This window comes from Cryptomeria japonica, chromosome 5 (assembly GCF_030272615.1).
Source record: "Cryptomeria japonica chromosome 5, Sugi_1.0, whole genome shotgun sequence".
Taxonomy (NCBI): domain Eukaryota; kingdom Viridiplantae; phylum Streptophyta; class Pinopsida; order Cupressales; family Cupressaceae; genus Cryptomeria; species Cryptomeria japonica.
This window is the reverse complement of record NC_081409.1, coordinates 699,126,769-699,198,857: the sequence shown is the minus strand read 5'-3', so window position 1 is coordinate 699,198,857 and position 72,089 is coordinate 699,126,769.

Here is a 72,089-nt window from a genome sequence, read left to right as displayed (position 1 = left end):
TTTCTAATAGATCTAATTAGATTGCAATTTTGTCTACCTTGTCTAGGTACATGTCGTTCATGGTTTACTAACTCACTAAAGTTCGTTTTGCATCATACAATAATTTAAATACTTCATCATGAGTTTCCAAACCAAAATCGCATGATTATAATTATACTGTATGCAGTATACACAATGATATAAAATCAAATATTCATTAATCAGCTAAAAATATGATATTCATTTTTCAAAATAAAACATCTTTCTCATACTTGTTCGAAAACAATAATCTAATCTCATCTCTTACGACACAATTACATACTTTTCAAAAATGGAAATATACATTAAAAAGGAAATAAAAATCGATGATCATTTCCAAATAAATTGATACTCCCTTGCATACATATAGAAAAATACATATTAAATATTAATTTATATATATATATCCATAATTAATAAAATATATACTAATTAATAATTAATAATAAAATTACAAACTAAATATTAATTAATATATATATATATATATATATATATATATATATTAATCCACAATTAATAAAATATTTATTAATTAATAATTAATAATTAAAAAAAACTATTTAAAACTTTTTAATAAAATAACATTAAAAACTTTTATTTTTAAATAAACCAAATTATAATAGCGATGCATTTTTTTTATTTTAAATAAAAATAGGGCAAATCACGGGGCCCACCTCCCTCCATGGGAGTGGAGGTTGTGCCCTAGCCACGGAGGCTGTGACCACTAGTGTGGACATAGACCCGCGACCTCCACACTATGGACATGAGACTTTGCGACCACTATGGGGTTGCAAGTCTCTACGGCCACACTATGGTCGTAGAGCTTTGGGGCCACCAGTGTGGTCGCATAGCTTTGTGGCCACCAGTGTGGTTGCAGACCTCCAAGGCTGCGAGCTCGTGGAGGGGAGGGGGGTGCGGGTTGAGCCTCGGCTTCTCCACCCTCCAAAACCTAAAACACCCCAAAAGAATTTCATTTTAAATTTTTATTTATTATTTTTTTGAATAAAAACTTTCAAAAAAGAAAACCCCGGTCTTTCTTTTAATTCACAGTCTCATACAAAGACTTAAACAATTTTCCAGAATGTCCATGGTTATCAAATATTCAAAATTTATTGAATAACCAGACCCAGATAGGCAAATTTCCTCAACCAAATATCATATTTGGGCAAAAAGAATCATTTCTCACACATTCATCCAACAAATTTGCAAAACACAAACTAATATGCATATATTTAAAAACCAATCCCAAATTCAATCTAGAAATCAAACTAAGCAAACCAGAAACTGATTTGAAAACAAAGGAATGAATTCAAGGAGGGATAATTCAAAATCTCATTGCTATTCTTCTCTATTCACCAATTTGAAATATTTTTCAACAACAAACAAATTTCTTTCAAAACCAATCAGTAAATTTCTTTGGCAACAAAGGAGATTAATACAAATCCTACCTCCATGTGCAATCTTGGAAGAGATTTGTTGAAGAGCCCAACCTGCAAGCTCCGAAAATTCCTCCTCCCACAAATGCCCAAAATTTCTCCAAAATCAGTCTCTCCCAAGAATATTTTACAAAATTCTCTCTCCAAAAATAAGCCTCCCAAAATATTTTTCAAACCTAGGTTAAATGGAAGAATGTTTGACCAAAATTCATATTTTTGGATTTAAAATACTTTCTTTTAAATAAAATGAAAAATCATTCTTTTCAACAAATCAAATATATTAAACTTGCTTTTCTTATAAAAATTGATTTTCTCAATTAAATGAAATTAACCTTTCTATTACCAAAATGCCAAAGAGAATAAAATATTTCTATTTTCGAATAAAATTTAATCTTTCCTTTCAAATGCATAAACTGAATAAATTTATCATTTAAAATTAACCATTTAATCGAACTTGCTATAAACACAAATATAACAATTCTAATTAATGATTAATCGCACAAAGGGGTCCTATTTAATTTAGTCCCTTAATTAGTAATGTGTAAACACACATTTAATTAAATTGAATACTAATGATTAAATACTCAATTTTACCACATGCAAAGCACACAACCCAAGAAAGACAACTAGATACATAACCTGCTTACCCAAACAAAGGGAGACTGATGGACGACTGACGACGCTCACTAGAGTATGACTAGGACAAAATGAGGGTCTTATGACCACCTAATCCAATCTCTAAGGACCAATGAGGAACACTCAAACATGCGAATCCAGGTGGAGATGAACCTCGTACCTATGCGGTACTATACCTGCAATCTCCTACAACCATGAGTCACACATGCATACATATATATATTTAATGAAAGTGTTAGCCCGAGATTAATAACACCAATCAGGAGAACAAATAAACTTACATAAGAATTGATGCGAAAACCACATTAACAGGTACACACAATAATCATAACATCTGACAATAACATTATAACATGGTAAACTAACCAAGGTCAAACTGAGATTAGAATATGATTAGGGAAGAGGTACTACAACAAGTGTCAAATTCCTCTTAATAACCTTTTCTATTTCCTTATCTCCATATGAAAACATGTCTCTCTAAATTACCTACTACTCAATCTTAGCCATCCATTTCAAATTAACCTCTTAACCTTATTCACTCCTTACACTCAATCTCCTCCATTGATCTCCACATATGCTTCAATCCTATTGATTCTCTTCTAACTATGTGATTATGGTCATTGATCTTTTAACCTCTTAATCTAAACCCTTGATTCTCTTTGTGATTTCTATAAAAGAGGTTTTTTCCTTCCATTTTCATCAATCAAGCAATTATCAGAGCACCTACATTTTGCCAAAATCATTCTAAGATCATACATCATCACATCATCTTTACATCATAGCTTACCTCATTAAGCAACCACACTCCAATCTTTCATGACCTCTTGTGCAAAGTGCTTCATAGCTAGGAGCAACCATCATCAATACAAGATCTAAGAGGATAAAAGAACGATGGAGACAAGACTCTCTTGCATGTGAAGGTATACTTGTTTATTTTATGTTATTTGCATGCATTTGTAGTTCTCTATTGATTGTTTGATGAATGATTTTGTAGATTTAGGGTTAGTAGTTAGCTTAGTTAGGGTTTACAAATACGTTAAATTCAGCATACACATTAGCTTTTTAAGAAGATTTTCAAGGTTTGAAAATAAAATGTAAAAGATGAAGCATATAGGGAGATGACTTAGGACTTGACATACATGTGAAACCTTATATAATTGGTAGAAAATCTAAATATGCGAGACTCCATCATTAATTATTTATATATTTTTAAAAATATTATAGGGGAAGCATATCAACAGTTGTTATAGCTAACTTCATGCACCCATAGATCCTATATGGTACATTGATTTTTTATTGGCACTGTATGCATTTAATTGTTTATAGCTGTTATTCTAGATTTTGGGTAGTAATGAAGCATGTTGTGGGATTTGCTATGCATGCAAGGGTAAAAAAGTACACACATCAAAGTGTTGCTCGATACATACTTAAAGATGCTCCAATAACCATGCACTCAAAATTTCCAATACTAATGAACAAATTCCCTAGTAGTTGTGTGCTATGGGTACCAATAAAGGTGCACAAATGGGATAATTATGGTCCAAAAATGCTAACTACTGTGGTTGAAGTGGACAGCTATTGGTACATGTGAAATTTATTAATGGGATTTTAGTTACTATTTTTTGGCTTTCTTTAAAGTTAATAATTGGTGGGTTGGGTGCACAAGGAGTGAACAATTATTGGAACTATAACGGCTATTGGTGCTCTTCCCCTATATGTTTATATTTATTCAATAAGAAAGAGATTTATAATGTTTCACTGTTTATCATAGTGGACCTAAATATTATTTAGATTTAAAATATTGTATAAATAGGATATTGTTTTATTAAAACAAATGTTGAAGAGTAGATATAAAATTCATTGTACACATTCTCTCTCTACATGATATGAAATAACATATGTTAATATAGCACATATATAAAATAGTTTCATATTAATTGTTTCAAATATATAAGCACTTGTTACTCATAAAATAAGATTGTAGTACAAAGATGCAATCCTTCTATAACAAGTGTTGTAATGGCGTGGAGTTCTTGCCAAAGAATGGAAGAATAGTCATGATAATTTGATTGTGTCACTTGTCTATCTGGGAATTGCAATGTTTTGCTAGTAGCACACAAATAATTAGAGTAGAAGGACAAAAGAGGCCCTTGCCACAAAATGAATGTTACTTCATTTTTGCAAATATAGGAGCCCACCTCATAAAGACTCTGTCTGATGAATAACAAGAGTGTATTTTCTAAAGGCATTGAGGAATGTTTCTCATAGTGGGTGTTTGTTGTACATTGTATCCATTTTCCTTAAGGAAAGAACACATGAAACTCTTAACTTTTCCTTGGCATTTTCGCAAAGCAACCTTTTCCCCCCCTCTTACCTTGCAAGGGAAATTGTCAAAGCCCAAAAGTTTCTATGATACTAGTTGTAGGATAAATCTATTGTTGATTACTAAAAAATAAAGGAACCATGTTAAACCATTTATCTTCAATATTATGGCCTGCATTTTATCTTTAGGTATTGAGATTTTAGCTCATGAAAATCATGTGGAAAATATAGGGTAAAAGCACAAACCTGTGTCACACTTCTATAAAGGAACCAACCAACACAACTAAAATTGTTTAACTTCGATTGCATAAAAGTGATATTTCTAGATTGAATTTTGAAATGATATAAACTGATCAAATGTAGAAATTTTAATGTTTGTTATTTTTTAAATTAAAAAAAAAAAAAAATTGATTTTTGTTTATAAATTCAAAGACATATTTTTCATTGTTGAAAAATGCTGAAAATCAGGGGTTCTAGTCGGCATCACCATAAAAAATGAAAACGAACTTTATTTATTTTATTTTATTTTTCCAAATAGAGAACATATATATGCAGTATTAAAAATAATAATTTAATTTTGATGTATATTTTTCTCATCATAATATTTTGAAGTGTAACATAGATAAATTTGATAGTTTTCATTCAACGTCACCTTTTGGCTACTAAATTTATCATTAACCCCAAAAAAAAAAACCCTTTTTGAGAAGATTATCCCATCTAGTGAAAAATATTTTAATTTTTTTTTAATATCATTTAATATATATTTTTTAATTTCTAATCAGCCTCTTTTTTAACTTTAAAAAGCTGCTCGCAATGTTTAATTAATAAAAAATATTAAAAATTAATCAAAATACTAAAGAAATTATTTGTCTAGAATTGTGACTTCGAGCTCTACAAAAGGATATTTCTCGATTTCTGTAAAAAAATATTCTCCTTGAAGAAAAATTGAGCAGAAGTGAAAAGTTTCAGAAATACAAAGTTTTTCACCTTTTTTGTGCCACATCACATTACACAGGCTAGTCCGACTGGACTAACCTTAGTTCTAACAATAAAAAAAAATGATTTTTTTTTGAATTAAAACATTTGAACTAAGGGAGTTTGGCCGAGTTGAGTCTGATTGAACTCAGTCCAACCAAACTTCCGACACCATTTCGGTGCCACGTGGGCTGCGGGTAGTATGACCGGACTACCCTCAGTTGGCCCAAAGTGTGACACAACTCCATACTTTTTCCCTGTAATCCCCTATATATTATCCACACATTGAATATTTTAAATACCTTAAATCCTTACAGACCATGGAAGAAAGCACTTGGACCCCTCCATTACCAATCAAGTAATTAAAGTATATATGATCTCCAATTGCTCTATGAAGACATGCAACTACCTACATTAGTTCATCTTGCACAAAACATATCGTGTATAAAAAAAACACATAGTTCTTTAATCATAACATTTACAAGAATTTGCATTTGTATAAGAAAGATAGCATAGATGAGAACTTGCATTATATCTATTGCAAATTCAAAGAGTTGCAAGATAGTTACAAAAATTGAACAAAACATTAGATTGCAACATGAAACATTAGTAATCTTCTTGTGCATGTCTTTTCATACATTTTGTAAACTGATGCAGCCTTTTCCACTCTATTTTGTTTGTCAAGATTGATTCATATTCTTTTATCATTGCATCTCATTATTCCTTCATATTTGTTTCTTCTGCAAACGATGAAGGCTCAACAATTATCGTAGTTGAGAGTGTTCACTTTGCATATTTTCTTATGTTCCATGCACAAAGTGAAGCCATTTGTTTCTTTTCCCATTTAGTCTTAACCAAGATACATAACTGATTGGACAAAAAGTATGGTAATTACATGTCTCACATTCAATAATGAGAGTTCCATCAATTTTCAGTCACATAGATGATTATAACTATATTGATTAAATTATCATAAATGCAAGTAAAATTTTCTTATTATTTTGATGTTTCCCTTCATCAATATTTCATTAATAGTATAATCCCAAATCAAACAAATCAATATTAGAATAAATATTTAATCATTAAAATATTTTTAAAATAGATTAAAAATGGTATATGACAACTATGCAAAGATGTACTAAGATTTTCTCTAAATAGCTTAGGTAATACAAAACAAAAGAAACCAAATCTCATATTAGAATGACCTAATACAATTTTATTACAGAACAACATAAACTAATAACAAGTTCTTAAAAAAATGAAAAATATTAAAATATAAACTTGACCCAGATGATCCGGAGCTCAATTTAATGACTTGTATGATAGACTTTAATCCCTCATAATCTTTATCATTTGATAAATTCAAAATAATGATTGATATTATCATTTTTACATTTGTCTTGCCATGTAATGTATGGTCATTATGTAGCCATGATGTCAAGCATGTTGAGGGGACAACCAAATGAATCATTAGTTAGCATTCATATAGTTGTAGACTTCGACCCTCATGTGGCATCACTTAAGTAGTGTTTTGAAAATAAATTAACATAAAGCTTGTAGAATACTTCCAAGCATACGTTTGTGTTGAAATCTTCCAAGATTATACCCTTTGCTCTCTAATTCTATTTATTCATAAGATGTTAACTTATTTATTCATAAGATATTAACTTAACTGAATTTAGAATATTAAAAACATGTCTATATTTTTTTGCTTTATTTCAACACCTTTTTCTATTCATTAATTTTAATATTAAAAAATAAAAATAAATATATTTTTTTAAACCACACTATTTATTTTTTATTGTTAAAGAAAAAAATTCAAATAGTCTAGCTGTCTGTGTATAGTGGAACCACGAATTCACTAAATTCTGAGTGTGTTGGCAGGGCCACCATTATCAATTTTATCATGGCCCTCTTGCAGAGTAGAAATATCTGTGCAGACTTTGAGAAAAAAGGGATAAGTGAAATTATCCAATTCAATACGAATATTATCAATTATAAGTTTAAATTATATTAGTCATTCAATTCTTCTCACTTACATTTCCTTATTCCATGCTCAAGATAATTCTACATGCTATATTTATTGTTAATTTATATTACATCTCTATATCTACATTGGGTGGGTATTAAAATTCAGTGGTATTATTATTTTATAAAGGAAATATATATATAATGGGAAGTATAAATTTGTTGATAATAATGAATGGTTAGAGACTATATTTTAATGAACATATTAAAATAAAATGGTTGATATTGATAAATAACATATCTTGATAATATCTTAGAACATAATAGAATACACACAAACAAAATCATGATAGAAAGGTCATTACCTTGTTTGTCTATAATTTTAATAGGATTTTTTTGTTTTGCTACTTCATTCGTGTTTCCAAAGTTACAAGTTTTCCTTATCATATATTATCTATTATCTATTCATTTTCTAGTAAACATGAAACAACTCTTATAATCTAGACAACACCTATAGTAGAAAATTATATGATTTTAATAAAATGCAACTCCATATGTGAAGCTTGAAGAAATATAGAACAAGAAAATGGAAATCATATTTAATGGATAACTTTGAAAAAAGTTACATAACCTCTTATCATATTTATCAGATTGTGTCATAAACTTCATAGTATTGTCACTTTGATATAGCTAATAGACTAGTTTCCAATCAAACTATGAAAAACCGTCCTTCAATAATCACAAGACATTAATCAAACTCTAACTTCTATCGTCTTTGCATATAAAGGGAAAAAATTAACTACAAGTCAATCAACTAAATTCAGACCCAGAAAATCATTAGTTTAACACTTGATAGCATAAGTGAAATCTGTGAAAGTGAAGTTATAAACTATTTGTGTATTTGTAGTCATGTATTATCCTTGGCTAATATTCTATTATGGACCATTTCTATGAACTATCAAACTCATTATAAACATATTGAAATTTCTACTCCTATATTCATGTATTTTTTTATTACCCTTTTAATTAATGGTAATCAAATATTTGATTTCTTATGAAAGATATTTCTAGTTGTGGTTACTTTGAAAGCCTTGAGAAGTGTGATATAGTTGAGTTGAATGTTTAAGACTCTTTGTAGCATTTCGTTAGCTGTTAGGTTATTATATGTCTATTTGTTTGGTTACCATGTAAAAATTTATCAAGTTACATTTCTATCTCATTAGTTACCATGCAAAATTAGATGAATACATTTTAACAAAATATTTAAATTGTCCATTATATATTAACAAAATTGTTTAGTGCCAACAAACCCCTAAAGTTAGGGTGGAATACTCTTGGACCCTCTCCCTTGATCAAAACTTTGACCATATGACATAATCATAGTAAGTTGTGTTCACTTGTGATTGTCTTGTAGGCCACAATAATGGTTGCTACGTTGTCCACCCAAATGCTTAATACTCTTTGTTTCATTAGCCTTTGTACTAAAAGTACTCTACCATTCTAAAATTGGTGTTCATATGTTTTGTTCAAAAAATTAATATATTTTAAAATGATTAGTTTCATATTTATATTAGTTAATTATGATCTCCTTCTTATTTGGGTTATTCTCTATTTGATCACGGTTCTCATTATGGCATGCTCACTTACATTGGTTTCATTTCTTTTTTTGTGTCTCATGCTAATAAATGGTTTGGAGAATTGTTGTGTGTAGCCAGGGGTGGTTCGAGGTTGTTCTTTTTTGGCCATTCTAAAGTTGTAATTGATAGTTGTTCTTATATTCCATTATTGCGGTATTCTTCACAGTGAGCTAAAAGGATGATTATGTTGTTGATATCTTTTTGTATGCCCTTTATGGCAGCTTCTTTTGTATCTAATGGAAAGATTATGTAATATGGGAGGGGTATTTTGGATTGTGCTCAGGAGGCCTCTTTGTAATGGGTAGGTAGGCCTTAAGTTTTTTGGAGCACTACTAGAGGGTTTTCTTATTGGTTCTTTCCCTCCAGTGCTTGTTCAACCAGATACCATGTAAAAAATTTAAATATTAATATAATTTAGTGGTATATCCACTTTTATAAAAAAAGGTTAATTATGATCATTTTATTGCTCTTAAATATTTGTAAATGAAGATTAGATCCTGAATGATAGCCAAATATGGCACAAAGAGATTGAGGGAAACACTCCCTCCACATAAAAGACATGTATTACTCTCAATGCATGAAAACATTAAATATATGAACTTGGTCACTGCATAACTAGTTAAGGTGATCATTCAAATGAATGTAGGTGTAAGAGAAAATAATATTTCAACACACTTGATCACTTTGCAACTAGCTAAGATGAAAATTCAAGTGAAATGTGGGTGTAAGAATAAGAATAAAAATATTTCAATGCATCGAGAGTGAATCAAATATGTTATCTAAGGAAAATATACAAATATTATGGGTAACACATTCTCAACAAGGGGTGCAACAAAGAAATAATTACTCTTTACAAGTATGTTGTCTAACCAGTTAGGTGAATTAATTTCCACTTCAAAGAAAGGTCCTCCAAGAGTATTGAATGTATAGGAAGAGGAAAAGAGTGTGGAATTTTTTAAAGAGATGGATGTAGTTGGACATGGGCTTGAGATAATCAATCTAATTGTAATAGTTTCACAAAAATTCCAAATAAGGCCAATCCCATTTAAGGAAGGGTTTCTAATTAAATCTTAGTAGACAAGGTTTAAAGGTGTCACCCTAAAATTAAGTCGAGGACAACCAAAGGTCTTGATAAAGACAAAGCAAGTTAAACTTGAGATGTGTCGTTGTATCTACATTCTCCATCACAATGCCAAAAGCTCATGAATTAAATTCATGTATGTGCTCACAAAATATGAAATTGTAATGAGACTAACATTCAAGCTAGCAAAAATGTAGATGTTAGTGAAAGAGGTAGTAGAAGCGTATCATACATCATACCAACAAGGAAAAAATAGATAACTATATTATGTTGTGTGAATGTTATTGGGCAAATCACACCATGTTTTTAATTGTTCAAAGGGTAAAAAGAAAATGAAAAATTAAATATTTGGTTGTGAGCCTTATGAATGCATGGTTGCCCAAACTCATTCATTGATGACAAAATAATTGTTATTCAATAGGTTTTGCCACTTTAAAATATCATCTCTAGGTATTGTTTCACCAATCGATATACACTTGTTGATTTCAGTGGTGGTGGAATCCATGTTAGAGTCAAGGCCAATAGAAATTGACTTATCAATATTGATAGGAGAAACAAACTTCAACCACTTGATGTGAGTGTATTTTTGCATTCAAATCATCTTTCAAAATTGAAAGAGCAATATGGTTGGCTAAGTTTTCAAATGTAAAAAAGATGAGGGTAGAATGGGTATAGCTTGGTAGAAAATATTTAAAAAACAATTAATTGTTACAAACATTAAATTTAGATTCAAGAGAAAAATAATGACCACTTAATTTTAATGCACTTATGGAGGACAAGCATACCTGATACACATTTTTTTTAACAATATAGGATGATGATTGTGTAGTGTAGAACATTATAAGCCTTTCAAGAGTTGATGTTTCATAAGTAGAAGTCACAAAAATTTCTATTATTCCTTGTAAGGGAGGAAATACATCCTAAAAGACTTGAACTAGTACTAAACGAAATCAATAATTCAACACAAATAAATTCTTTGGAGGGTCAAACATGTGTTGGTATGAACAAAAATCAACAACATCAACAACAAGATAGATGTAGTCTCCTCAGTTAGATAGGAAAATAATCATGGTTAATGGAGGGAGCTATAAATATAAAAATTAACTTAGACGTGTTGGGATCCAAGAACACTGAGAGGGGGGGGGGGTGAATCAGTGTTCTACCAGAGTGGAAAAATTTAACCTTATTAATACAACAAAACATCAACCTATAAACATAAAATCATATAAAAATAAGCAACAATGCAACCACAAAGATGAACACCATAACACCACAGATTTATATGCAGAAAACCTCAAAGAGGAAAAACCATGGTGGGATTGGAGACCCACAATATCTATCCATTGATCAGATGAATAAATATTACAATAAGGGGCTTGCACATGCAGGAAGGCCAACAACCTAGAGCACACTGCTTATCACAAAAGGAGTATCACTAACTACATAAATCATCAAACAACAATCCAGAATGAAGATTGAACTACAAGTATAGCATCTCCCATGCCTGAGTATAGTTTTGGTTAAGTTCAATACCCGAGGCCTTAAACTTCTTCCACAAACCCAACTTGATCACCAATGATTGACCAAATCTTTTGCATGAATGATTATTACATTATTCACTTGCATACCATATCCACCATCATATATAATTTACAATGAGATCATACACATATATATACAAATCCCTTAGACCTTAAACAATAAGCCCGACCACCCAGACAATAAAACATATTACATAATTATAAAACATGTCGGCCTGAGACCAGATAAATAATATCCAACCCATAAGTCATCCCAAAAACACATCGAGAAGACCAATCGACAAGTTGCATTAAGTTGGTCCAAAACCTAGCAGAATAACCATCAGAGCTATAATAGGGCACCATAAGACAAATGAAACACCATGAACAACGATAACCAAAAGGATTACTAGAACAAGTGATAGCTTCTGGATCATCAAATCTTGAACCAACTGAATGCAATACACATCAGGAACACATGAATAGCCAATCCAAACCAATTCCATAGACCAAAGCATACCAGAGCATACCAGATCAACATGATCTTACCAACCAGAAACCAATCATCCTACCAGGACCAAAAGGATATTGGTAAACAACCAAAGCAGCTAGAGAAGTTGGTGTTGCCATCCATGACAAACATTAATGCAACACATAAACAATTCCTCGAAATCGCCAACAAGACACTCATAAATAATAGTAAACACTTTGCTTTACATTTGTTCCACTAACATTGAATGCTTTTGAAATGACAAATTACTATGTCAATTGTGGATGTTGGGATTGTTAGACATATCTAATATCGGGAGAAAAGTGAGGGGGAGGGGAGGGGGTGAATCAGTTTTCTATCATCAATCATAACTATTGCAGATTATAATCTTTATACCAGAGCACAAAGAAACCAACACAAGGAAAGAAAAAACTTGAAAGAACAACACACACAACACCAATATTTTTGACGTGGAAAACCTGCTAAAGGGAAAAACCATAGTGGGAAACCCAACCCACAATCAGATAATACTTCTGTAGTAGTATGTGAAATAATTACAATGGGGATTGCACAAGTGTAATTAGGCCAACAACCTAGAGCTCAGTGCTCATCACAAAAGAGAAGTATAACTAACTTACAAAATCATCAGACTACAATCCAAAATTGTGAAAGTAGCATCTCCTAATTCTTGATACAGTTTTGATTAAGCACACATGTCTTCCCTGCAACACCAAAAACCTTCTACCGAATGATATATAATTGTTTGCACATAAAATTCCTCTGATAAAGCAAATATAACTATCTATCCCATACTAAACCATTGATATCTAAATTACATGAATAAGTCACCTATAAATACAAATCATCAACCTTATTGATAAGGTCGGCTAAACCCTAAACCCATAAACCCATAATTAGAAAAATTACATCACATGATATCACCGAACCAATATTATGATTTACATTACATAGTATGGACCTAATTCAAACACCCAAACAATTATATCCTCCGAAAATCACGCAAGACCAATCTCCAACACGTTTCACAAATCGGTAGAAACTCTCAGTCCAATAACACAGAATATCTAATCGAATCCAAATAGGACCACCATATCAGCAAGTAAACCAATGCAAAGCCACCAAAAAATTGGGAGATGATCAAGAAACACCTTCAACATGTTAGAAACCATTTCCATAAGCCGAACTAAAAACATCAAATCATATCATCAAATATCACTAACCGGTACTAGTAAATACCAATCGGGAACATAAGCGATAGATTTCGGAGCACCAAAATATGAACCAACTGAATATGCAAAGTATATAACCATCTTTACTAACCATCCAAAACCGAAACCTGGGATCTGATCATACCAGATAAGAATCATAACCAAAACCAAGATAAACACCAAGTCTAACTCGGATAGAAGAACCATATCCAACTATGATACAATGTTGACATCAATGACAACACTTAACCAAATCCAACATATTGCCAACAATCTCTCCCTTTGGCATTGATGACAACACTAAATGTGAAAAACATCCAAGTGCCAAGAAATGCCAACAATCTCCAAAGACTGATCTGAAATATATCTCCCCCTTCGATTAACATGAATATCATCTCCTCCAAAGATTAACTATTTTTCACATGAGAAACATCTCCCCCTTTGACATCAATGACAAAGGATAGATATCAAACCAAAAAGAAAAGTGAACCAAACAACTGACTACTCCCTCTTAGCAGCAACACCATCTCATCAACCCAGATTATATAGTATGTCTGATAGGTTCACCGGATTGATGCATTCCTTCATCTCTAAGTCTCTTTTGGAGGGGTGGTGACCCCCAACTGATCTCTGAGATATTCAAAAGTATCTTTAGGCAATGGTTTATTTAGAATATCTACAATCTGTTCCTTAATAGGCACATAAACCAATCCGACTTCCTTTGCTTCAACCTTTTTCTTCAAGAAACTATACCTTATAGAAATGTGTTTTGATTTAGAATGAGATACCGGATTCTTTGATATATCAATAGTAGTAGTATTATTAGAGTGAATAACAATAGGCTCATCATAACTTACCCTTATATCTTTCAACATCTGTTTCATCCATAAAGTCTGAGTATAATTAGTTGCAACACCTACATATTTAGCTTCAATAGTAGATAATGAAGTGCATGATTGTTTCTTGCTAAGCCATGAAACCAATTTCTTTCCAAGAAAGAATGAACTACCTGTAAAGCTCTTTTGATCATCCACATCTCCTACCCAATCCAAGTCTGTATATGCACATAGTCTGAAATCATCATCTTTTGGATGCCATAACCCATAGTTTGTTGTATCTGCTAAATATTTGAATATCCTTTCGATAGCAATATCATGAGTTTCTCTAGGATCTAATTGAAATCTAGAGGCAATACAAACAACATTCATTATATTAGGTCTAGTCTGGGTTAAGTACAACAATCCACCAATCATTGATTTGTATCTGCTTGGATTAATTCTAGGAGATTCATCATCCTTTGATAATTTGCAACCGGTTATCATGGGAGTACCGACAAGTTTAGAATTCTCAACTCCAAATTTATTAAGAAATTCCCTCACATACTTAGTTTGACAAATGAAAATACCTTTATCAATTTGAGTAATCTGCAAACCTAAGAAATTTTTTATCTCACCAATCATAGACATTTCAAATTCATTCTTCATGGCATCATCAAATTTCATGCATAAACTTTCTTCTCCACCAAAAATGATATCATCCACAAAGACTTCAATGATCAGTGTATCATCATGCTCAATCTTATAATATAGTTTACTATCAATATTACCTTTACTAAAATCGATCTTTGAAAGATATTTATCTAATCTAGCATACCATGCTCTAGGGGCTTGTTTCAATCCATATAAAGATTTCTTCAATTTGCAAACCATGTCTTTGTCCTATAATAAAGAGAATCCATCGGGCTGCTCAATGTAGACTTCCTCTTCAAGATCTCCATTCAGAAATGCACATTTGACATCCATCTAATATACCTTGTAGTTCTTGTGTGTAGCATAGGCAAGAAATAGTCTTACTGCTTCAATTCTTGCAATCTGAGCATAAGTCTCATCATAATCAATTCCTTCTTCCTGTGAGTAACCTTTCCAAATGAGTCTACCTTTATTTCTCACAACTTGACCTTCCTCATTTAATTTATTCCTCAAAACCCATTTAGTTCCAATAATATTCTTATCTTTAGGCCTAGGAACCAATTACCAATTCTTATTCTTCTCTATCTGATCTAGTTCCTCTTCCATTGCTTTCATCCAATTCTCATCTTTACTTGCTTCAATAAAAGATGCCAGTTTAATTTGAGAAATTAAACATACCTCTTCAACAACTAACCTTCTTCTAGTCATCACACCTTTCCTTTTATCTCCAATGATCTGATCTTCAGAATGATTTAGCTCCACATACCTGGGTTTTTTCAGAATGTCTTGACTTTTTGATTCTTTCTGCCCTTCATCAGTTACTGGGATTTTCTGATGTTACTAGAGCAATTGGATCTATGCTCTAAATTGATTCTTGCACTATCGGTTCTGATCTGACAAATTCATCTTCTAGTCCATAGTCATGTGTTCTGATCTGATTGTTGTCATAATCATCCACCTTGATATTTATTCTTTCCATTGTCTCATTCAATCTTTTGTTGTAACATCTATATGCTTTTCTATTAGTGGAATAACCCAAAAATATGTTAGACAATTCAAATAACCAGAAGACAACTAAGAGCGGGGGGGGGGGGGGGGGGTTAATCTGTTGTCATAGATTACCAGAACCTTAAGCAATCAAAACATTAATACAAGAATAACAGTTAAATCAAATAAGCATAAACAATAATAAGAGAATAAATACCATCCACATGACACCAATATTATACGTGGAAAACCCAGTAAAGGGAAAAACTACAGTGGGAAGCCTACCCACAGTCAGATAATACTTTTGTAGTAAGTATGTGAATTACAATTCAAGGGCTTGCACTTGCAGGAAGGCCAATAGCCTAGAGCTCACTTCTCATCACAAAAGGAGTCTCATTGACTACATAGAAATCTAGACTACAATCTGGAGAAGTGTTGAACTGCAAAGATATCATCTCCTATGCCTACGTACACTTCTCATTAAGATCTATACCGAAGGACTAAATCCTCTTACATAAACCCAATTTTATTTCCAATGATCGACCAAATCCTCTACCTGAATGATATTACATTATTCGCACATTACATATCCTCACACACGATCTATAATGAGATCTTACATCATATATGCACAAACCCTTGACCATAAACAATCAGGTTGACCACCAAACAATAAACCAATTACATAATTAAAAAACATGTCGACCTTAGATAGAACAAATAATATCCAACAGATAAGACATCCCGAAAATACATCGAGAGGTCCAATCCACACGTTATGTTAAGTTGGTCCATAACCTAGATCAACCGGAACCCAATATAGGTCCACATGCTAAAGCAATGATCTCGATCCATCAAGTCTTGAACATAATCACCAACAACATCCTGAAACTCCATTGGAAGCTACACCAACACCACTTATGCATATCATCAAAGATCTTCATCAAAATTTCAGTCCATGAAACCCTCACTGGAGCCACAAGCCAAGCTTCCAAGCAAACAAGATAGCATCCGATCACCAGACCAAGACCAACTTATTGAATATAAACATAAGTATCATGAATAAGCCAATTCCATAACCAAACTATACCAAAGCCTATCGGATCATGCCAAATCCAAACCAACCCGAAACCACTCATCCTACCAGGACCAGAAGGGTGCCGGTGAAGAATCCAAATAGATAGTGTTGGCATCAATGACAAAACATAAATGCAACACGTAATCAATTACACCAAATGACCAACAATCTCCCCCTTGGGCATTAATGGCAACATTAGATGTGAAAAACATCCAAGTACCAAGAAATGCCAAACAAGTCTCCCCTAATGGAAGACAACTACTAATCTCCCACTCAAATATATAGCAATGAAGTTCTGAAACAAAGACCAAACTCCCACTGTGAATGATATCTCTATAAAGCTATAAATCTCTCCCCCTAATGTATACAACTCCTTAAGGTTTTCTTTTTCAAATCAATATCTCTCCTCCTTTGACATCAATGCCATAAATTTGACAAAAATATCAAAGCAAAAAAAACATAAACCATTGAAACTCAAAGTTGACTACTCCCCCTAAGCAGTAGCATCCCCACATAAGTGCTGAAATGAATAGTATCTCTGATAATGCATACTGGACTGATGCCAAACTGCATCAATCAAGTCTCCACTAGAGGGGCAAAAACCCCCAATCTCTTTGAAGTACTCAAACGATTCTTTAGGCAAAGGTTTAGTGAAGATATATGCAATTTGCTCTTTAGTGTTCACATAAACCAATCTTACTTCATTTTCTTCCACCTTTTCTTTCAAAAAGTTGTACTTGATAGATATGTGCTTTATTTTAGAATGAAATATTGGATTCTTTGATATATCAATAGCAGCAGCGTTATCACAGTGAATAACTACCGGTGCATTACAATCCACCTTTATATCCTTCAATATTTGCTTCATCCATAAAAATTGTGTATAGTTAGTAGCAGCAACAACATACTCAGCTTCAATAGTAGATAAAGAAGTACATGACTATTTCTTGCTGATCCATGAAACCAACTTCTTTCCAAGAAAGAAAGCTCCACTGGAAGTACTTTTCCGGTCATCAACATCTTCAGTCCAATCAACATCTGTATATGCACATAAAGTAAATTCATCATCCTTAGGGTACCATAAACCATATTTTGATGTACCTTGTAAGTATCTAAAAATCTTTTTCACTGCACTCTCATGATTTTCTCTAGGATCACTCTGAAATCATGATAAAATACAACAAAATTCATTATGTCAAGCGTAGTCTGAGTCAAATAAAGAAGACCTCCAATCATAGATTTATATCTTGTAGGGTTTACCGGTGCAGAAACATATTTCCTTGTCAATTTATCACTTGTAACCATAGGAGTACTTACCTTTTTAGAATCTCCCATACCAAATTTCTTCAACAATTCCTTACCATAGCTAGTTTGATAAATGAAATTACCTTTGTCAATCTGAGTAATCTACAAACCTAAGAAAAAATTCATTTCCCCAATCATAGACATTTCAAATTCTTTCTCCATATTCTTATAAAATTCTATGCATAACATATCTTCACCTCCAAAAATAATGTCATCAACAAATACTTCAATAATCAGTATATTATCATCAGTGATCTTATAATATAAATTACTGTTAGCATTACCTTTAGTGAAACCAAGCTTCAAAATATATTTATCCAACTTTGCATACCAAGCTCTAGGTGCTTGTTTCAATCCATATAAAGCTTTCCTTAACCTACAAACCATGTTTGTATCATCTGATAGTTGAAAACCACTAGGTTGCTCAATATAAACTTCCTCATCAAGATCCCCATTAAAAAATGCACACTTATCATCCATCTGATAAACTTTGTAGTTTTTATGGGCAGATTAGGAAAGAAATAATCTTACAGATTCAACCATAGCTACATGTACAAAAGTCTCTTCATAATCAATTCCTTCCTTACGAGAATATCCTTTACAAACCAATCTAGCCTTATTACTTATAACTTTACCATCCTCAATCAATTTATTCCTAAAAACCCATTTAGTTCCAATAGCATTCTTGTTTTTAGGCCGGAGAACCAAAGTCCATGTGTTATTCTTTTCTATCCAATCTAATTCTTCTTCCATAGATTTCAACCAATATTCATCTTTACATGCCTCAATTACTGATATTGGTTTAACTTGTGAAATCAAACATACCTCATTAGTTTCTAGTCTTCTTCTTGTCATTACTCAATTGTTCTTATCCCCAATGATTTGATCTTTAGAATGATTTAATCTCACAAACCTAGGAGTCTTCTGACTCTTTGTTCCTCTTCCCGGTTCTTTAGTTATTGTTGAATTTTATGATACTGACAGAGTAACTGGTTCAACACTTTGTTCTGGTAAAGGTACTACTGATTCAAATATAATCATTTCCACTATTGGTTCCTTCTCATAATCTTTGATTTGACTTCTGTTATGCTCATCCACTTTGACATTAGCACTCTCCACAATTCTCTACAATCTTTTGTTATAACATCTATATGCATTGCTGTCATTAGAAAAACCAAGAAATATGCCTTCATCACATCCAGGATCAAATTTGCGAATGATATCATCTCTCCTAATATAACATTTACTACCAAAGATTCTAAAATACTCAACTGTAGGTGTATTGCCAAACCATAATTCATAAGGTGTCTTACCGGTTTCTCCTTTGATATGTACTCTGTTGAATGTATAAACCGTTGTGCTCACTACTTCTCTCCAGTAGATATGAGGTAAACTAGCTTCCATCATCATTGTTCTTGCAACATCCAAGATAGTTATGTTCTTTCTTTCCACAATTCCATTCTGTTGAGGTGTTCGGGGAGCAGAAAATTGTCTCCTTATACCATGATTCTCACAAAAGTTATTAAACTTGTCGGATGTGAATTCTCCACCATGATCTGACCTCAAACATTTAATCTTCAATCCTATCTTAGTTTCCATTTTGGCCTTAAATATTTTAAACTTTTCAAATGCCTCATATTTTCCTTTAGAAAAGTAACCCACATCATTCTAGAATAATCATCAATGATTAGCATGAAATATCTATCACCTTGAAAACTTTCAACTCTACCAGGGCCACACAAATTAGTATGAATATGATCAAGAACATCATTAGATTTATCTTGCATATTCCTAAAATGGGTTTTGACCTATTTACCCATTTGACATTCTTTACATACTGAATTATAGGGCTTCATAATCTTAGGTATATCTCTAACTGCCTTAGTTGAACTGATCTTCACGATGAAATCAAAATTCACATGACACAACCTTTTATGACATATCCAACTCTCATCAATCTGTGTAATCAAACATGTCTTTTCATCGGAATTCAAATGGAATATGTTACCTTTTGTCTCTGTACCGGTTGCAATCTCCAAACTAGATCTGTTAATGATTTTGCATTTTACATCCTTGAATAGTTTGAATTCCCTTATCCACCAATTGTCCTACACTCAAAAGATTATGCCTTAAACCTTCAATATAATAAACATTGTTAGTATTGTTCTTACCATCCAATGATATAGCTCCTTTTCCTTTGATCATACATGCTTTGTCATCTCCAAATATAACTAGACCACCATCAAATTCTTGCAAAGATAAAAACTTTCCTTTATCTTCAATCATATGATGTGAACATCCACTGTCAACTACCCATTCATCATTGTCTTCAATTTTAGAAGCAAGTGCCTTCTCTTCAGGTACATTCTCTTGCAGTGCTGAAACATCTTCCTTGATAGCTAGGAACACCCATTTATTTCCATTTCCAGAACCATTAGCAGAGTCTTTTGTTGGTTCATCATCAAAATCAGTAATGCCTTCCTCATCCACTATGTAGCATGGCTTGTCTCTATTTTTCCTTTACTTATACTTGTTCTGATATCCAGGGTTAGGCTTAAATGATCTTCTCAGTCTTTCTTCAAATCTTGAATTCCTTTTAGGACATCTAGATGCAAAATGGCCAATCTTATTACATGCAAAACATTTAAAAGGTGCTTTTCCTTCATACTTACTTCCTATCGGTCCTTTGGGTACTCTTCTAGAAAATAGGGCTTCAAGTTGCTCAAATTATTCATCTTCTCTCTTCATATCATCTAATTCTTTTGCATATAAATCTTTCCAATCTTTCTCACCAGTTGATGATGCAGATGCATGAAAAGAAGGTTAAATCTTCATAGCTCCAGAAGGTCCAAATTCTTCAAGCTGAAAAGCAGATAGTTTCCCAACCAAGGTATCTCTGTTGATAGATGTATTAGCCATTGTTCTCAACTCATTAATAGTAGTAGTCTTCATTTTTAAGCTGGTGGTAGGTCTCTGAGGACTTTAGAAACAATTTAATCTTCACTCAGAGTTCCACCACAACATTGAATTCCCATAACAATCTCATTTACCCTTTCCATGAATACAGTAATCCTTTCATCTTCTTCCATCTTTAGGTTTTCATATCTCACCCGGTAACCATCAAGTTTAACAATCTTCACTATACGGTCATCTTCATTAAGAGTCTCCAACTTATTCCATATAGCTTTTCCAGATGATTTATCAGTCAATCCCATTATTTGCTGATAAAAAAGTGCATACCATAGGGCTTCTCTTGCTCTACAATCATTCTCAATCTCCTTATCTAGGTTATCCAGAGGAGGATTGTTAGATGCCAGATTAAAAGGTGTAACACCATTCTATGTGATCTCCCAAATATCCTTGCCAAGACATCTCATATGAGTCTCCATTCAAATCTTCCATACTATGTAATTTGTTCCATCAAGCTTAGGAATATCTCTCTGAAAGATATCTCTATATGAACTAGATGAACTTGAACTATTAGTCGTCATAGGATCTTCCTCAAGCGGTTAAGATTTCTATAGAGAGGACCAATGCTCTGATACCAATTGTTAGATAGTTTAAATAACTAGAAGACATCTAAGATGGGGGGTGAATCAGTGTCATAAATTATCAAAACCTTAAGAAATTAAAAATTTAATACCGGAATAGTAGTTAAATCAATTAAGCATAAACAATAATTAGAGAATAAATACCATCCACATGAAACCAAGATTTATATGTTGAAAACTTGGTAAAGGGAAAAACCACGGTAGGAAACCTACCCACAATCAGATAATACTTTTGTGGTAAGTATGTAAATTACAATTGAGGGGCCTGCACTTGTAGGAAGGCCAACAACCTAGAGCGCACTGCTCATTAGAAAAGAAGTCTCACTGACTACATACAAATCCAAACTACAATCCAGAGAAGTATTGAATTGTAAAGATAGCATCTCCTATGCTCGAGTACAGTTCTGGTTAAGCTCTATGCCGGAGGACTAAATCCTTTTACATAAACCCAATTCGATCTCCAATGGTTGACCAAATCCTCTGCCCGAATGATATTACATTAGTTGCACATTACATATCTTCACACATGATCTACAATGATATCTTACATCATTTATATATACATACTCTCGACCATAAACAATTAGGTCAGCCACCAGACAATAAAACAACTACATAATTACAAAAAATGTGGGCCTTAGACCAAATAAATAATATCCAACACGTAAGACATCTTGAAAATCCATCGAGAGGTCCAATCCACATCTTACATTAAGTCGGTCCATAACCTAGGTCAACCGGGACCCAATATAGGTCCGCACGCTAAAGCAATGATCTCCATCCATTAAGTCTCAAACATGATCACCAACAACATCCTAGAAATCCACCAGAAGCTGCAACAACACCACTTATGCATATCATCAAAGATCTTCATCAAAAGCTCTACCAGTGAAACCCTCACCAGAACCACTAGCCAAGCTTCCAATCGAACAAGATAGCATCCGATCACTAGACCAAGACCAACTTACTGAATATGAACTTAATTATCATGAATAAGCCAATTCCATAACAAAACTATACCGGAGCCTATCGGATCATGCCACATCCAAACCAACCAGAAACCACTCATCCTTCTGGGACCAGAAGGGTGTCGGTAAAGAATCCAAACAACTAGTGTTGGCATCGATGACAAAACATCAATGCAACACATAAACAATTCCACCAAATAGCCAACAATTACCTTCGTCACTTCTAGGATCTAATTTTCCTAATGCATCATCTCTTCTAATGTAGCATTTACTTCCAAAAATTTTAAAATATCTAACAGTAGGAGTATGACCAAACCATAATTCATAAGGAGTCTTATTGGTATCACCTTTTATGTGTACTCTATTGAAAGTGTATACAACGGTATTTCCAGCTTCTCTCCAATAGATATTAGGAATTTTGGCTTCCATCATCATTGTTCTTGCAACATCAAAGATGGTTATGTTCTTCCTTTCCCCTATTCCATTTTGTTGTAGGGTTCTAGGTGCAAATAATTGTCTTCTGAATCCATGCTTCTCATAAAAGTTGTTGAACTCATCGGATGTGAACTCACCACCTTGATATGATCTTAAACATTTTATCTTCGATCATGTTTCTATCTCAACCATAGCTTTGAAAATTTTGAATTTCTCAAGAGCTTCAAATTTTTCTTTCAAAAATGCAACCCACATCATTCTAAATTAGTCATCAATAAGCAACATAAAGTATCTATCACCTTGAAAACTTTTAGTCCTTACCGGTCCACATAGATCAGTGTGAATAAGATCAATAATTTTATTAGATCTATCATGTATGCTTCTAAAAGAAGTTTTAACTTTCTTACCCATTTGACATTCCCTACATACTGGATTATGAGGTTTAACAATCCTAGGAAAATCTCTGACAACTTGTGTTGAATTGATCTTGACTATGCAATCAAAATTTTCATGACACATCCTCTTATACCATAACCAACTTTCATCAATATAATAAATCAAGCAATCCTTCTCACCGAAGTTCAGATTAAAGATGTTTCCTTTGGTCTGAGTTTCAGATGCAATCTCCAATCCAGATCTATTGATAATCTTGCATTTACCATCCTTAAATTGCAAATGAAATCCTCTATCCACCATCCGACCTACACTCAAAAGATTATGCTTCAATCCTTCAACATAATAAACATTATCAGTATTAGTCTTACCATCCAAGGATATTGTTCTATTGTCTTTGATCCTACATGCCTTGTTGTCTCCAAATCTAACTAGTCCACCATCAAATTCTTGTAGAGTTAGGAATTTCCTCTTGTCACTGGTCATGTAATGTGAGCATCCACTGTCTATGACCCATTTATCCTTCTCTTCAATTTTAACAGCTAGAGCCTTCTCCTCAGTATGTGTTTCTTCAATGATAGGTTCTAGAGAATGATCCTTGATAGCAATAAAGACCCAATCTTTATCGAAGCTTCCATTACCGGATCCACTTACTGGTTCATCATCATCATCAGTAATACCAAAATCTACATCAATAATATAATAACATGATTTATCCTTATTCCTTCTAAATCTAGGTCTATTATGATATTCCAGATTAGGTTTATAATTTCTCATAAATCTTTCTTGATTCCTAGTAGCTCTTTTAGGACATATAGAAGCAAAATGGCCAATCTTATTGCATGAAAAATATTTAAAAGGTACTTTTCCTTCATACTCACTTCGAGCCAGTCCTTTAGGGATTCTTCTTGCAATTAGGCTTCCAACTCTTCAAGTTATTTGTCTTCTCTCTCAATGTCTTCCAAATCTTTAGCATATAACTCCTTCCAATCTATCGTCTGCTTACTAGAAGAAGATGCTTTAAATGCAGTCTCTATTTTAGTAGCACTCTGATCTCTAAGTTCCTCAAGCTCAAAAGCAATCAATTTCCCAAGTAATATATCTCTCGTACGATGAGTACTTGACATTGTCTAGAGTTCATTAATTGTAGTAGCCTTCATCTTGTAAGACGAAGGTAGAACTCTCCGAATCTTTGACACAACCTCATCCTCACTAATTGACTTGCCACTACATTTGATTCCCATGACAAATCCCATTCACTCTATCCATGAAAGAACTAATCTTCTCATCTTCTTCCATCTTTAAAGTTTCATATCTCACTTGGAAACCTTCAAGTTTTGCAATCTTTACTGCTTGGTCGCCTTCATAAAGACTTTCAAGCTTTAGCCAAATCTGCTTTGCATTCTCCAACTCTATGAAATTTACTAGATTTTCATTAGATAGGGAGCTTAGAAATCCTTCCTTTGCCTTGACATCATTTTCAGCTCTCTTCTATACATCAATAGGCGTCGGTGTTCCAAAATTAGGATCATGAGACCTATATACCCTTTCTCCACTATCTCCCAAACTTCAGCTCTCATATTTTGTAATTTGTACTATCAAATATAGGACTCTCCTTCCGGTAGGGATTAAATGTAGAACTACATGCTGATGCCATTGGATCTCCTTAAGTGGTTAAGATTTTGTAGAGAGGAACAAGCTCTGATACCAATTTTTAGACAGATCTGATATCGGGAGATAAAACTGAGAGGGGGAGTGAATTAGTTTTCTATCAGCAATAAGAACTATTGCATATTATAACCTTTATACCAAAGCATAAATAAACCAACACAAGGAAAGATAAAACATGAAAACACAATACACACAACACCAATATTTTTGATGTGGAAAACTCGGTAAAGGGAAAAACCACAGTGGGAAACCCTAGCCACAATCAGATAATACTTCTATAGCAATATGTGAAATAATTACAATGGGGATTGCACTTGCAATCAGGCCAACAACCTAGAGCTCACTACTCATTACAAAAGAGAAGTCTCACTAACTTACAAAATCATCAGACTGCAATCTGGAAAGAATGAACTGTGAAAGTAGCATCTCCTAATACTTGATACAGTTCTAGTTAAGAATAGATGTTTTCCCTGCAACACCAAAAACCTTCTATCGAATGAAATATAAGTGTCTACATATAAACTTCATTTGATAATGTAGACATAACCATCGATCCCATACCATACCATTGATATCTAAATTACATGAATAAGTCACCGATAAATACATATCATCAACCTTATTGATAAGGTTGGCTAAACCCTAAACCCATAAAACCATAACAAAAATTACATCACACGATATCACTAGACCAATATTATGGTTTACATTACATAACATGGACCTAATTCAAATCCAAACAATTATATCCACCGAAAATCACGCTAAGACCAATCTCCAACATGTTTCACCAACCGGTAGAAACCCTCAGTCCAATAACACAAAATATCTAACCGGATCCAAATAGGACCACCATATCAGCACGCCAGCCAATGCGAAGCCACCAAAAAATTGGAACATGATCAAGAAACACCTTTCACATGTTAGAAACCATTTCCATAAGCTAGACCAAAAACATCAAATCATATCATCAAATATCGCTAACAGGTAAAGCTAATCTGTACCAAGAAATACCAACTAGGAACATAAGTGATAGCTTTCAGAGCACCAAAACATGAACCAACTAAATATGACAAGCATATAACCATCCTGACTAACCATCCAAAACCGAAACTACGGATTTGATCATACTGAATCAGAATCACAACCAAAACCAAGATAAACACCAAGTCTAACCGAGATAGGTCCAAATGGGATAGCAGAACCATATCCAACTGGGACACAATGTTGACATCAATGACAACACTTAACCAAATCTAACATATTTCCAATAGGGATGTTGAGGATAATATAATAGACTTGGGAGAAAGTCAATATTATAGAATTGAATCATTGGGAGGCCAAAGTGACTCAAACATTAGCTAGTTTCTTAAACTTTGTATTAATATTAACAAGAAAACCAAGGAATGTAGGGGACAATGAAATACAATTGAGATGACATCTTAATTTCAAACAATAGATGATTACATGAATTTATTGTTAGGGCAAGAGAAAATAAAAAAATAAAATGATGAGTTAAAAATAAGAAAAAGACACTAAAACATTTTACAAGAGAAAGACAATTATACAAAGGTGGGAAAAGGAATAAAAAATAAAACAAGATAGGATCCAAAGGGAGAAAGATAAAAATAAAGCTTGATATGGAAAAAATGATGTTAGAGAGGTAGAGGTGTTTGAGTAATCCATTGAGCACTTTATCTAACAACATGCATTATCTATATGAGTTTTAGTCCATCTCATAAAGGTAGTCATCTAGTTTCACCAACTAGAGATGAGAGAATGGGCGGGATAACTTTGTCAAGCAACTAGACAACACCAAGCTTAATGACATCAACTTTGTTGTCTTTTCTCCAATGGTTTCAATAGTTTTGTGAGGTATGTTTTCCATTTGTGATGTATGTTGTCTAGAAACAACAATTGAATGAATACCCCATCTTGGAAACCAGTCGACAAGTAGGCTCCCTCAAGGTTTTAGGACTCTATCCATACCCCATCCTGGGCTCACCTATCTTGTGAGGATTTACTCTGCCTCTCCCTACACACACCAACCTATTCTCTCGAAATCAATAGCAAATGATTAAAGACTAGGCCATTAATATAATAATCTTTCATGCATTATGAATGCATATGTACATAAATACAATCAAGTATAAATCTGATCTTTGTATTATTAACAAATACAAATCCCATTGACAATACTTCTTTATATGTATTCATAGTTGAATAAATATAATAACTTATATTACAGTTATATATATTTTCTCATTATTCCTGTTAGAATACAAACATGAAATAACGTAAATGTAAACAAGCATATGATTATAAGTAAGATAAAACATACCAATCTATTGTTCTGATAATGATAGTGTGAGATTTTGCCAAGATAAAGGGTAATATGAAAAGCACAAAAGAGAGGCAAAAGTATGACAAGAACAAACTGTATTCTCATCAATATACAACTGATCAACTAGATTAACCAATACAATGAATATGGGCCTTCTTATATAGGCAAGGCCAAATGGATATGTGAGCACACAATCATGACATGTGGCTCAATGAGAAACAAGGGTAGGTAAGAAAAAGTAGGGGTAGGTAGGAGAGATAATATAATATTCCACAAGAGGTGGATGACCCACCGAATGTGGAGTGTAACAACATGTAAGACCACAAAAGGTGGAATTTCTCCTACAAGCATCATCTCTATGTGCACACTTCCCTAAGTGTCTCATATCCAAACTACGATTAGATGCATTATCCTAAGTTAACTTAAGTAAAGTAAACTTATTTCCTATTAAAATAAATAATTACACCAGAAGATATTATTTAATTTTGATTTCTTTTTTGATGTAGACTTAATGTCTTTTTCCTCGATCTTGTTTGATACCATAAACATTTATTCTTCTTACCAAATTATTGGTACAATGTGTAATGATGGTATATTTGTAAGTCTAATCCCTTATATCAGATTTTGTTTTCTTGGTTGATGATTTTATGATATATTCCTCCATTTGTAATTTATATATATGCTTATCAAAGAGTCATACCCTTTAAGCATTGATGAGACACATTTTCTAATTGTATCACTTTTCTCAACTCAAACCACACTTTATAAGAATCATTGCTAATTATAATTAAATCACATCTATTGATAAATATACTAAAATCATATCATTTGGTGATTATAATTTAAAATTGATCCTAGTAAGATCACACTTCTTCTTAATAGTCCAACACTGTATTATACTTGCTGCATAAGACTCTTTCTAATCAAGTCAAGTGATATATTACAGTTGCTACCTTATAATAATCTCTACAACCGTCTCTTTTAACTATGTTTGTTTCCTTCATCAATCATCATAATTATTGTGCATTTGTTGGACTTGCACACCATTATCATCAACAATTAATATGTACTTGTATCAATGTTAATAGATTCATTAGTTATCTTGCAAAGGGGGTCAGGTTGAGTTTTAGGATATTGTGAAGTCTTGTTCCAAGACAATCTTCTTTTATTAACGATAGTGCAGGTATAGGTGTCATGGCGGGGATATGACAGTCCACCCTTCGTAAAATTGCTTGTTTTCAATGCAATGATTTCTACTAACCCTTGAAGATTTATAATCTTAAGACAAGTTTTCTCTCATCAATTGTCATTGTAAGAATTGTGTTTGGTTGTTTCTATGGACATCTCTTTGAGACAAAACCAGGGTGGACTTTCCATATGTTGAGGAGAGGATTAAAGTATGATGCATATCTTATGAACTTAAGGGAAATTATTTTTTCAAGAAATGAATTTATATCTTTGGTCTACTTTCGTTATTTAATCAAAGTTTATCTTTATCATTCATACAATAGCTATGATGGTACAAAGTAGAGATCCAAAGATATGTAAATGTTTGTGGGATAATTATATTTAAGTCAATAATTAAGAGATCTTATGGTAATAGGTGAAATGGGTTTCTCAAAAATGAATAGAGGTTGAATCATTTAGAGAACATAAAAGATGTTGGGTCTAATTTCATGTCGATATCCTAAACATGGGTATATTATCGTCTAACTTGGAGACAGAGATGTCAAGCTATGAAGAAGTGATCCAAATTGCATTAGGAACCTCATGCCACAAGGGTTTGGAAATGCCAATGACTTCTTTGTGATGGTATGATGAAAGAACAAGGATCCGGTCAACTACTAAGAGGGGGGGGGTTGAATTAGTAGATAGAAAAACTGATATTAACTTCACCAATCTTAGAAATAACCTCTCAAGTAAACTTAGAACTATCAATGCAATATATTTGTTAGAATAAAACTATCAAGATAAACCAGTTGACTGTTTACAACAAATAACAATAAACAACTTGTAACTCACAAACACCCAAATACTTTTACCAACATAAGTAAAACCTTATTTCATATTGTTACTGATTACCATAACTTATCAAAGTGAAATAAGTAGTTAAGCAATTCAATCATATAAACATAACCACAAAAACATTCACCACTTGACAAAATATTTTAAATGGGAAAAACCACGGTGAGATGAGACTCACAAGATAACTATCTAAACTCTTCTGAAGTTCGTTTTGTTAGGAGCCAAGCCTATTAAAGCTTTTACAAAAATTCCATTTAAGAACAGATCCTGTTAGGGACCACCCAGTTAAGGGATTGACTATAATGCCTTGTTAGAAGCAATACCCTGTGAGGAGTAACCTTTGTAAAGGATTTAGAATCCAAGCTAATGGATCACCTTGTTAAAGGATTTGAATAACACCAAGCTTGTTAGAGCTTACTCAGTTAGGGGATTTAACTGCTGTAATTGTTAGAAAATAATAGGAATTTGTTGATCTATTTGAATAGAACTTCACTTGCTTGTTCAGATCCTTTTCATGCTCCTATCTTCCTTTACTCAAACTACAGATACATTATCCAGTTTGGCAATCACACACTCAATTCAACTTTGCCAACACTTAAACTAAAATAACTCATCGACCTTATAAACAAATCAATTAGGTTGGTAACACAACAAAAACCTAATTCTCATAGAGATTACAAACTAGTTGGTTTAGGTATGACAGTTGGATTACATAACAATCTCTACACATCATTCAAGAAAGCCTTGATCGCTCCTTGATCACCGCTTCATCAAACTTAGTAACTCATCACACACTTTGCATTACATGCAATATACTTGGCCATTCCCTAGAAAAAAAATATTAACTCAATGTGCCAAAAACTCTTTGAAACTCTCTTCATACATTTTTCATACGTGTCATAATCATTTCCGCTCATTACCAGATCATAAACCAATATAACCAATTCACCAAACTTAATCGGTTAGGGTTTATCAAAACAATAGGTAGGGTTTACCGGTTCAACTCTCCAATACTTAGCAATACTGGTTCACTCCACAAACTTACCTACCGGTTACAATTTCCTTTCATTTAGCTCTTCCTACCGGTTACAAAACATCATTAAAACAATAACATTACAAGTTATTGACATCAATGACAACATAACATATCATCAATGCAATCTTCATACAAATGCCAACAATCTCCCCCTTTGGCATTGATGGCAATACAAATATCAATACCATTGATTGCTATGATTATGAATAGGAATCCTGGTTTACATTTCACCATGTACTCTCATTGTCTTCAACTTGACACTGGCTCTTCTCCCCATAATCACATAGTTCTTCTCCCTCTTTGACAACAATGCCAAATTGAAAGTAAATCATGCAAAATAAAACTTCACTGTTCAGCATCAACAACATGCAACTTGATGCTCCCCCTTATGGAATAACTCCACTCCTACATCAATCCTGCTGTAAAATTCTACAAGTAGCTCTGGGACTAATGTAATCTACATCATGCTTAATTTACCTCATGAAAGGGTACAACCCCTAGCTGACATCTAAGATACTCAAAATTAGTCTTAGGTAGAGGTTTAGTAAAGATATATGCAAGTTTCTCGGTAGAAACATGCTCTAAGATCACATCTTTACTCTACACTTTTTCCCTCAAGAAATGATACTTCAATTCAATGTGCTCAATTCGTGCATGCGAGACAGGGTTGTTTGAAATATTTATGGCACTAGTATTGTCCCATAAGATCTTTACAGGTTTTGTAAAATTCATGTTAAAACCTTCCAAAATGTGTCTCATCCAGATAGTCTGGGTACAATCCATATAAGTAGCAACATACTCAGCTTCAACAATAGACTGTGAAATACAACTCTACTTTTTGCTACTCCATGAAATGATCAGTCTTCCTCCAAGAAAGAATGATCCACCAGTTGTTCTTTTCCAGTCATCATGAACATTACCTTCCCAATCTGCATCTATGTATACCTTCAAGTCAAAGTTTCCTTCATATGGATACCATAATCCATAGTCAACAATACCTTTCAAATATTTGAAAATCCTCTTGGTTGCTATCAAATGTGTTTCCTTTGGATTCTTTTGGAATCTAGCAACTAGACCAACTGCATGAGCTATATTCAGTCTGCTGTGAACAACATAGAGTAATTTTCTAATCATTGACTTGTACTCCTTCTCATCAACAAATGTGGCCTTATCTTCCTTAGACAATTTACAACCTATAACCATTGGTGTCCCAACTGGTTTAGAGTCACTCATACCAAATGTCTTTAATACCTCCTTCACATACTTAGACTATGTGATGAAAATACCACTCTTCATTTGCTGTATTTTCAAACCTATGAAATTTTTTATCACTCCAACTAGAGACATTTCAAACTCACTTTTCATTTCATTTGCAAAGTCATTGCTCATGTCATCATTTCCTCCAAATATGATATCATCTACAAACACTTCACTAATTAGTATCTTATCTCCTTCAGATTTGAGATATATGTTACTATTCTTACTGGTTCTCTAAAAACCTATCTTCATCAGGTGTGAATGAAGTCTTTCATACCATGCTCTTGGTGCTTGCTTTAATCCATATAGTGCTTTATGCAACATACATACCATGCCATTCTTATCAGTCAAAGCATAACCATCTGGCTTCTCAATGTATACTTCTTCCAATATTCCATTCAAAAATAGAGATTTCACATCCATCTGATATACTTTGAATCCTTTATGAGCTACAAAAGCCAGTAAGGTTCTAACACCTTCCTGTCTAGCCACTAGTGAAAAAGTTTCTTCATAATCTTCTCCTTCTTCTTGTGCATAACCTTTGCAAACCAATCTAGATTTGTTGTGAACTACAACACCATATTCATTCAACTTATTCTTGAAAACCCACTTAGTACCTATAACATTTTTGTTTACCTATTGGGGTACTAGAGTCCATGTGTTGTTCTTCTCAATTTTTTCAAGATCCTCCTCCATAGATTTAACCCAATGATCATCACAAAATGCTTCCTTAGCAGTTCTAGGCTCAATAGTGGAGATCATGCAAGAATTTTATCTAATTCTTCTTTTGATTAGCACTCCAACATCCTTATCTCCAATAATCCGTTCAGGATTTTGATTGAGTCTCACATACCTCGAAATAACATGATCATTATCTTCAGGTTAATTTTCTTTATTATCATCCTCTTCTTCTGAGTCTACCTATTCTGGATGAACTGGTACATTAGTATTTGCTTTAGCGCTTTCAGTTTCACAGGTTCTAGCTCCAAAAACAAAAAGCAAGGATCTTCATCCTTTTTCTCTACACTGGTTTCCCCTAATACTTCAGGATACTCATCCATTCGAACATCAACACTCTCAATGATTTTCTATGTTTGGTTGTTAAAACATTTGTAGGCCTTACTCTTGGTGGAATAACCAAGAAATATACCTTCATCACTTTTAGCCTCAAACTTTATAATATAGTCACCTCTCTTAATAAAACATTCACTGCCAAATATATTGAAATAACTAACATTAGGTCATCTACCATACCAGTATTCATAAGGGGTCTTGTCCTTACCTCTTTTTACCAAAATCTTGTTCATTGTGTAGACAGTTGTGCTGACAGCTTCTCTCCAGAAAGTCTTTGCTACACCTCCTTGTATCAACATCATCCTAGTAGCTTCAACAACTGACCGGTTGTTTCTCTCTACAATACCATTATGCTCTGATGTCCTTGGGTTAGAAAGCTACCATTTGATACCATTCTCTTTACAATATCTAGTGAATTCTTTAGAAGTGAATTCTCTGCCTTGATCAGTCTTTAGACACTTTAACTTCTTTCCACTCTCCTTTTTAGCTAAGTCCTTGAATGCCTTGAACTTACTAAATGCCTCTATTTTATCTTTCAAGAATATGAACCACATCATGCTTGAGCAATCATCAATGAAGATCATGAAATATCTATCACCTTGAATACTTTTAGTCCTTATTGGTCCACATAGGTCTGTATGAACCAAATCTAATAGATGCTCCGCTGAAAAAGATTTTCTCTTGAAAGTTGAGGATGTCATCTTTCCCAATTGACATTCCTTACATAGAGTATTAAATGGTTTGTCCAACCGAGGCAAACCTCTCATTGAATTAGACTTACTCACTTTAACAATGTTATCAAAATTTATATGACGGAATCTCCTATGCCAAATCCATTTATCATCTATTTTAGCAATTAAATAGTTGCTGACTTTAGGATTTAGGTGAAATAGGTTACCTTTAGTCTATTTGCTGGTTGCAATCAGTTCACCTTTGCTCCCATAGATTTTGCACATACCATTTTTAAACTCCAATGGGTATCCTCTGTCATTGAGTTGAGAAACACTCAAAAGATTGTGCTTTAGACCTTCAACCCAATAGACATCATCTGCACTTCTCTTTCCATTAAGAGAAATAGTTCCCTTACCTTTAACCATGCAGGTTGAGTCATTACCAAATATTACAACTTCGCCATCAAATTCCTTCAAAGAAAGAAATTTGCTCTAGTCACCGGTCATGTGATGTGAACAACCAGTATCAATGATCCAATCATCAGAATTATCCATGCGAGAAACTAAAGCTTTCTCATTAGATGTCTCTTCTTTAATGGCTACAAACACAATGTCTTCATTAGCATCACCATCAGATTCCTCATCAGTGATACTGCCATCAACTGCAATAAGACAATCTCTTTTTCCTTTTCGCTTGTACTTATTGAACTTGTCTCGCTTGTACTCATTATCACCATTAGGACAATTAGCAGCTATGTGTTCAATCTTGTTGCAAGCAAAACATTTCAAAGGGAATTTACCAGTACCTCTGGGTAACAGCTTGGCCAACAATACTTCGAGCTCGACTAAACTGTCTTCATCATCAATTTCTCTCCTGGATCTAGATTCATGACAGTGACTAACATCTCTGCTTTTCCTCGTAGATGGGTTAGAAACATAAGCTCTAAATGTTGATTCATATTTCTGAACACTACCCTCAAATCCATTAATTCAAAAGTAGTAAGCTTACCAATGATGGAGTCAAGGGTTACCTTACTTTTGTCAATAGATTTCAGCTACTGAATGGCTGCAACTCGGATAGCATAGACCGGTAGCAGGGTTCTCAACACCTTACTAACTACTGTGGCATCATCCATTTTACCACCAACACTCTTGATCTCACCAACTATCTCTTTTATCCTCTGGCCATACTATTGGAATAGAACTTCACTTGCTTGTTCAGATACTTTTCATGCTCCTATATGCCTTTACTCAAACTGCAGATACATCATCCGGTTCAACAATCACACACTCAATTCAACTTTGCCAACACTTAAACTAAAACAACTCATCAACCTTATAAACAAATCAATTAGGTCGGTAACACAACAAAAATGTAATTATCATAGAGATTACAAACAAGTCGATTCAGCTATGACTATTGGATTACATAACAATATCTACACATCATTCAAGAAATCCTCGACCACTCCTTGATCATCGCTTCATCGAACTTAGTAACTCAGCACGTGCTTTGCATTACATGCAATATACTTTCTCATTCCCTAGACAAAAAATATTAACTCAACATGCCAAAAACTCTTTGAAACTCTCTTCAGACATTATCCATACGTGTCATAATCATTTCCGCATTACTAGATCATAAACCAATATAACCAATTCACCAAAATTAATCAGCTAGGGTTTATCAAAACAATAGGTAGGTTTACCGTTTCAACTCTCCAAAACTTAGCAATACTGGTTCACTCCACAAACTTACCTGTCAGTTATAGTTTCCTTTCACTTAGCTCTTCCTACCGGTTATAAAACATCATTACAACAATAACATTACCTAATTGACATCAATGACAATATAATATATAATCAATGCATTTTCATGCAAATGCCAACAATTTGTATGCATGATGACAACAAATTTAATAAGTTTATCAAGCTATGTACTTGAAATTTGACCAATAAGGATTCAATTAGGTGGATTTAAAAAAGAGGACTGCTAATGCTTGTTATAGTATTTGTATTCTCACCCATTCTTCCTTCCTAATTTTAGGCATACACCATGTTGTTATGTTCAACAACCCCTACGTTGTTTAGTATCTTACCCATGTTATTTGTGAGAATCATGTTCACAATGAGAAGGGTCTTGTTAATTAAAACATGCTCTCTATTTTAATTTGAATGTAAGAATATGGCTCTTGAAACCTTCATAAGTACTCATGGAATAATCTTGTTGAAATAAGTCGAACGTGATGCAAAGCATAAGACACACAGTAGGTAGGTATACACACATGAAGTAATTAAGTTGAAAACAAGATATACATGGAAGCATGCATACAAGACACAAAGTATACATGGAGTAAACATGTTGGAAATACATTACACACACACACACGATACCAAGAACATACCTAAATACATAAGGTATGAACCATATAAAGAATACACATCATACATCTAGATACTCATGAGGTATGAAACCATGTAAATACATGCATGACGTAATGATGTAGAAGTTGTTGGCCATTTAGTGAAATTGATTATGTGTTGCATTGATGTCAACACTAGCTGTTTGGATGCTTTATCAACACCCTTTTGGTCCCGGTAGGATGAGTGGTTTCTGGTTGTTTTGGATCCGACATGATCCGGTATGCTCTGGTATGGTTTTATTATGGAATTGTTTTGTTCATGATACTCATGTTCATATTCAGTAAGTTGATTTTTGGTCTGGTGATCGGATGCTACCATGATTGCTTGGAAGCTTGGCTTGTGCTACCGATGAGGGTTTCATCGGCAGAGCTTTGATGAAGATCTTTGATGATTTGCATAAGTGGTGTTGGTGTAGCTTCTGGTGGAGATTCACAATGCTGATGCTGATCGTATTCGAGACTTGGTGGATGGAATCATTGCTTTAGCATGTGGACCTATATTGTGTCCTAGTTGATCTAGGTTATGGACCGACTTAATGTAATGTTTGGATTGGACCTCTTGATGTGTTTCTGAGATGTCTTATGTGTTGGATATTATTTATTTGGTCTAAGGTCGACATGCTTTTTAATTATGTAATTGGTTTATTGTCTGGTGGTCGACCTGATTATTTATGGTCAAGGGTTTGTATATATATATGATATAAGATCTCATTGTAGATCATCATGGTATGGGATATGTATATGTAATGTACGAATAATGTAATATCATTCAGGTAGAGGATTTTGTCAATCATTGTAGATCGAGTTGGGTTTATGTAAGAGGATTTAGTCCTTCGGTATTGAGCTTAACTGAAATTATACTCAGGCATAGGGGATGCTATCTTTGATGTTCAATCACTTCTCTGGATTGTAGTCTAGATTTGTATGTAGTTAGTGAGACTCCTTTTGTGATGAGCAGTGTGCACTAGGCTGTTGGCCTTCCTACAAGTGTAGGCTCCTCAATTGTAATTCACATACTTACTGTAGAAGTATTATCTGATTGTGGGTAGGCTTCCCACCGTAGTTTTTCCATTTATCAAGTTTTCCACGTATAAATCTTGGTATCATGTGGATGGTATTTATTCTCTTATTATTATTTATGCTTAATTGGTTTAATTGTTATTCTGGTATTTGGATGAAGCATTCTGATATTAATGTTTTGGGTTCTGGTATTAAAGTTTTAATTGCTAAATGTTTTGGTAATCTGAGACAACTGATTCACCCCCCCCTCTCAGTTGTCTTCCAGTTATTTGAACTGTCTAACAATTGGTATCAGAGCTTTGGTCTGTTGGTATTTTGATGATGTTTAAGTTGTGATTGTCATTGATGGACACACACTTATTTTATGTATGAGTTATTCTCCACCAGTAATATGTGTTGTGTTGTTTACACTGGTATTATATGCCATTGTATGTATAGTATTTGTTTGTAGAATACTATCGGTGTTTTGCAGATGAAGCTTGTTGGTCGAAGCGGTATGAAGACCTCAAGCAGAACGAGGACCCCTAGTGATAGTTAATCTTTTTGATCGGAACATTATGTTATAGTTTTCCAGTCTTCATTTGTTAATCTGTATATTGTGTTAAACCAGTATAATTGTAAAGTGTGATCATCCACTGACATCGATGCGGTGATTCAATTGGTAAACTTGTAAAGTGTGATGAGTTATCATCCACTGACACTTTGGTGGTGTTTCTGTGTCTAAATGCATTGTACCTAGGATGTTGTAGTCTAATCTTATTGGACTGACATTAAATCAGATTCCTATATGAGGACATCATGTCTAGGGTTTTGTTGTCATGTGTGAAGAGTGTTGTAGAGAAGATTAGGTTTTTGCTGAGAGGTATCTCACGACAGAGATTGAACGTGCAAAGATAGAAGACTGAAGTAATACTGCAATGCATTAACAATGAATTGTCAAGGATCTAATCAAGGATTTTGTGATACTATCTAGATCATTCACTTGTTGATTAATAATCTCTTCGACAAATCTAAAACCCTTAACCGGGTAGGCCCATCCAAGCCTATTGTAAATCCTCTAACAAGGTGTTCACTGTTGTTGATCTAAAATCCTTTAACAGGGTAGTCTTTAACATGACTTATCTCCTAACAGAGATTTGGATTCCTAACAGGATCTATTCTGGTGAAGAACATTGTAAGGCCTTAATCAGTCTGGTTACTATTTTGCAGATAGTTGACTTGTGAGTTTTACTCACCATGGTTTTTCCCATTTGGGTTTCCACGTCAAAATATCTTGTGTTTTGGTGATTGTGCTTTTGTGGGTGAATGTTCTATTTGTTATTTGGCTTGTTTATGTTTGAACTGGTTTGTTGTTTAAATTACTACACTAGTCTGCATTAAAATTGTTTAAGAGTTTGGTTAAGTTTTTAGGAATACTAATTCACCCCCCCTCTTAGTATTCATCAATTGGTATTAGAGCCAACCTTTCTAAAAGTCTAACCACTTGGAAGGAGATATGGGGGAACATAGCATGAGGGAACTCACTCACTGTCTGACTGAGTCTAAGAAAGCCTATGATGAACTCCAGATCAAGTATAAAGCCTTTTTAGCCAAAAGAAGAGAACTTGCTGAGAAATTGATGGAATTTGTTGAAAACAACTCTTCTGATGAAGCAAACATGGATTCCCTAGTCGAAGAAGTGGAGAAACTAAATGAATCCAAAACTAACCTAAGTAGGGAGCTGGAAGGACTGACTATCAGGATGAGTCAGGAGATAGAAAATAGAAGAAAAGCTAAGGATCTAGTGAAGGACAAGGAGCATGAGATCTCTAAGTTGAAACAAGAGATCGATACCATCACCGCTTATTTGCAAGAAGGTAAAGAAGAGAAAGAAGAAGTAAAAGCAGAACTCAATGTAGTCATTTCTCATAATGAAACCTTGATGAAGACCAATGATACTCTTTCCAAGGAACTTGCTGAGACAAAGTAGATACTTGCTAAATTCAACCGGAGTGCTGCAAAATTGGAACAAAAGATGGAATCAGTGAAGCCATCAAAGGATACCATTGGAATTGGTTTCTCTGCATATGAGGAAGGTGGAACCTCTGGAACCAAGAGTAATGCACCAAAAGAGCAACCGGTACCTAAGAACAAGAGAAAAGGTAAGCAAAAGTTTAAACCTGTATGCTTTAACTGTCATAAGGAAGGACATACTACCAATGTATGTAGGAGCAAGGCTTACAATAATTTTCCTTAAATACAAAACAATGTGGCTAGAACTGGTAGATTTAATGGTCACTGTTATACATGCAACAAGTTTGGGCATAGAGCTTTTGAGTGCAGGTCGGTTATGAACAACTCTGGAAGTTATGCACCAAGATCTAAAGGAGTTGTCACGGAACCTCCTATGAACCGAAATCCAAACCGGTACAGAACCTATGACCACTGGTCAAATGGTTATGGAGTGGAAAATAGTTGGAGAGAAACCTGATTGATTTGTCATGGTAGTAGTCACACTGTTGCAACATGTAGGAGGAAGAATGGAAATGTGAACACCGGACCATGGAGAACACCTAGTATGGTATGCTATCATTGCAACAAACCGGGACACATTGGCAGAGCATGCAGACTGAGAAAGAATCCATCGGGAAACATACCAATCGACCTAGAAGGGAGGGTCGATGTTGAAACCGTTCAAGAGGATATGGATAAAACTTGGAAAAATAAATCTGAAGAGAAGACACAAGATGTACCAGTTTCCACTCCCAGTGTGGAGACCCCTGAACTGACAAACTGAGCTTCGAAAAGCTTAGGGGGAACATATCAGTAACAATGTTTTGAACCCTCAAAGTATATTAGTAAAGTGCCTTTATCGGTATTAGTTACTTGTTGACCGACAGAAGAAACAAAGTGGTAAAAGGTAAAGTTAGGGTTTGTGCCCTAACGTTGATCCATTTATTATGGTAGGTAGGAGCATGTTTAAAAGTGACTTTCGTCATCAATTTTACTTACCTATTTTCAAAGAAGAATTTTTCTAGCTTGAGCAAAGCAACAAGAGTGATTTATCTTGCATTTGAAATAATTTAGAAAGAAATCTTGCATAAGATTTTGCACCCATTTCAAGCTATCAGTGTGGAAGTTTGATCGGTAAAGTAAGCTCTTGGAGAAGTGTGTTGTGATTGACATCGGCAAACCCTAGTTCAGAGTGTGAAGGTATTTCTCATTGAAACATTCTTTTCATTTGGAATTATCTTGATATGGCTTCTACATCTAAAATCCCTTCTAGTTCTACCGAACCTGAGGAATCATCTGAGTTTCTTAGGAAGAAGGTAAAATATAATGCCCTATCTTAAATTCCCGCCAGATTCATTGTCGAAGGAGATGTTTCAGGATACATCGATTGCAAACTGGAAGACCTAGGGTCTCTAGTGATTCACTCCCAGTTGAGTTTGTTCTCTGGAGATGATAAGAAGATTAAACCTGAGTACAACGTGATCGAGAAGAAGAAATTTCACAATGCAGTATATTTTCTCGAGGAATTTATAGAAGAACACATTAGGATTATTCTAAGTATGGTTCATGGTGATAAGATGTACCTTGAGCGAACCCATGATATTACACCAGAGGCAATCCACACTGTGACCAGTTTATGTAATGTTGGGGAAGTCCTTGTTCTTTGCAAGATCACCAAAACCAAAGTGACACAGCTCACCGGTTTTGTGAGCGACTGGCGGGCAATGACTATAAACACCATGAAGGATGACCTGGTGAAGTATGCGTGCATGGTGATTGGGTATAGAGTATTCTATGCTAGTAGAATGAATTATGTTCCTATAGCTGCGGTGCATGCCTTTTATAGGATGATCAAGGAGAATGCAGAATATGACCTATGTACCTGCATGAAAAAACAACTCATGGAGAACCTGAAGTCCATCACAGAGGAAAAAACACCATGGTTTAAATTTGGTCAACTGCTTGTCGGTTTGTTTTTCTATTTTCAAGGATATTTTCTAGGAGTTGGTGATGTTAAATGGTCGAATGACCTACTAGTTTCCAGACAAATAAAGGAGAGTCTGCAAGTAGTGGGAACTGCGTACTCGAATTGAATAGGTATTTTGATGAGTTTAGACTAAAGATGAACCAGAGAATGAGAATATCAGGTGATTTGGTTAAAAAATATGAAGATGATATCTGTTTCACAATCAAAATAGATCATTGCATAATGCAAGCGGTTGAGCCTAGAGAAGATGAAGTTGAGCCTATGGGCTATGAAGTGGTAAATGATATACTCACAGGGTATGCCTCTACCCTACTTGCTTCACCATTGGATCCAAAGAAGAAGAGGACCAGTACTTACTCCGAGAGGATCAAATCTATTGAAGTAATGAAGTAGAAGAAGAGGAAAGCAGTGCCTTCAACATCAACATTGGTTACATCTGTTGCCAGTCCTAAAGTGACCAAGAGGTCACCAGCCAAAAAGAAACCGGAGGTTATTCCACCAAAGGTATTTGAAAGGAAGAGAAAAACCAGGAATAACACACCAGATTTAGAAGACATTGAACTAGAGGTAGAGATGAAGAAAACAAGACAATCAAGTAAGAAGACAAAGACAACCGATAATGTACCAACAACCTATGCACCAATAAATATACATGTTGCTTCTTACCAGCCTATGACACATTTTCAAAGAGCTATGAAGAATGTTAAAAGGAAAGTACTTGATGATCTAAAAGATTATTTTGATGATTTTAGCTATAGTGAAAAGGAAGAAGTTGAGCTAGAGGTCATTAAATATTTGTGTGATAATGATCGGTCTCCGATTGTCATTAAATCGGTTGTTCCTGATTCTTTATATAATTATTTGGATAATAAATGGTGCATTGTCATTGAAAAGGAGCAAGAAATTAGGGAAGAAATTTTTTGGCTAGTATTTTCCCGATGCCTCTAATTCAGAATTGTTTGAGATTCTTAATCGGTACAAAGGTATCTTTTTCATGTGAAAAAGAAGACTTTAGCTACTTAGAGGAAAAACCTCTGAAGTAGAAAAAGACACCCATTTGTAGGCTAAAGCTATTGTCCAGATGCAGAAGGTATCCAAAGCAAACCGGCAGGCCGAGCAAGAGCCTGATCTATCCATAGCCAAATCAGATGAAATCTTCGATAATCAGGGTGAGAGAGTAATTGAACAAATTAACCTTATTGATGTGGATACTCTTGATTCTGAAGATACTCGACCAGACGAAGCAAATAAAGAGAAACATGAGAAAGAGAAACAAGAAAAAGAGAAATTAGAACAAGAAAAAGAAGAGAAAAAGAAATAGGCAAAAGAGAAAGCGGAGAAGGAAAAGTCAGAAAAAGAGCAAGCAGAGAAAGCAAGACAAGGAAAAGAGAGAGCAGAGAAGAACATGAAAAGAAAAGACAGGAGGAGATCAAGGGAAAGGAAGGAGGGTAGAATCCTAAGGCAACCAAAGATTAAGCTAAGCAGGTTGATCCCACCGGTCCCATCGATTTGACTCTTGCCTGTCTTACTCAATTGGTTGATGAAAGTGAGCTACTGAGGAGAATACAACTAGCTCAGGTTAGATTGGAAGAACCGAGGAAAAAGAAAGAACAGGATGTAATTTAATTTGTTGTTGACACTCTTTCCAATCTAATTCCCAGTACTAACCTCCCCAGTACCTATTCCTCGCTAGCCAAGTTAATACTTCCTTGCACAGTAGTAGATGATCAAGTGCAATCTTTAGAAGATGCTGCCTAGGTTTTTGCAGAGAAGAAGCATGAAAAAGCTCTGAAAGTTTCATTAGTAAAACAAATGGATGAAGACAGAGCAAAATTGTTAAGTAGAAGGATGATATAAGTTTAACTATGGGTGAAGGCAACCTACTCTTGAGCAAAATCTGCCAGCCCAATCTATTTTGTGATGATGCTTTGAAGAAAAAGAGTCAACTCCAATTGAAGTTAAAGAAGTATATCGACAACTTTAAACTACCATATGATTCGTTCAAAGTGTATGGGAAGACTATTCACACTCACCAACATCAAATTGCAAAGATTGAATCAGAGATCAGTAAGTAGACTCAAGATCTGTAGGAACTCCAGTTGCTTCTATTACCAAAATTGCAGGTTCTTTAGAAGTGATTTTTGAACTTGGAGGCTATTACTGTCACATGGGAGATGAGAAATATCGATGCTATGGAAGAATTAGCCTTCCAAATGAAGTCTGAGAGTGAAATGTCCGCCTCACCTCTCGATTCATGGTCTTCAGACATGAAGGATTTTCTGAAAAACTTTAAATCTATTTTTGAGAAGTTTTATTCCTTATTGTCATAGACATATACTCTGTTTTCATGATCATGTAATATATTTTTGGTGAATTGCTAAGGCATGTTTTACTTTGTCATTGTTGGCAAAGGGGGAGTAGTACTGAAAATTTCATGCATATAATTTTTTTTTTATGCATATACTTGTAATTTTTGCAAAGGGAGTAGTGTATATGTTTAGGGGGGGCAATTTTGATTATGGAATCTGACATCATTTTTTTTGTAAATCACTTAGATGTCAAATTTTTCTTAAGTGTTGCCATCAATGCCAAAAGGGGAGATCGTTGGTATTTTGATGATGTTTAAGTTGTGATTGTCATTGATAGATACACACTTATTTTATGTATGAGTTATTCTCCACCGGTAATATGTGTTGTGTTGTTCACACCGGTATTATATGCCATTGTATGTATAGTCTTTTTTTGTAGAAGACTATCTGTGTTTTGTAGATGAAGTTTACTGGTCAAAGCAGTATGAATACCTCAAGCGGTATGAGGACCTCAAGTGGAACGAGGACCCCTAGCGACAATTAATCTTTTTGATCGGAACATTATGTTACAGTTTTCTAGTCTTCATTTGTTAATTGGTATATTGTGTTAAACCGGTATAATTGTAAAGTGTGATCATCCATCGACATCGATGCGGCGATTTAATCGGTAAACTTGTAAAGTGTGATGAGTTATCATCCACTGACACTTTGGCGGTGTTTCTATGTCGTGTTACCAAATGTGTCTAGATGCACTGTACCTAGGAAGTTGTAGTCTAATCTTATTGGACCAACATGAAATCCGATTCCTATATGAGGACATCATGTCTAGGGTTTTGTTGTCATGTGTGAAGAGTGTTGTAGAGAAGATTAGGTTTTTGCTGAGAGGTATCTCACGATAGAGATTGACCATGCAAAGATAGAAGATTGAAGTAATGTTGCAATGCATTAACAGTGAGTTGTTAAGGATCTAATCAAGCATTCTGTGCTATTGTCTAGATCATTCACTTGTTGATTACTAATCTCTTTGACAAGTCTAAAAACCTTAACTAGGTAGGCTTAGCCAAGCCTATTGTAAATCCTCTAACAAGGTGGTTCACAGTTGTGGATCTGAAATCCTTTAACATGGTAGTCTTTAATAGGACTTATCTCCTAATAGAGATCTAGATTCCTAACAGGATCTGTTCTGGTGAAGAACATTGTAAGGCCTTAACCGGTCTGGTTACTATTCTGCAGATAGTTGACTTGTGAGTTTTACTCACCATGGTTTTTCCCATTTGGGTTTCCATGTAAAATATCTTGTGTTATGGTGATTGTGCTTCTGTGGGTGAATGCTCTATTTTCTATTTGGCTTGTTTATGTTTTTGAAGTTTTTTTAAAAAAATTTCCAGTGATTTTTTAAACAAAAATCATTCGGCCTACATACTGTATAAAGGGAAAAAAAAATTTGAATTTTTTTTTCTCGAACTGCAGATCTAAAGCTCTGATACAATGTTGGAGTTGAGAAACACAACACCACAGGAGCCTAAAGATCTTCTGCAAGCTAAAACAATTTGTTACAAGGAGAAGCAATGAAGCAAAGCAATCTGAAGAACAAAACACAGGAAAAATATGCTCAAAAGAGGAGAGCTCAATATTCACCAAAAAATGTGTGATGACATAATCCTTACAATACAATGAAAATAATGATCCTCTAATAGGTCAAGAAACCCTAAAAGAAAAACCTTGGCTTGCACATAATAATTAATAAACGAATTAATTATTATGCACCTAAAGTTAACTTAAGTGTAAAAGAGATAAAGGGACTTAAATAATTAAACAAATATTGTTTAATTAATCAAGTAAATACCCGAATACTCTAACAACAAGCACCTAGAGCTTGGTATGCAAGGTTGGATAAATATCTTTTGAATCTTGGTTTTACTAAAGGTAATGTAGACAGTAATTTATATTATAAGATCACTGATGATAATATACTGATTATTGAAGTATTTGTTGATGACATTATTTTTGGAGGTGAAGATAAGTTATGCATAGAATTTTTTAAGAATATGGAGAAAGAATTTGAGATGTCTACGATTGGTGAGATGAAAATTTTCATAGGTTTGCAGATTACTCAAACTGACAAAGGTATTTTTATTTGTCAAACTAAATATGCTAAAGAATTGTTGAAGAAATTTGGTTTGGGAGATTCTAAACTGGTAAGTATTCCTATGGTTACAAGTGAGAAATTGACAAGAAAAGATGTTTCTACACCGGTAAATCCTACAATATACAAGTTTATGATTGGAGGTATGCTTTATTTGACTTAGACTAGGCCTGATATTATGAATGTTGTTTGTATTGTTTCAAGATTTCAGAGTGATCCTAGAGAAAATCATGAGATTACAGTGAAAAGGATGTTTAGATACTTGCAAGGTACATCAAAATATGACTTGTGGTACCCTAAGGATGATAAATTTACTTTACGTGCATATACAGATGTTGATTGGGCTAGAGATGTTGATGTCCATAAAAGTAATTCCGGTGGAGCTTTCTTTCTTGTAAAGAAACTCATTTCATGGATCAACAAGAAACAATCATGTACTTCTTTATGTATCGTTGAAGGTGAGTATGTTGCTGCTGCTACTAAATGTATACAAGTTTTATGGATGAAGCAAATGTTGAAGGATATCAAAGTGCATTGCACTGGACTAGTATTTATTCACTGTGATAATTCTGCTGCTACTGATATATCAAAGAATCTAGTATTTCATTCTAAGACAAAGCACATATCTATCAAGTACAACTTTCTAAAGGAAAAGGTGGAAGCAAATGAAGTTAGACTAGTTTATGTGAACACTGAAGAACAGATTGGAGATATCTTCACAAAACCTTTGCCTAAGGAATCATTTAAGTACTTCAGAGACAAATTGGGAGTTTCTACCCTTGAGATAGAGACTTGATTGATATGGTTTGGTATCAGTTTGGTATGCATGATCAAAGATATTTTTCATTCTGGCACTGATGTGGGGATGCTACTACTCTAGGGGAGTAGTCAGCTTTGTGTTTTAGTGGTTTATGTTTGTGCTTTGATATTTATGTCATATTTTTGGCAGTGATGTCAAAGGGGGAGAGATATTAATGTGAAAAAGAAAAAATTAAGTAGTTGTATACATTAGGGGGAGAGATTTATGTGTAATTCAGAGCTTTACAAATATATCGTTCAAAGGGGGATTTTGTTCTTTGTTTCATAACTTCATTGCTATATCTGTATGTGGGAGATTGTTGGTTGGCTTCCATTGGGGGAGAATTGTTTGGCATTTCTTGGTACTTAGACTTTTTTCACATCTAATGTTGCCATCAATGCCAAAGGGGGAGATTGTTAGCCATTTGGTGGAATTGATTATGTGTTTCATTAATATTTTTTCATTGATGTCAACACTAGTTGTTTTGGATGCTTTATCGACACCCTTCTAGTCCCAGTAGGATGAGTGGTTTCTGGTTGTTTTGTATCCGACATGATCTGGTATGCTTTGGTATTGTTTGATTATAGAATTGGCCTGTTCATGATACTAATGTTCATATTTAGTAAGTTGGTTTTTGGCATGGTGATCAGATGCTACCTTGTTTTCTTGGAAGCTTTTCTTGTGGTACCAGTGAGGGTTTCACCTATAGAGCTTTGATGAAGATCTTTGATGATTTGCATAAGTGGTGTTGGTTCAGCTTCTGGTGGAGATTCAAGATGATGATGGTGATCATGTTTGAGACTTGACGGATGGAGATCATTGCTTTAGCATGTGGACCTATATTGGGTCCGGGTTGATCTAGGTTATGGACTGACTTAATGTAACGTGTCGATTGGAGCTCTCGATGTGTTTCCAGGATGTCTTATGTGTTGGATATTATTTGTTTGGTCTAAGGCCAACATGTTTTGTAATTATGTAATTGGTTTATTGTCTTGTGGCCGACCTGATTATTTATGGTCAAGGGTTTGTATATATATATATGATGTACGATCTCATTGTAGATCATCATGGTATGGGATATGGATATGTAATGTGTGAATAATGTAATATTATTCAGGTAGAGGATTTGGTTGATCATTGGAGATCGATTTGGGTTTATGTATGAGGATTTAGTCCTTCGGTATTGAGCTTAACCAAAACTGTACTCAGGCATAGGATATGTTATCTTTGTAGTTCAATCACTTCTTTGGATTGTAGTCTGGATTTCTATGTAGTCAGTGTGACTCCTTTTGTGATGAGCAGTGCACTCTAAGCTGCTGGCCTTCCTACAATTATAGGCCCCTCAATTGTAATTCACATAGTTATTGCAAAAGTATTATCTGATTGTGGATAGGCTTCCCGCTGTGGTTTTTCCCTTTACCAGTTTTTCCACGTATAAATCTTGGTGTCATGTGGATGGTATTTATTCTCTGATTATTTTTTATGCTTAACTGGTTTAATTGCTATTCTAATATTTGGTTTATGTATTCCGGTATTAATGTTTTGGGTTACGATATTAAATTTTTAATTGCTAAATGTTTTGGTAATTTGAGACAATTGATTCACCCCCCCTCCTCTCAGTTGTATTCCGATTATTTGAATTGTCTAACAAGAGAATCCCTGGTTCATGGCAATCTTGCATCAACCAAAAAATATTTTCTTTCAGTTTGTTTCGTGTTTTTCAGTTTCAACATTTCTTTATGCGTTTCTTTGCATTTTCTCACCGGATCTTGCGGAGCTGGATTTTGTTCATGGACATGTTCATCTACCTTATCCTAAGTTTGTGGGATGTTTGGATATTTTTCCAACAAGTTATCGCTTCCGGAATCTGAAATAGTTTTCTGGCATGGAACATTGGAACTGCTTGGAACTATTTGCTATTGGCGAATCTTGTGGATTACTTTTGTAGCTTGCGAAGCTTTAGTTCATTGTTTCCAATGTTACTTGGCATGTGGCAAACCTTCCCTTAGGTCTGCACTTCACTCTATGGATTTTTTGGAGGGATCTCTTTGGCAGAGGCCAACTTGGTTCTTTTGCACGTTACATCTTGTTTTTTAGCATTTGTTTCATCTTGGGCCAACACGGATCATACTTGATCATATAAATCAATGTAATTAAGCATTTAAAAATAAGTGAGGGGAACATAGAAGATATATTTGAAGGTTAGGAGGTCCAGAGTGGCTCACATTCTTGCTTGAGTCTAGATATTGTATTTGAGCATGTATGTAATCAAGCTTGTGTGTCGAATCTTGTGAGCTTGCATGTTACTATCAGATTGTAATTGATTTTAATGATATAATAAAGTCTATTATGCATTTCCTCCATCACATTGTGTCACTTCCGTTGTGTTAAATCTTGCTACATGACCTAAACTATTCTCTTTGAGGACCCACCTATTGTGACTACACCACATAAACTATACATAAAGTATACACACAAATACACACAAGGCATGTATCATGCATATGAATAGATGTAAGGAATGAATCACATGTGAAGTTTACATGAATACATATAAGAAATATACACATAAGTACACTCGAGGTATGAACCATACACGTAACACATAAAGAATGAAGCATATATGTGAATAAGCATAGCACATAAAGCATGACTCATAGACATGACACATAAAGCACAAGGAATCCACATGAATCCACTAAATCATGAAGCATACACTCGAATATGCATAGAGCATGAATTCACTTGAATCATGAAGCATACACGTGATTACATGCAAGGCATGAAGTATCCACCTAAAATATGAAGTAACACACATAAGAAATGAATCATAGATGTAAGACATGAATTAATACATATATACAAAAAGGTAAGTGTAAGACACAAAGAAACACGTAAATACATGTAAGGTACAAATCATATGTGAGAAAGGTACTTATGGAGTGAACATGCTGAAGACACATTAGTCATGAGGCAACACTTGATGAACATACGATACAAAGTGTAGATGTATAAATCTGACCACTTTCTTAAATAAATATTTAATATTTATTTAAACCCCATCCCCCTTATTAATTAAATCTTATTTAATTAATTTTTTCATTTTCATCTATTTGATTACATAAATTATTCAATTGATTTAATTAAATTCACCTAAAACCTTTTCTAGCCTTTAATTAAATAAATCACTTTATTTAATTAATTCCCCTATCTTCCTTTTAATTAAATTTACATTTAATTAAATTAACTCTTGCATATAAATAAATCTAATTTATTTATAAAAAGCCCCCCACTTGTATTTATACAAGTTACATCTATTTTAGTTCAAATAAAACATTTTATTTTAATTAAAATTCTAAATCCCCCCACTTGCATTTTTCTACATCTCCCACTTGCCTCCTAAACCTCTTCTAGAGCCTTCTAGATTCTTCTAAACTATCTTAATTAGCTTTAATCCCTCTAAACATGTCCTTTCCCTAAGTTTGAGGAGGTCACTTCTCAAATTTGGAGGAAAGTCTTCTAAATGCATTTAAGGCTATATTTCTTCAACAAGCTAACTTGTTAAGTTTCCCCAAATTTGGAAGGACTCTTACAAATTTGTCCCTAAAGTCTTCTTAACCATTAATGGTTAACTCAACCTCCCTTTATGGTTAGAGACTTTATATCTAACTTAACCCTTATCTAACCCAAGGGTCTCATCAAGCACTTATGGCTTTGATCCTAGTTATCCTATTAACCCTTGTACAAGAGTTTACCCCTTGGGTAAAAGCTTTATCTAATGGATAACTCTAACCTAACCTTAACCTTACCTCCTAAGGTAACCTTCATGTCTTCTCATGCATTTAATGCCTCTTGCATCTCCTCTCAAGCCACCTCTTGTTGACAATTGTCACCATTTCATTGGTGAAAATTGTAAACATGGATTGAGTAACTTTCAATCCTATCCATTGTTAAGATTATTCAATATTAACCCTCCATTTCCCTATTTTCCCTATAAATAGAGTTCTCATTCTTCATTATAAAAGATCCAAGTTTCATGCATCTACATTATAGTCTAATTTACTAAGCATTTTAGCTTCTCTTTGTTAAAATATCATCATAAATATTTAGAAGCACTTCATTTTCATATCAATGGTATATCCATGCTAGTATATCATGATTAGGATAACTTAACAATATCTTTATCATATCACTATCTTTATACTAGCTTAATCATCATAGTTTTAACACATCATATAGATCTTAGAGTGCATTCATGCATATAGATCACAATATCACCCGTTCTTGGAGTTGTCATTCTTAAGTCATTTGCTCAATGATTTGAGAGAAAAACATTGGCTTTAGGGATCCTGTGAGATAGAGAACAATGGGACACCGCTTGGGAAGTTAAACTAGTTTAAATTAGTTTATACATGTACTAAGAGTCTCATTGGTATGTAGGTAATTTGATCTCGATTTATTCATTTTGATCACCACATTTTCCTGTGCACACAAAGCAGACATGTTGAAAACATGTCAAACATGAAGCAAACACAAGGTATACATGAGGAAATCACCCATATATACATGAGGTAATGATTCTCACCACACCTTATACAAGAAATAGCAATAAAAATATGCATATAGAAATTCAATGTTGGCCTATTTAAGAGGAGGGATAAATAGTTAACCCTAATTGAATGGCAGTTAAAGTAGGTTTTTCTCATAGGTTGGTAGGAGCAGTGCTTTGATACCAATTGCAATGTCCGATACTAGGAGTAAGATCATTTCCCATAATTAAACATACGCCATCATCACTTATCATGCCTTCAATCATATTATTGAAACTAGAGAACAATTTGTATCAACTTAAATTTTCACCTCAAAAGTAACCTGCAACTTGTTAGTCGATCATGAAAATATAAAACTACAGAGAACTCAAACTTCAACCAATGAAACAACATGAAATAAAGAAAAATAAAATGATTATACCTTCATGACTTATGTCTCATTGTGTCCCAACCCTATTGTTTTTGGTTGCATATGATTTGCTCTCAGACAAGCACTGGTAACTTCCAAGAAGGCAAGTGTGGAATGGACGAATAGATGATATGATATGCAAAAGCTATGCTATGAAAATAATTTATTCTAAGTTGCTCAAAAACTCTAAAAATTCTTAAACAACTGAACTCACAGATGCAAAGATTAAGACTCCTAGTTAACTATAATATAAGTTATTAGTTTCAAAAATGGCTCCGGAGACCTCTATTTATAGATTTTTGAGTGCATAAGATCACATACACATTTTATTCATGAATATGAAAGTTGGAGATTATTTTTAGTTGTTTTTATTGATTTAAATTAGCCACATGATGGATGAGTTGGAAAAGGTAGAGATGATGTCGAGATGAGATGAGTTGGAAAAAGGTAATTAAATATTTATGAAATTATTTAATAATTGAACTATAGGATAGTGAATAGTGCACAAATATGATAAGAAATGATAATTAAATATTAAATATTTAATTATTGGCTTAGAAGAAAGAGGGATAATGAATGAATTAATTAAATGTTTCAACTCAATTAATTAATAGAAGAATAAGACTAATGTATTAAATAAATTAATATTTTTAAATTAATTATTTAATAGAAAAATAATCATTAAATAAATATTATATATTTATTTAATTCCTCATAGCCAATTTTATGTGTATACATTTTGCCCCTCTTTGAAATGATGTTGAGACAACATTGTTTCAAAGATTAAATCAAGTCTCGATGATGCCCTTGACGATGATGAAAATCCTGATTGTGTGCTCCCTTGGGAGATTGATCATGAAATTTTGAAAAAATTGATTGAGCAATTAATCTCATGATAATTGATTGAAAATATTTGATTAAAAATAGGCCCTTCAATAAAATTTACTTTTGAAAAATAAATAAAAGTGCTCCATTCTGAAAAATTAATTACCCTTCAAAAAAAAAATGTAATAATAAAAATAACCTTGGCCCATTTTATCCTCATTTACAATTTGTCAGCTTTTGGAGAGTAAAGAAGAGGATTTGGAGTGTTGAGATGGCAAGATGGCGATCATGTACGAGAACCACAGATAGGAGATGGCAAGATGGCAAGATGGTGATCCTGATAGGAGATCATGAGGATTTGCCATCGGATGGGCCGACAATCTGCAGAGCAAGATGCAACATCACACTCATTATGCATGGGGTATATGCATGATTGCACATCTTTATCATGATTTACATTAGGTTGTGTATGATGGTCGGGTGAGTCTATCTACTAGATGCACATTCCTGCAGATCTGGTGTTGGGAGCACATTGTTGTCACACAACCAGTGCATGATAGGGTTTGAGGTGATGGTCATCCTTTTGTGTACTTGTACAGAGGTATCACTACTCATCGTAAGTTGGGTAAGTTAAAGTATTGAAGATGGGTGCTTGATTCTTTGGATACTATTATTTGGTGACCATACATTCATTGTGAGCCATGGTTAGAGGATGCTCATATATTACCATTGATTTTATATAGTAGATATCTAATAGGTCGTACTCCTTTTATTATTGAGAGACAGTTATTTGGTCGGATTTTGAGATGGTTTGGGTACATTCAGCATATGCCTACTAGTGTGGTCATGTATGTGCGAGAATACAAGGACATATGTGATTGGGGTCCTTCTTTGTCTTTTGATGTAGCAAACACAGAATTTTTGGCTGTTCCCATGGCTGCGTATGATTTGAGACCTCATGTTCTGTTAGGCCCAATATGGAAAGCTAATGTATTGAGAGGGGAGGGGTGAATCAGTAATCCAAAAATTTTCTTCAACAATAACCTTACTATTAAGCATAAATTGAATATTGCTGAAACATAACATAAAACATATAAATAACATTTATACATGATTCACTCCATAACTCATATATTTTGGTTACGCAGAAACTCTTTGTTAGAGAGAAAAACTATGGTGGGGATGACACCCACAACTTCACTATTGCAATAATAAAGGTTGCTCGGTTAGAGCTACATGTTTAGCTATTTCTGATAGCTTACCCTGTTAGGAGTATCAAGATCTTTAGATCTACCTTGCTAAAGGATTTTACAACACTTATACTAAATCCTGCACTTGGTTAAAGGCTTTACAATTTATAGACCTTGTTAGAGTCTTTTAAACTGTTAGGAGTTTTCTCTTACTACAAAATAATACACTTAAATCTTTACAAAATATCTGCAACTTCACATCTGAAATGTTATAGCAGATTCTATGTGCTCAATATGAAATTACCTTGCTCATAGCATACCTCAGTAACTCATAAATCAACTTGGTAAACCCTTCTGTTTACTCTATTCCTTGACTATTCTTTGAAATCCTTCTCGGTGACCTTTGAATAACTCTGTCAATCATAACATTCATAATACTCTGTGCTTTCTCATGATTTTTGCTTTTCAAATTATCTAACACATAAGTCTTGATTCATATATTTGATCCTCAATTCGTGCTGTATAAATAGATCTCTTATGATGGTAATCTGATCTTGCTTCGATCTTACAAACATGATTCATTAAATGAATAACCATACAAATTATTTTGATTGGATAGATCTCCTCGTAATCATACAAAATCTTATGGTGCAATTTCCAATGTGATAACAGTTTCCTGTTCCTTGATCTTTGTAACACGTTTCCCATATATGTCTAGGTTCAGTGAATCTGAATCTAGTAACACGTTTCACTCGGTTCATATTAACTTGGTATACCATCTTTGCTACTTGGTAGACATAGAACTTTACTCGGTAGATGACTCGGTGTATACTGAACTCTATGATTTCTTCCTTCTGTTACCGACTTGCTTTAGTGCTTACCGACTGAGTATTTCAGTAGTACTAACCGACTAGAGTATATAGAATGACTTTGGACATAAAATTAATGACAACTAGTTAATATTAACAATCTCCCCTTTTGACATTAGTTTTGTATGTTTGACAAAAACTCTTTTCAAAGTCATAACTCAAAAATCTATATACTTACAAAAAATTCATTAAACTGACAATATATACAATTGTCAATAAATAGTATACTCAGATATACTCCCCTGATCAATATACTGTACATAACTCAGATTTTGCATGCTTGGTGTTCATTGATCCCTGTACACTACTTGATGTTCACTGCTCTGCTCCCCCTGTCAAATTCACCTGTATATTCTAATACTCTGATCTGCTCGGTGTACTTGCTCTTGTATACACTATAATACACTATACTCCCCCTTTTTGACAAACAACAAAACTAGTTACCATTCAGTGGGGGCAACTGGTCAAAAATAGATTTATACTTGGTTCTTGCTGTAGACACTCAAAATTGTCATGTCTAATTAAATAAATATTTTTATTTAATTATCTAAGCCTAATTCTTCTATTAATTAAATAAATCTTTATTTATTTAATTAATTCATTTATCCTCTTCTAGCCTTATTTCTCATTTAAATAAATACATTTATTTATTTAAATTATCTTTTTCCTAAATTAAATAAATATCTTATTTATTTAATTATCCCATTTCCCCTATTAATTAAATAAATCTTTATTTATTTAATTAATTCATTATCTTTTTCTACACATGACACATGTCATTCATCTCTTAATTCCTACACTACCTACCTCTTTCATTATTTTATTATTTCTTCTACCTACCCTCTAATCCTAGCCGACCTCCTTTTTACACCTCTCAATCTTATCCCTCCATTTCATATTGTGTCTTCTATTTAAGGAGATGCTTCCTTCATTATCAAACCCTAATGACTAATCTTAAGGACTTGGCTACGCTACGATCCTACTTGCAACCAAATTCCGTTCTTTGTTGAGCTCTTGTGCATATAAAATCTGAGAGCAAATATATCAAGCAAGATCAATGGAGATAGGAAGAATAGAGATCAAAACCCTATTGGACATGTGATGGTATAATCTTTGTGATTTTGTGTTATTTACATTGTCTTAGGTAATCTTCATATGTTATGGTGGATCTTTGTTGTTGTTAGGCTAGGGTTTTTGTGGTTGAATTCATTTAGCCTTTCAATCTTGTTATTATTGTATCCATTTTCACCATACACATTTTGGCACGCCTGGTGGGACTCTTGTCCCTTTGCATTTAACCTCCTTGTTGCAGATTTTGCGTTTTTGAAATTGCAGATTAGACATTTTCGACAGCATTTTAGGTTTTTTCCGCATCTGTGAACTTTCAGATTGCGTCTTTGATTTTCTGGCGCATCTGCGAAATCTGGAATCGCGTCTGTGTTTTCGACAAATTTTATTTTGCAGGTTTCAGAAAGGAGCGTCTGTGTTTCAGAAATGCGTTTGTGTTATTTCTACCCGCGTCTGTGTCGGAAAGGAGCGTCTATGATTTTTAGGTGCGTCTGTGCATCACAGAACCGCGTCTGTGTTGAGGGTAACAACGTCTGTGTATATACTGTTTCAAAATTTTGAAATTTTTATTAATTCAATTTTTGGATTTCGCACTTAGGGTTTCAAATCTGGTTTATTTTTGGACTAACCCTTTCAGATCTAGCTAACTAAATTGATGCAGCTTGTATTGGAAGCAAAAACGTTTTGTTGAAGGCCCCTATGTCACAAAGTCTTTTGGGTTTTTAAAAATGTACCTAACTTGTGTGTTTGCAGGAAGGGGTGATTATGTCAAACAACCCAAACTACTAACAACTTTTGTTGCAGGTCCTTGGCTAGGGTTTTGAATTTTTTTGTTGTGTGCCTTGTTTTCATAGATCAGCAAACACTTCCATTGGTGCACTAAAATTGAATCATTGTCTTTTGTGTCTTGAGCAATAGGCTCTTTTTGTTTAATCTTTAGAGGGCCTGTCTTCCCGTGTGGTCATTAGGACTACTAGTGAGAAGAGAGCGACCCAAGTGGTAGCAAGGAAAACCCACCTCTTCCGAACCACTATAATCAAATGTATTCATGGTGAAAACTATGAATAACGTGTGCTGATTAGTTCATACCGACACTATGTCTCCCCATAAACCCGTTTTTTCAAATCTATTTGATCATTTGTAGGGTGTAACCCCTACCGGCTGGGAGCCTTTTGTATTTACAGAGCTGAAAGTGCCGCATGTATGGCCACATGAGCAGATGCCCTTACTAGCACCTTTTTGTTTTAGAAGCCCAAAGCCTTCTAGTTGTTGGGGCAGGAGGTCGGACCTCTGGTAGCGGCCCACACACATACGGTTCTTAGTAGAGATACAAAGTTCACCATGGAGAGTTTTCATGGGGACTGATGCTTGGTTGACCCGAGAAGTGAGTGCCGAGGGTGGAGCCAGTGAGATCAAGCATCTAAGTATCCGCTCTGAATAGCGTAGCCTCGGGGGTAAAACCCTATGTGGGATCAACAACTATTGTCTTGGCCAGCCATAAGAATTGTGCTTGACTTATTTTAAACATTCAAACAATCAAGACCAAACAACAAAACATTGTGTCTTTTGTGTCTTCAAGTGTATGCAAAACATTTTACATCAAACAACACACTTTTCTTGGAGTCATTTTGAGTCTAGACACTTGCAAACATTGAGTCCTCATCAATGTTGTGTACTCTTGTCACGAAAAACAGTCAAACAGTCAGATTTGGTCACAACAAAACGACTTCACAGATTGGAAAAAATTGCACAAAGTTTACAGAAACACGTTTGTGTCTATTTTAACCGCGTCTGGGTCATCTAAACACGTCTGTGAAGGGCATAATAGCGTCTATGTGTCTAGCAGCGTCTATGTAGAACAGAGACACGTATGTGTCTAGGAATCGCGTCTGTGAAGTATACAGAAGCGTCTGTGTCCAGAATTGAAAAATTTCACAGTCCAGCAAACAAAAGAAATCAGTTTCGGAATACTTGAGCTTCCTAGGTTGTTTCTTCAGGTTTCATCTAGCATTCAACCTGTCTTTGGGTCTCACATAGTCCATCATTGATTCACATCTCATTTTACATTCATACTTGTCTAAACTTGGGTCAAAAGGTCACTTGCTTGTCCTCATCATACTTGTCAACACACTACATACAACAACACTTTGCTAAGTGGTCCTTCATCAAGGTTTCTTACCTTTGGGTCTCATTTGGTCTTACTTGGAGTCAAGGTCAGCTTACCTCATCAAGAGAAACTATCCTCTCTTTGGAAGTCACACCTACTCTACTACATACATACTTGGTCTTACACTTTGGATATTGCAAGTACACCTCAGATTCATTTACACTCCATACAACTCTTGGTCTTCCATACTCTTTCCATTTTTCATCTAGTCTCTCACATCTTGGTCAATACCTAGTTCATGGTTGAAACCTGTCTTCAAAAATCTAGGAGAGAAATTAAAGAGGCTCAAGAGTCCACAAACATGAGTTCTTATGAGTAGGACAACGATTTATTTTTCAATCCTGAGCACACTACATTGCCTGACATGGATGTCTATAGAAACATTCCAAATGTGGAAAACGCAGACACTACAAACAACAATGCTATACACAATGACAATGTGGATAACTTTTCAATACATTCAACAGATGTAGAAGAATCCATTATGAATCCCCATTTCAATCGATTGGTTGAAGAAATAATGAGGAGGGATAGACAATACTTCTTACACATGATGGCACAAAGTGGAGCCAAGATACCTCATGATTTTGACATGTCTCAACTTATGGAAAATCGACCCTTGCAACAAACTCACTCCAACATGGATCAAAGGAGACCTAATAGTGGAGGAAATAGAGGACCACATATGGTACCTGAATCACCATCAGCTTTGCTTCAAAAACCAGAAGTCCCACATACACGTGGTCAAGCATATGATACTTACCTTCGAAGACCATTATGGAAACCTTATGCAGATAGATATGCTCAAGCTATGGATCACCCAAAACAATTGGACATTCAAAGGCATGCTCAAAATTTGGACACAAGGAAACCCCGTGTCAAATTTGGGGGCAACACAATAGAACATGACATGCCTGTAGAATATGGTATACATACGCAAAATAGATATGGGGTTCCTCAACATGAAGCTATACCAAGTGCTCCATATATGCCGCATCAATATAGATCTCCTCCATATGAACATGTGTATGATCAATATCATCCATATATGCAATATGCTCCTCCTCCAATTGGTGCCTCAAACATGGGATATGGTTCAAGAAGTCGATCTCCACCTAAGAGCAATTTGGAGCAACAAATCAAAGATTTACAAAAGAAAATGGAGGACATAAATACACCAAAGCCAACATACACAATGAGAGACATATGTCCTTATCCATTTGACAAGAGCATTCCAATGCCTCCATTTCCTGCACACTTTGTGACGCCTAAATTTGACAAGTATAGAGGAAAAGGGGACCCCAAGGCACACATAAGACAATTTTTCATAGCTTGCATTGAGGTAGCGGCAGAAGAGACATATTTGATGAGATTGTTCCCACAAAGCTTAGGTGATCAAGCTATGGAATGGTTCTCCCAACTACCACCTGGTATTAAGTCATGGGGTGACTTAGCAGAGGCATTTATTCAACATTTCTCCTACAATATAGAGACAGACATATCAGTCACTACTTTGTGCAATACCAAGCAAAAAGAGGGAGAGTCTTTTGCGTCATTTTTACAAAGATGGAGAAATCTAGCCAGCAGATGCTCTTGTGAAATTCCACAAAAACAAATGGTAGAAATGTTCACTCAAAATGTTAACAAAGACATTGGCTATGATCTAAGGAAAGCTTGTTTGTCCACCTTCAAGGATGTCATTGAAAAAGGCTTAGCAACAGAAAAGGTCCTAATTGAACAAGGAGTCATTAAGATATTCAAGGAAAACAAAGATGATTTTAAAGGAAAAGACAAGCCAAGATTTTGGAATAAAAACAAGAACACAGTCAATGATGGTGGTGTTGATGCCAATACAGTGCGACCCAAATTCATCTTTTCAGGATCAAGTTCTACAAACAATCAAGTGAATACTCAAACAACTTCTAGACCACAAAGGAAGTACACCCCATTGGGAGAACCACTTGAATCAGTCTTCAAAAAGCTTGTGGCAAACAAAGTGATCACAGTTCCAAATTTTCCTCCATATGAACCAAAGGTCAAACCAAATTGGTGGAATGATGATGAGTATTGTGAATTTCATAAAAGCAAGGGGCATAAGACAGGAAATTGTCATCGACTGAAGAACATTGTGCAAGATCTCATTGATAGAGGTGACATTGAGATTGAGGGACACTCATCCAATCAAGAACATGAGATGTTTAAGGAACCATTCCCAAAGCATGACAAGGGAAAAGCCAAAGTCACAGATGATCAAGCCAACTATACTAGAGCACCTTATAACTATGATTCAACTATCAATCATATTTTGATGGAAAATCATATCTCTACTATTACCATCAAGAACAAAAACCCTGAGAATCCTCCTCAGAGACCCAAGATTGTCCTAAGAGGTGTTGGATCTTCTTCCAAACCTACCTCTGAATGTCATGTCACAACTCGTCGAGGTAAAATTACGTTGCCAGGTGCCTCCACTAAAAATACCACTTCTTCATCAACCAAACCTGAGTATGACCTTGTAGAACAGTTAGGGAAGACACCCACACTCATCTCCATCCTTGAGCTCTTACGCATATCCCCCGCTCATAAAGCTATTCTTGACAAAATCTTGAGAGACACTGCTGTTCCTACTGATCTGAACGTGGACCAGTTTCAAGAAATGGTGGGATACCTTTCCATTCCACACTCCCTTACATTCACAGAAGCTGATGACGCCTCCGTAAGTCAGCCACATAATGCACCATTACATGTTGAAGCCTTCATACACAAACATCGAATAAAGCGAGTCCTGATAGATGGAGGAGCTGGTCTAAACATTTGTACATTGAGCACCATTAAACAATTGGGATATTCTGATAAAGCTATGAATTCAACAAATCAAATCACCATCAAGGCATATGATGAAGAAGAGCGCTCATCCAAGGGCACAGTCACCTTACCTCTAAGAATTGGGCCAGTCACAAAGGATGTGGTTTGTCAGGTCCTAGATCTAGATCTCACTTATAATATATTGCTAGGACATCCTTGGATTCATGAAATGAGGGCAGTCCCATCGACATATCATCAATGCATTAAGTTTCCTCACAACGGAGTCAAGGTAACAGTTAACGGTGATCCTAATCCGTTGATACATTGCAATAACTTGAGATCACATACTGAGACCGTCATTCCCAGTAATCGTGAAGCTGTTCCTTCTTTGACATACATTGACCCTGAGTCGTTGAAACCTTCGACATCAAAACAAGGTGAACTTAAAGGCAAATTTCAGGACAAAGGCATGGGGCAATACACTTTAAATCAGACCATGTATTTACGACAAGTCATGAGCTCTCCAAAAGAATATGGAAGGCCACATCCTAACAAGCAAATATCCATCATGGTATTCAAATGGGATCCTACTACCTTTCAAAGATGGGGCGAACTGGAAGAGGAAGATTTATACAAAATGCTCTACAAAGACATTGAAGTTGACACACAAGATTAGATCAATATACCCTGTGAGAAATATGGTAAAGGCTTCAAGATTCTACAAAAATTTGGGTATGATGGAAAAAGCCCTCTTGGGTTACGCAAAGAAGGTGTTATGGAGCCCTTACAACCTGAATTGACTATAAAAAGGGAACGCTCGAAGGGACTTGGTTTTCTGACTTCCAAGATCCACACTAAAAGGACAGAAAAGGTATCATCAATCAAAGTTGCCAAAGTTCAACAAGAGGAGTGCTATTCCACAGATTCCAATGAATGGGAATGGGTTTCAGACAAATCCTCCAGTGACTATGAGCTCACCGAGACATTCAGAGAGCCAGATGAACCTACAGAAGAAGAGGAATTTTATAAAAAGTTCAGAGTTTGTCAAGAAACAACCCAGGAGGATTCCGCACAATCTTCGTCTCAAGGTTCTAGGTCAAAATCACATAGGATGAGAACACCTATCCCAGAAAGTGCTACTAGTGATGACAATTTGGATTCACTTGCGATCAAAACTGATGAGGAGAGTGCCATCGATGACCTCGACGATTGCCTTGATATACCCGAATATAACCACATCTTCACTCTTAGCCCTGCAAACTCTGAAAACATTAAAGGCCTTCCCCTTGTCCACCACCAACTCATTGACTGGGATTATGAGGGACCAACACAGTTTGACACATTCCAAAATGACGAAGCTATTATTGACTACCTTGGCATTCAAGATGATCTTCCCCCTGGGGACTATAAAGCAGGATACACTATAGAACTCAACAACAGGGCATATTTTGGTGAGGGTGTCAGACCTTCCAGTCGCAAAAATGTGAAAATAAGAACAAATCAAGGGTCTTATGGCGAAAACCACACTGTGGCGCTATCTGATCCCAAAAAAGTAAAAAGAAAGGATGTATCTGAGGGCGAAAACCTCTCTGAGGCACCCGAAGATGGAAGGCTCGACATTCTCCCAGCATCATATGAGGAAAAGTCATCCATGTTGGTAGAGGAGACTATCAAAACAAACATTGGTATAGAAGAGGTTCCACACAACATATTCCTGGCTCAATCATTGACAGAGTCCGAAAGGTCAAAATTCATAAGCTTCTTCAAAGAACGACAAATCAACTTTGCATGGTCATACGCTGATATGCCTGGACTAGATCCCGATTTGGTAATGCATCATTTGACAGTCAAACCAGAGGCAAAGCCAGTGAAACAGAAATAAAGAAAAATGCATCCACAAGTGGCATTACTAGTCAAAGCAGAGCTGGAGAAGTTATTGGATATTGGATTCATACGCCCAATTGATTATCCTGAATGGATCTCCAATTTAGTACCTGTTAGTAAACCAGATCGCAGCATCAGAATATGTACGGATTTCAGAGACATCAACAAAGCTTGTCCAAAAGATGACTTCCCATTACCAAATATTGACTTGATCGTTGATCTCACAGCAGGTCATGAAATGTTATCTTTAATGGATGGATTTTCTGGCTATAATCAAATCAGGATTGCACCTAAGGATCAACACAAAACATCATTCACTTGTCCTTGGGGAACTTTCTGTTCGAATGTTATGCCCTTTGGGCTAAAAAATGTAGGTGCTACATATCAAAGAGCAATGACCACTATCTTTCATGATCTCATGCACATAACTGTGGAAGATTATGTTGATGATCTCTTGGGTAAATCAATAGACAGAGATACACATTTGGACATACTTTCAGTTGTCTTTGATCGGTTGGAAAAATACAAAGTAAGATTAAACTCCGAGAAATGTGTCTTTGGAGTAACCTCCGGGAAGCTCCTAGGATTCATTGTGTCCAAAAGAGGAATCGAAGCCGATCCAGCAAAAGTCAAGGCTATCTTGGACATGCCGCCACCCAGAAATATCAGTCAACTTCGATCCTTGCAAGGGAGACTCCAGTCTATACGAAGATTCATAGCCCAACTTGCAGATAAGTGCAATCCTTTTCAACACCTGCTACATAAAAATATCAAGTTCAAATGGGATGATAACTGTCAACTAGCTTTTCAGACGCTCAAAGATTATCTTTTGAATCCACCAGTTTTGATGCCACCAGTTCCAGATCAGCCTTTGCTATTATACATATCAGCTACTCCAACAGCACTGGGGGCACTCCTAGCACAATAAATTGCTGACGGCAAGGCAAAAGCAATATACTATATCAGTCGCACATTGGTGGGATATGAGCTAAACTACACACCAATCGAGCGTGCATGTCTTGCTGTGGTCTTTGCTTCACAGAAATTATGACATTACATGCTCACTCATAAGACTAAGTTGATTGCAAGAATTGATCCATTAAAATACCTTCTCAATAAAGCAACACTTACTGGGCGGCTAGCCAAATGGGTAATGATCCTTAGTGAATTCGACATCGAGTATGTGGACAGAAAAGCAATAAAAGGACAAGCCATTTCGGATCAATTAGCAGATGCCCCCATGATTGATGATGTTCCTCTAAATTCCAAATTTCTAGATGAATCCATTTTAACAATATCACATGCAAGGCCATGGCAACTGTACTTTGATGGCTCATACACATAGCATGGGGCAGGAGCTGGTATTATCTTTATAACTCCTCAAGGCGATTCTATACCAAAATCATACCGCTGATCATTTCCTTGCACTAACAATATAGCAAAATATGAGGCATTAACAACTGGATTACGAATTATAGTTCAGTGGAAGATCTAGGAACTTCGTGTTTTTGGGGATTCTCAACTTGTCATCCGTCAAGCAACTGATGATTACCAAACAAAAGATGAAAAATTACTGCCTTACAAGCAAATGGTGGACGATTTGAAACAACATTTCACAAAGATAGATTTTGAGCAGATACCAAGAGAACAGAATCGTGCTGCAGATGCCATGGCTACAATTGCTTCACTAATTGATCTACCTCAAAATGAGACCTGCTATGAGTTCTTGGTGGACAACCTATTGGTTTCTTCATATGAGATCACTCCTACTGAAATGATATGTGTTGTTGGTCCCGAATCCTAGTTATATGGTTCCATCTTCACATACCTTCGCGACAATACCCTACCTCCTGATCTATCAAATAACCAACGTCGCACTTTCATTCGCCAATCCTCTCGATATGTCATTTTGGCTGATATCCTATACCGGCAAGGTCTTGATGGCACTCTTCTTAGGTAGTGACAAAGCTCAGATTGCGTTATGTGAAGTGCACGAAGGGATATGTGGTCCACATGCTAGTGGTCCTACCTTGGCCAAGAAACTCATCAGGACTAGATATTACTGGCCCAATATGGAAAAAGACTCATATTAGTTTGTCAAGAAATGTAAGCAATGTCAAATTCATGGAGACCTCATACATGCGCTAGCACAAGAACTACAACCACTCGCGTGTCCTTGGCCCTTTTGTCAGTAGGGACTTGATCTCATAGGCAAGATTCACCCTCCTTCTTCCAATGGTCACAAATTCATTATCACAGCCATAGAGTATTTCACAAAGTGGATTGAAGCCGTGCCTCTCACACAAGTCACTGGAAAACAGATTGCTACATTCATCCTTAATTATATTATATGCCGATATGGTATTCCTGATTCCATTATTACTGATAACGGGCGTCCCTTCAAAAATCAGGATGTTCATGAACTCTATGACCACTTTCATATTTCCCATCGTTTCTCCACACCGTATTACCCCCAAGGTAATGGCCAAGCTAAGGCGTCTAATAAAACAATCCTTAAAATCCTCAAGAAGACAGTCGATGACGCTGGCCGTAATTGGCATATCCAACTCAATCCTGCACTTTGGGCCTACCGCACAAGTATCCGCACACCTACAGGAGCTACACCATACTCACTTGTCTACGACGCTGAGCCATCTTGCCTATTGAGGTCGAGTTACCTTCTTTATGGGTCTCTTTGCAAAACATCATCACTGATGAAGACTATAGGGTCTCTCGCTTACAAGAACTAGAACTGCTGGATGAACGGAGACAAACTGCTTTTAATCATCTCAAGGCTTACCAACAACGAATGAGTCACAGCTACAATCACAAGGTCAAGCCTCATACATTTGAGGTAGGTGACTTGGTTCTCAGAGAAAACCCCAAGAATCAGCAAGATAGAGAGAAGAAGGGCAAGTTCGAACCAAACTGGCTTGGTCTTTACATCGTTACAGCAGCCTATGGATCTAGGGCATATTAGCTCTCAACTACAGAAGGTGAACCTTTGGAGGATCCTATCAACAACATGCACCTTCGCAGGTTCTACACATAGCTCTTTGGAATATCCTAATTGAAAAATACCAAAAAAATCAAAAAATTCAAAAATACAAAAAAATTATAAAAACAAAAAAAATCGTTACTTGGTGAAAACCTGGCAAATAGGTGCCTTGTGACACAAAAAAAAAAATCAAAAAAATCAAAAAAAGTAAAGAGAAATAATTTCATCCAATGGTGAAAATCACTTCGGTGGCGCCCTGGGCAAGTACCATGGTGAAAACTGGGTCACCAGCGCCATGCGTAAAGACATTGCTCCTCCCTCCTTCAGGATTCACTTTCATCCTTTCACTTTGCACACACTCACAACCTATTCATCCTTACCCATTCCCATCATGGCTTGTTATTGATCTACCCAAGATTGGTTAGCCATCCATAATAAACCTCCCTTTCTATCCATAATAATTCAGATCCTATCTATGGCTAAGGCAAACCCTACGTCTAGTGATGGGTGTGGAACTAAGAACATCACATGTTTCGAGGAGTACAATTTCTTCTAGCTTCCTTCAGTCTATTCGCGTACAATCCGCAATAAAGCAACATTCGCATCACAGATCCGCAATAAAGTTTCATTTTCTTCGCAATAAAGTATCAGCTTCATGGATTCAATTAGTTTCAGATGAGACAGTAGCAACAATAGGCTTCAACAAAATCAAATCTTTCAATAGACTCAGACAACATATGGTTCAGTGCTATCTATCCTTTTTGTGAAAGTGAACATTGTGACCACAATCAAATAAGACTTATACAAGTGACAAGAGACACTAAACTTGAGGACTACAATGGATGTTGGTGTCGAGTCTTGGTTTTCTTTTGATTTTATCTTTTGGTGACATGTCTTTTAGCTTTTCCAGGATGTCTCTGACTAGAGATTATATCTCCAGGATGTCCTTGACTAGAAAGGCGAGGATGGGGTATCATCACCTATTTGCATTTGTTGTCTGTGGATTGTCTTTTAAGTAATGCTATCACTTGTCCAAGGATATGAGGACACTGTGAGTCTAGTATGAAGTGGGGCATTACTTGTTTGTGACTGTCTTATCTCCATGCAAACAGGTACAATGACTTTCTGGGTCGAACATATGCCTCGATTGTCATAACCTACTTGCCATAATAAAGCTCAATGATGATAACGCACAAGAAGCTCTTTCACATTCATATCTTCTACCTTCCATCCCCCTTTCTTGATTGACTTCTATCGTCCTTCTTGAGTCCGCGTAGCCTACTATCACATGACTGAGTATAATGACACACCAAAAACATTTGCATTTCATGTAGTTGCACCTGCATTACCACATATAAGCATTTCATACATACATATAGATATCACAACAACATCACATCCTGCACACAACACCTATTAGCACAATTTACACTTACATTGTTATATTCATCTGCATTACATACATTAACATTTGCATCATGCATACACATATAAAACACAAAAGAACAAAATATTGCATTGCATCAGGTACATATTTGCATCCATATCATAAACATATATCATGAAACATCTCATCACATAGGTACACATGCATATAGCTGCCGCAAAAATGAATCATCTCATATATATAATCAAAAGTGTCATGATACAATGATGTCAAAAAAAATCATATGGCTACAAAATCACCCGCAGGTGTCTACAATACAAAAATGGTACAATACTGATACATAGGGAGCCCTCTAAGGCTATGATGAACTCCCTCCCTCGGAGTCGCCTGGCCTTGACAAAATTTGAGCCCTCGAAGGACTTGCCCCAGGATCATCCCTCCTGTCCCCTCTATTTGGTGGTGGTGGAGGACCCATAACCCCACCACTCGATTCCTGTCTCCTCCGACTCCCTCCCATAGCTGTCGCTGTCCGCGATGGTCTATGGAAGCTCCTCGCCCACTGATCTGCTAGCACGAAACCATAATAAAGGTCCCTCCAGTAGGCAATCTCCTCTCCTGCTCGTAGGACATATGCATAGCCTGCTCCTGTGTCCTCCATCGCCTGCCTCCCTGCCCTCAGTGCTGTCTCAGCCTCCGTATAGCACTGAATCGCCTAATCTCTCTCCCACTTAGTATCCCTAAGCCTCATCTTGAGTCGATCTCTCTCCCTCTCCAGATCCTGTATCTCATCTGCCTGGCCCTGGCAGATCTCCCTGAGCTCAATCAGCTCATCCTCCTCTGGATCCACCCCCTTTGCCTCTGCCTGTGACTCTCCCTCTGCGGGTGCTTGCCCCTGTACATGTACCTGTACCTGTACTGGTGCCTGAACGGGTACCTATCTCTGTACATGCCTAGGTCCCTGTACCTGTCTCCGTCCCTTCTCCTGTGCCTGTACTGGCACCTGTCCCTATACCTGTCCATGTCTTTGTCCCTGTGCTCTAGGACTCTGTGCTGCTGGTACCTGTAGGGGCAATCCACCGCGACCCCTCACCACCTGAGCCTGTCCCTCCTGTCCACCCTCTCTCTGAGGTGCCACTCTCCTCTCCCCAACTACTCCCCTCTGCCTTCGTTTGCCTCTACCCCCATCACCCCCACCATCATCATCATCTTCTCCTCCTCCCTCTCCCTCCAGTAGCTCTCCTGGATCTGTCAATCAGGGGAATGGATGCTCTGCCCAATATGTTGCATACGTTGCATCCATCCTGGCATCCTCGATCTCTGGCCACATATCCCAGGGTAGGGGCACCATCTCTGCCAGCTGTGTCAGCGCCTGATCATATGACAATAAAGGCCCAAACTGCGTCTGATCCCTAACTGTATGGGCATACATACCCGAGCCTCGTGGCATCCTCTGGATCCTGCCATACTACCTGCATACCCTGTCCACCAGCTACCTCTCTAATATATAGGGCATCCGCCCAATCAGGTACCTGCTCCGAAAGGTGTAGGACAGCTCCACTGCGTCATCCTCCCACTCCTCGCATCCTAGATACGGTCTCCAGATGACTACATCAATGTCATCTATCACTCGCCGCCAATGCTCTAACCTGCCAATCCGCGGCTGCGAGGTGATCATGTCATATAAATGAACAAAGCTGCATCCATGACCTCTACCCCTGAAGTGTATCGGTCGGGTAATCGGCAGATGCTCATAGGCCCAAACCTGCAATAGTGTCACTCCACAGCCCAATCCCACTGACCCATGGTATACAAACTGGTGAAGCTTATAATATAAGTGGGCCAACACACATGGTCCCCATGCATATCTAGTGTGCTGCATCACCAGTGTCTCCAGTGCTCCGCCTCAGCCCACTGCCAATCCCTATGTCGCCCTGTCTGGACACAGGAACCCACTGATAGCCCCTCTGATCACAGTTGGCAATGCTAACCCTGTCGCGGTCATGGTGTCCCATGCCACATGCCCTGCCCTCATCTCTAATCCGGGATCCTGAAACACCCATCTCAATGCCTCCCTGTCTCCATCACGATCATATGGAATCAAATCTCCATCAATCGGTATACGCAATATCCTGTAGACATCTTCAAGGGTGACTGTCATCTCATTCATCGGCAAATGAAACGTACATGTCTCGGAGTGCCATCTCTCCGCAAGCGCAGTCAGCAAACCCATGTTTGCCCGAAACTTAGGCACATATAGTACATGTCTCAAGCCCATCTCCTCGATGGCAGCTCGCTCCTCAGCTGTCAGCTCAGGTCGCAATCTCTGAGTCGATGGGAATCTCTCCCGTGACTCCAACATAGGCAAATACTCCTGCAGTCAAGCAAATCAATCATGTCAGTCATAGTGGCATTCACTGTTCATCACAAAATGCTACTTTTTCTCTAAATGCATACGGTTATCTATCCTAGTGACACTCACTGTTCATCACAAAGTGTTGCTTCTATCCTAGTAGTACTCCTTGTTCATCACAAAGTACTACGTGCGTGACACTCACTGTTCATCACAAAGTGTTACTCACATTTGCACTCCCTGTTCATCACAAAGTGTTGCTCATACTTTGGGTACTCCCTCTTCATCACAAATTACTCTATCTTGGTGCTCACTGTTCATCACAAAGTGCCTTGATGTATCCTAGTCTTCCTAGAGGACCTGCTTGAGTGTATCCTCTCAGCAGCTTATCCAATCGACAGCGTATGTTCATCACAGAACTGTCGATTTGACCTAGAAGACAAAACCTTGCATTTTTCAAACATAAACATGCTTTTAACTCACAAACGCGCCTATAGACTGCACAAGCATGCCTAAACAACACAGACATGCCTGTATGACATAAACGTGCCTATATTATGCATAAACGTGACTATACTACACAAATGCCCTTGCATGACGTAGATGCGCCCGCATTTGACATAGACGCGGTTCCAGACACAGACGCGCTTGGCACCGACACAGACGCGCCTGACACCGACGCAGATGTGGTTACATGGTTTTAGAATTTTTTGGTACCCTATTTCTAAGCGCATTTATTGCTCTAACTAGCATGCATTAATGACAAAAGTAAATGCATCAAAGTACGAGGAGGTTTGGTGGTACTTACCGGCTCTCCTGCCTCTGCTAGCCTCTGACATCGGTAAACGCGGTTGAATCTATGCATGAAAGCCATCGCTGTTGACTGTTGCTGCTCTTTTCTCGCTCTACACTTTGATCTCGTGAAGGTGTAGATGACAATGAGGATGTCTTTTGCCCGTGGTCTATCTTATAGCATACCCTAGCCTTAGCCTTCATTTCCTGAGTCAGTCTTCTTCATCCCGTGACTTTGTCACTTTATTCGGTCAGTCCATTCTAGCCTTTCTTTCTTATCGAGAGATTGTCTGCAATCTTTTCAGACATTTTCATCCAATCTCTCGAAGGGGCATATCATTCCCATACTGGGGCAACTCGTTCATCTTATCTTCTTTGAAACAACGCGACAAGTCGCATTGTCTCAAAGAGGGGCAAAATGTAGACACTCAAAATTGTCATGTCTAATTAAATAAATATTTTTATTTAATTATCTAAGCCTAATTCTTCTATTAATTAAATAAATCTTTATTTATTTAATTAATTCATTTATCCTCTTCTAGCCTTATTTCTCATTTAAATAAATACATTTATTTATTTAAATTATCTTTTTCCTAAATTAAATAAATATCTTATTTATTTAATTATCCCATTTCCCTATTAATTAAATAAATCTTTATTTATTTAATTAATTCATTATCTTTTTCTACACATGACACATGTCATTCAACTCTTAATTCCTACACTACCTACCTCTTTCATTATTTTATTATTTCTTCTACCTACCCTCTAATCCTAGCCGACCTCCTTTTTACACCTCTCAATCTTATCCCTCCATTTCATATTGTGTCTTCTATTTAAGGAGATGCTTCCTTCATTATCAAACCCTAATGACTAATCTTAAGGACTTGGCTACGCTACGATCCTACTTGCAACCACATTCCGTTCTTTGTTGAGCTCTTGTGCATATAAAATCTGAGAGCAAATATATCAAGCAAGATCAATGGAGATAGGAAGAATAGAGATCAAAACCCTATTGGACATGTGATGGTATAATCTTTGTGATTTTGTGTTATTTACATTGTCTTAGGTAATCTTCATATGTTATGGTGGATCTTTGTTGTTGTTAGGCTAGGGTTTTTGTGGTTGAATTCATTTAGCCTTTCAATCTTGTTATTATTGTATCCATTTTCACCATACACACTTGCATCGGTGAGGGCAGTAGAGAGTACAGTCTTGACACTGTCCATTAAAGAATTATGAGCTGTAATGTCAACTAGTAATGAAATCAAACCGTCTAAAGTGCTTCCCTCTTGGTGAGTCGATAAGGAGGTAGCTCGATTGATCTGTTCTTGAACAAAGGACAAGTGTGGAATGAATAAGGTTTGAAGAGTCATTACATCCATTCTTATTTTGTGCTCTTCATTCCGTAATTCCAACTATTGAGTCATGAGGGATTGTAACTTGGTATAAAAATTCTGAATAGAATTTGGCTTAGTGGTCAGCTTATTCGAGAGATCGGTGATCTCTTTTTCAATAGCATTACTTTTATTCTTGACATCTTTAATGAATAAAGAAAATGTGCAGAGCTTTTGAAATTAATAAAGAATATGTTTGAGTTGAGGGGTCAACTTAGCAATGAGTCCTACTAGCATAACTTTACCTAGAGCAATGGATTTTTGTACCTCTTCAATCATTTTTGCTGTGAGCTCTTTGTCCTTCAATTTTCTTAGGTACTCAGATGCGTCTACTCCAGATGCTTCTAATTTTGTAAGGAGTTCATCCAGTTGCACATGGATGGCTGCATCTTTTGTCATAGTAGCTTCAGGTAGCATTTTTGTTAATAGTGCTTTCACCTTCTGAAGTACTTTGTTTTTCTTTTGTATAGCCATTTGTTTCTCTTGCTCTGCTTTGGCTTTGCATAGTTCACCGAATTCAATGAGTGCTTGCCCTTTTAGTTTAGATATGTCTACATTTAGCAACACAATCAGTTTGGACAAATCTACTTTGAAACTATGCTTCCTCATTTTCTTCTTGTAGCATCCTAAAATTGCGACACTTGCAATTTCGACTGCATTTCGGTCTTCACAATGGCGACGCAACACGCAACCTGAATGGAGACCCCGAAACCTGATTATGACACCAAAAACTGCATTTTTTAGCACCCTGGCCTGAACCTCCTTGCACCCTGCTATCCCGGGAGGTGGGACCAGAGCACCCAGCGCCCTGGTCCTTCAGGACCAGGGCACCCTGGTCCCCCAGGACCATGGCGCCCAGCGCCCTGGTCCCTGGGCCTATTTTTGGGCCCGGTCTCCTAAGGAGACTTCGGGTCTTTTTGTTTGCAATTTGGAAATTAACTTTCCTGGTCGGCCTAAGGTCGGGAAAATCAGTCTTTTAACCCTAATTGGCAAGTATATAAACTATATTTTTCTCTCTCATTTGGACATAAGACAAGATACATACATGAAGAGGATATGTGTACAAGCGTGGAAACTATACTCAAGCATTCAAGCATTCAAGCATTCAAGCATTCCTTCTAAGTCTCCATTCAAGGCTAAGTG